The sequence below is a fragment of the Papaver somniferum genome, chromosome 2, assembly GCF_003573695.1.
Source record: "Papaver somniferum cultivar HN1 chromosome 2, ASM357369v1, whole genome shotgun sequence".
NCBI lineage: Eukaryota > Viridiplantae > Streptophyta > Magnoliopsida > Ranunculales > Papaveraceae > Papaver > Papaver somniferum.
The window spans coordinates 78,481,694-78,553,782 of record NC_039359.1 but is presented as its reverse complement, the minus strand read 5'-3'; the positions used below and the strand labels follow the sequence as shown (position 1 = coordinate 78,553,782).

Below are 72,089 nucleotides of genomic sequence, written 5' to 3'. Positions count from 1 at the left end.
TGTAGTCGCCAAGAGACATGAACTACTGCATAAAAACCCAATATTTTTTACTGGAAAAATTAATCATAAAATCTGTTTTAGAAATCTGAGAGTTTATGATTCATCTTGCGTTCGCTGTTTTCGAAGTGTTCAAGTGCTGTGTTACTTTGAGAGAAACCGTTGTAGCCTGGGAAACCATCACCGCTAACTGTTCAGTATAGTATACATGGTGAATTGCGTTTTAAGGAAAGAGTGATCCTCACCTCGGTTAATCAAGTTTGATTCCTAATCCCCAATCTTAATTTTATTGTTTTGATTTTGAAGCTTTGTTCCGTTAAGCAGATCATAGAGAATTATTTGTGCGCAGACATAAGGTATGTTCCGCACTGAATACTTGCTTGTAATTGCTTTCGTTATTTGGTGATTCTTATTACTGTCTCAATTCACGTTTTGGTATAATTGAATATTGCATATGAAGTAGGATTTAAGAATCCCTTTAGACTTATCATCTGTTTGCATCATTGCCTCAATTAATCAATTACATAGTTGTTGAATGCTATCATCAAACTTTGTAATTACAGTGAGCACACGTAGTAGGAATTAATTGAGCATCTTGTTGGAATAAACTAAAGTATAATAGTTTAACAGTCGATTGAAATTAAGTTAGAATTTGGTCTGTCATACACGAATTCTTGTACACAGTAGTATACCAAGAACAACAAAACCCGAGGTGTCCAATGTTGCTAGTTCTGCCACTGAAATCATCATAGGTGAAGGTATTGCTGTATTAGTGGCGGAGCGAGTAATTAATATTAGTGGGGGCTAAAAAAATTCAAATAAATTTTAGTGAACCGATACTAAACATAGATGGGCCAATTACAAATTATAAAATAAAATTAGGGACATTTAAATAACTTTTAAGATTTTAGGGAGCTAGAGCCGTGGTTTGTCAACCAATGGCTCTCCGTAAAAAAGTTTAAAAAATAAAGTGAAAACTACAACCACACCCATTCTTACACTTTTCCCTACTGTGAAATCCATACGCGTGAAATATCACACGCGCACCCAAAATTCCTGTGAAAAATATTCCGTCACCAAGAGTTTTCGAAATTACGTTTTTTTTTCCAGTTTAACCTCACCAAACAAAACCTCAGTCGTTCACAACTTTAGTTTCAGTTTTGAGAAATTCAGTTTCGAGAGAGAGATTTATAGCTGAGCGATTGAGAAGGAGAAGGAGATAGAATACGAGCGAGAGATGAGAGATTGAATTATCGAGAGCTGAAGAAGGAGATGATTTGGGAGATTGAATTATCGAGAGATGAAGAACTCATGCTTTAGCCTCATTTTCAGTTTCTCAGATTCAGTTTCGAGAGATTGATAGCCCAGAGATTAAGAAGGAGCTGATTGAGAGATTTTATTTTACTCTAAAATTCAAGCTTCAGGTTCGTTCGCGCTACATTCCAATCTTGATTCTGATTTTTGTTTAATATTGGTTTGATTCTAGGTTTTAGTTTCTGTAAGCTCTTCTAGGTTTCTGAAGCTTAATTTAGGTTTTCGAATCGGTTTTTAGATCTTTTAAGCTTGTCTTTGATTATTTTTTTTGATTTTTCTAGGTTCTGAAATTGTTACGATCAACGTAGATATTTTTCGATTCGATTTTTTTGTTTCGATTTCATGTTCAGATGTTGATACACCAATTTTTTAGGTTTTTCTTCTTTCTATTCAATTTTTCATTTGATTTGTTTTTCCACTCCTATTTTTGATCTGTTTTTTGTTACGTTAATGGAGATTATTGATTTTGGCATCTTGTTGATTTTTGATCTGATTATGGTTAATGTAGATTGTCTTTGCTGTTGTTGATTAGATCTTTTAAGTTTGAGTAAGAATTCTTGTGAAGCAATATGCAGGATAAATATGTTTGATTTTTTCTCTTTTGTGTTTTTGCAGGGTGAAATGCCTGCTACTAGTGCACTAGCTGTAATTCACCACTTTAGTGAATTCTTAGCACCTCCTATTGATATCAACACAACTCTGGAGACTTTGAAGACAATCGTTTGCTATAAGTGGACTCGTTTACTACCTCATCATGTCATATTTTCTTTTAATGATGTAAGAAAGTTTGTGCGAGTTGATTCCAATGTTCTGCTTCAGTGTTTTGTATCTCGTTGCCATTGCAAAGGTCAGAAGATCTTTGATTTACTTGTTGAAGTTGGATCCAATTATTCCAACAGTCGTAGTAGAGATTCATCAAGTAGACGTGTAATAGAACCTGAACTAGAAGAAGTTATGGTGAATTTCCTTGAAGACGGTTTTGTGCATATTAACAAGGTTCTTAGGACTGAGGGCTGGGATAAATTACTTGGTAATGTTGATAAAGTTTTTTATGGAGGTGTAGCAGAGGTACGTATTGCAGTAAAGAAATACGAGTTAAAAACTGGGCGTGTTCTTGTATATACTAAGAATGAACCTAGCAGGTTCTATGCAAAATTCTCTAACGTAAAATGCACTTGGGAGTATAAGGTTTGTGTTGTGATGTTGAAAACAAGATGCTTAAGGTTAAGAAGTATGTTAGCAGTCATACCTGTGGTGTTGGATGTGAAAGGCTTTTCCAAAGGCTCGGCAGTAAATTTGTTGCTAGTCTTATCAAGGATGAAATTAGAAGTGATCCGAATTTCAAAGCTTCTGATTTGAAAAAGTTTTTAAAACTATCTACGAGATCAATGTGAATATTACCAAGCTTACAATGGAAGAGATAAAGTGTATGAGTATATATTTGGTGATGAGGCCATTTCGTATTTGCATCTGGTATGGTATGTAGATGCCATTCGCAGCACAAATCCTGGTAGTTGGATTGATTTTCAAGTTTAAATGGATGAACCTGAATCGAACGAGGATAGTTCAACTGAATTAGAAGATGAGGCACCTTAAAATAAGTTTGCGCGTATTTTTATTGCTTTCGAGCCATGCATCCATGGTTACCGTTACCTTCGTCCCATGGTTTATGTCGATGCTACCTTTCTTACAGGGAGATATAGAGGATGCCTCATGGATGCAACCGCTATCAATGCTGAAAATGGTAATTTTTTTGATAATGCATCCTTTTTATATATGTGCATAATGTCTCATGCATTATTTATATTGGATTCATAATGTATTATGCATTATTGTTTTGACTTTTCTGGTTATGCATCATTTTTGCTTAGATGCATAAGACATTATACATTATTTTGGTTTAGATGCATAATGTCTTATGCATTATTGTTTTCACTTTTCTGATTTTAAGCATCCTTTTTATGCAAGTGCATAATGTCTTATGCATTTTTTGTTTTCACTTTTGTGGTTATGCATCATTTCTGTTTAAATGCATCAGACATTATACATTATTTTGTTTTAGATGCATAATGTCTTATGCATTATTGTTTTCACTTTTCTGATTTTTATGCATCCTTTTTATGCAAGTGCGTAATGTCTTATGCATCATTTGGTTTAGATGCATAAGACATCATGCATTTGTTTTAGATGCGAATACTTCATATCGACGTTGGCTTGATTTTATATTTTTTGATGTGCACGGTTCTTTCCACTAGCCATGGCCCTGGTAGCTGGTGAAGATAATGATAACTGGGAATGGTTCATGAGGAATTTGAGTAATGTTCTTGATCATGATCAAAGGCCAATCACATTTTTATCTGATCGTGCATAAGGATTAAAGAGAGCGATTCCATTTTACTTTCCTGGAGCCTTCCATAGTTTCTGCTATTATCATCTTAAGATGAACTTACCTATTAATGCATCTGACGAAAGGTATGGTGTCGTTATTGATTCATTTCAAGCTGCTGCGTATGCTCTTAGTCCCGAAGGTTTCCAAACTACCATCGCTACGATTAGGGGTCTTGGTTATGGTTGGTTTGCAGACTAAATATTAGATATCCCTCCAGATAAGTGGTCAAATGCCTTTTTTCAGGGTTGTAGGTATGGTAGGAAATCTTCTACTCTTGCTGAATCCTTCAATAGTTGGATGAAGGCACACAAGAAGCTCCCTGCAAATGCTCTTCTGGATCAGATAAGGAAGGATGATGTCAGAAAGGCGGAATACTGGTAAAAGTTTCATAACAATTCTCACACCGAAGAATGAAGCTAAGATGAAGGCTCTTATTGATGAGGGTTTAACCTGGATGGTTATACAGTCCGATACTCATGTTTATGAAGTGGAGGGAGGGGAGAGTTCTCATAGTGTTAACCTTGAGGCAAGGACATGTACCTGTCATAGGTGGCGCGTATATGGATTTCCATGTGTGCATGCTTTTGCGTCGTTAACAATGTCTGGTTCTAATCCATATGATTTTGTTGAACCTTATTTCACTATTGCATACTTTAAAACGCATACAACCATGCAATTCATCCTATTCCGAACTACAACAAGCCTGAAGTTTATGAAGGTGATGATATTATCGATGTACCTGATGTTAGGAGGCCGCCAGGGAAACCACAAGCTAATAGACATTTGAGCCGTTACGAGAAGCTTCCTAGGAGAGCTATGCGCTGTGGTAATTTTTGTGAGATTGGTCATCGCAACAAGCAAACTTGTACAAATCCTACATGTTACAAGAAGCCGCCGAAGAAGCCTAAGGGAAGTTAAGGGAGAGAATTTAGCTTGTTGGTTTCTTCAGACTATTACTTTTACGTTTGAACCTAATTCACTTTTCTTTAGTTAGTTTTTGTATTGGTTTTTATGAACAAGTACTTTTTCTTTAATTAGTTATTTGGGTTTTTATAAAAACACTTCTTTTTCACTATGTGTTTTTCTGTTTCAATCAGATAATGTTATGCATAATAAATTATGCATTAGTTTTAAAGATGCATAATGGGTCATGCATTGTTTTCTGAAGTTGCATAACGGGTTATGCATTATCGTTTTAAGATTAATAATCTTTTATGCATTCTTTTTCTAAGATGCACAATCTGTTATGCATTAGTTTTATCAGATAATGTTATGCATAATAAATTATGCATTAGTTTGGAAGATGCATAACGGGTTATGCGTTATTTTTTGAAGATGCATAATCTCTTATGCATTCTTTTTCTAAGATGCACAATATTTTATGCATTTATTCTTTTAAAGATATATGCAGAAAGAGTCATGCAAGATGTGGTTCCTTCATTTGCCTTGTAAGATTTATATCATGTTATGTTTATAATCGGGGGTCAAGAGGGAAATGCCCCCCTCGTTATCATAGAACGGGTTTCTACTTTTTGTGAAATAAGATTGCAACAAATACATATAAAGAATATATAAGAAGCACTGAAACAAGCATTGATATATAAATAAATAAATATATATATATATATAAACATCGTATGATAACAAGTTTTCACTTCAGACAATCTTCATGCCAACACATTACACATAACTACTGACTGAAGTTAAGCTTTACTCCAACTACTTTCCCATTAGTTTTTACTCCCAAGTTAAATTGCTCAACCTACCAACAACACACAGGTGGTTAAAACAAAGTTACGTTTGAACCTTTCTATTATGCACATCATCAGGAACATTTACGCACGACTTCATCACATTGACGCGCAGCTTCATCTCTGACGTCTTCATTGGCATCTATCGCCCAATTTTTTCCAGGATCTGTCAGCATTTTCTATACCAAACTTAGTCTTTTCTGGTTAGCTTTTTTTACCGCATCTTCCTTATTCAACCCCAGCCATTTCTGTTTGACTTGATACTTCATACTCATCTTCATATAGTAGCATACAAATATGAGGCAGTCGGGGTGATGACCTTGTTCAGAAACAATCTTGCAAAGAATATCCTTGTATACAAGCGGTTCCCTCTTTATATCCACGAAATCTGGTGATAGCTTCAGATTGTCATATCTTTCGACCAAATATGGCATACAAGGCTTTGCCATTATAAGAGCTTGTCTCTTGCAGTTAACTTCTTGGCTTGAAAGACTGTTATAAAAGTTCCACTCACCATCTGCAAAGTCATACTCTAACAATGTCCAATGTGTACCAGCAAGGTTTTCCTTTATCATATAGTTCATTGGAATGAACATTTTCTCAACTTTATCACGGAGATTCAAGATGAATTCTCCAACATATTTAGCAATCCCATCTTTCGACTTTGTTTTAACAAAGTACTGCAAAAGAAATATTTTTCAGGAATTTTTTTTTAGCGGAGGTGCACAAAAGGTGTAGGAAAAAATGCTTAATAACTTGTTATGCAGTTTAAAGTTAGTTGCATAACTTGTTATGCAGTTCAAAACTAGTTGCATAACATGTTATGCGGAAGCAATAATATTGGCATAACATGATATGCAGTGATGAATAACTTGTCATGCAGAAAACCTAGTTATGATGACTTGTTATGTAGCAAAAGTAACAATTTTCAATGTTAAAGTGTTGGGAAATGATTTTCTTTTTTTGACTTACCCAAGCATCCGGGCTCATGAATGCAGACTCTGCATACCTATGTTCAATACTATCAGCTTTCTCTTCATATTTCCACTTCCTAAACAACCTGTAACTGTAGTAGCTGAGTACTTGTTCTTCTAGGTATTCATTGTTCATTAGCTTCCTTATTACATCTCTGTGAATCCGAATATCCCATAAGTTCGGGTCTTTTCCTTCTCTGATACTCCAAGCCGATATTCAAGTGACATACGACAGAACCATAAACCAGAGGCTTGTGTTATGCATGTATTGTTTTAGAAGCATATTTTATTATGCATGGGTTTTTTTGAAGCATAATTTTTTATATATTTATTTTATAAGAAGCATCACCTGTAATGCATTGATTTTGTTAACAAACATAAAGGTGGTTTTTATATACTTACAGGCTGTTGGCATTCTCAAAGTATGTCTCCAGTACTTCCATCAAGTCTGGTTCTATTGTATTCTTGTAATCTTGAAATCATTCCATTGTTTCCAGTGGAGGTAATTTTCTAAACGGCCTTCCAACAAAAGTACGAGGATTTTCTTCTTCAACTTTATCCTCATCGGGCTTGTCTTTTTTATTCTGCTGCTTCCCTAGGTCACAATCTTTGAGAATTATATTGTTTGTCCTATCATTACATGTTGTCCTTTCGTTGATTCTTCTTACCTTGCTTCCTGGTTGGTTCCCATCCTCTTCTGTCTGGTCTGCTTTTCCCTTCCTTTATTGGTGTTTTTCTTCAGAGGTTGCTTCTTTGCAAATTCTGTTCTTGGAACAAATTCCTCTTCTAGTTCTTCTTCCTACAGATTCATCTAACCAAAATGTGTTAGATATAACCAATAGATTCCAAGATTAGACACATGTGTTTTCTGTGGGGACGCTGTTACTGAATATGCTCAATGCTGTCATCATTATTTTGTGTTCCAGTAGCTCTGGGTCTCCCAGGACATTACTGCTCTCTCTTGGTCTCAAAGACCACTCACTGGTACTACCTTGAAACTTTACATTTTTCTTTCATATATATATATATATCTCAAAGAAAGTAATAGTAGGCAGTGATAAACATTAAGATTACTCTGTTCTGCAGGATACATTAAAAACCATTGTTTCCTCTGTAACTGAGAATCGCGTCTGGTAGTTAAATGTTTCCCTAGTAGCACGCCTGTTTCTGCGTTCATCTATAATACATCAAGGAATCAGTTATTTAGTGGGGATAAGAAGGAGGTGGATCAGTTCCATAGGTTCATGATCGAGACATCTTGTATTCCTAAAAAGAAAAGATGAAAAGCATCAAACCTTACACTTTGGTTTTATCGTTTCATTTTCATCACTCTTTTCTTGTTCTTGTAATTTGATAGTAGTTAACTTTGCATGTTTGACTATAGTTTTATTAATCAACAATATTAATTAAGCTCTTTTTTTGCTAATTTGTTCCATTTCTTCTTGGCCAATTTTATATCTCGACATGCATGATCTGGGATATACTGAGTGCACTTCTAATACTAATTAACCTCTCTATGTTAATAACCAGCTTTGACGGTGTTAAAATGACAATTTAAGTTCCCCCTACTAGCCTTCTGTCAGCAGATAGCTACTTCATCTAAATTGGTCCCATATTAGTCCTGCCGGGTCGCTTCTCAGGAGACTGGTGAACTCTAATTGCTAACAGAACTACATGTCTATACCTATCTGGTCGCTTCTGAGAGTTTCCTTCGCAGTGGTGTGGAGGAACTACATGTCTATACCAATAAACTTACTACAGTGACTATTGAGTCTGACATACTGACTTAGGGGAGCAATGTGTTTATTAGAAAATCTTGCTTGGATGTCAGATCCAAGATCTAAATTAACTTTTTATAAAGGAAGCGTGCTGAGGTCTCAACGTGCATATGGAATAATGATAGAGCTGATTCAGCTCATCAAATTACTACTGTAACAGCAGAGGTGGGGTTAGTTGTAGCTTGTAAGTACTATTATGCTTATAAAGCTGGTTAATTTAAAGCATGCTATTTCTTTCTGTTAATCACTTTGTTCAAGGATTATCGAAGTGTCAAAGCATAGGTCTTTCTTTACCTGGTCTAGCTTTTCGCTCGTAATGTTTAGTTATTCGTTTTCTGGTACTCAATAAGAAATAGGAAATTCCAATTTAGTGGATTTTTAGGATTTGAATGGCGAAGATAAATAAAAGCAACATGAAGAGGAAAAGGCAGGCCAACAACAAGAAGAATATCCCAAATGTACGCTCCCCTCTCTTTGTTTCTTCAATTTAGATGTTTTTCTTTTTTCTTAGGGTTTTATTGAAAAAACTGAATTTATTATTCAATCTACACACTGTATTATTGATGAATTACTATTGTTGTAGGAATCTACTGATAAAAAAGAGCCAATTACTCAACCTGCTCCTTATGTTATTGTAGTTCATGGACCTCCCAAGGTGAGTTACTTAGTAACTGTGAGTAGTTTTTACTTCTTTACTGGAAATTTGGATTTGAAATTTAAAGCCTAAAACTGATGTGCAGGTTGGGAATTCCATGTTGATTTAGCGTCTAGTAAGGCATTATACCAACCATAATCTTAATGATACTGCAGGGCCCCATTTCGGTCATAGCAGGTATGTTATCTTCATAGTTTTGACTTATTTTAACTAGTAGACATTAGTTTCACAATCTCATTGTGCTTTTGGTTGAGTGTTTTTGTTAGGTGAACAAAGACGGATAGAGTTTGCAGAGTGTCCTACTAATATCAATGGCATGATCGATGCTGCAAAGTATGCTGACACAGTGATATTCGTCATCGATGTTTGTTATGCGTGCGAAATGGTATGTTACACACTTACACTTTACTTTTGTGATACACAAGTTTAGGTAATTCAGCATGGGTGTTCCAAGTATGTTCAACTTTTAAACAAGCTATAACCAATATGTTTGCCTTACTATAACCAATATGTTTGCCTTACTGCAATATGTTTTGGCTGATTTCAGGAAACACTGAGTTTGTCAAACTTTAAAAAGTTCATGGCATACCCATGGTTAGTTTGGGTGTTTACACATCTTGACTGCTTTGAAGATATAGGTGAAGATAATGAAGAAATACGAACAGCACACTTCAAAAAAGATTCAGGAATGAAATATACGAAGGAGCACAGATTTCTGCCTATCTGCTCCAGTTGACGAGATGTAAGTATATTTGGATGGACATATCTAACTAGCTTCATAAAGTTCTTATTCCAACACCCTAGCATTTTGTTCATAACATTATCCTACTTTTGATTCCAACGGACTCGCGAAAAGGGTAAAAGGAATATGAAAGTAAATTCAAGGAATGTACAGCATGATTTCTTATCCATCTTGTGATCTGCAGGTATCTGGGGCAAGGTATTCGCGTACCGCCAAGATTCATATTGGTTATGGAGTTCCATCCTTTGTCATGGCGATCTGCACATCCTTTTGTGCTGGTAGATTGTTTAGAAGATATCACTCCTACAGACAGATTGCACATGGATAAAAACTGCAATAGAGACATGATTTTGTATGGTTATCTCCGGGGTTGTGATATCAAGAAAGGAACTAAGGTACTTCTTTTGGGTACATTCACTGATAACGAACTTGATTTTTATTCCCATCACTATACATGAGTTATTTTAGATAAAATAATGTGTCACCATCTATGTTATCATGAAGAAAACAGCAGTGTGTCTTATGTTTCGCTTTCATTCATCTTCTTCTATTATATCATGCTTAAAAAAAAAAAATTGATAACAAAGTGTCGTTCTGACACAGCTATCTTATTAATGAGAGCATATCCGAATGAATCTGCTATAACATGCTCCTAAATCACAATTTGCTCATACTTTTGCAGTCTTTATTTTCCTTCATATTTTCCTGACTTGTGCAAATTTGTTTAATTGAGAAGGGTACTGAAAATACGATATTCAGTGCACATTTTAGGTAATAAAGATAAAGAGCGGCCTATTTGTTGAATTTTATGGACTTCTGGATAGGGCTCATTAGCGGAAGAATGGGAACAAAAAAAAGGTCATAGTGATTATTAGTAAAAAATTACCCTTGTGAAAGTTGTACTACTGTTCTAGTCCATACCCCTTTGCTGGGTTTTTTGATACCTGGGTTTTTTGCACTTTCTTTACTTCTTTTGGCACAAGTTGTACTTGCATTTTGTTCCGTCAATATATGGACTAATTAGCTGTGTTACTTCAGGTGCAGGTGCATATTGCTGGCATCAGTGATTTCCCTTTAGCTGGCGTTACAAGCTTAGCTGAAACTCGTCCTTTACCACATATTGATGGCACTGATCTGAAGGTACCCACTGCAGATGTTTTAGTTTTTACTTTTTGCTTGAGATAAACAATTCTTCATATCTATCAACTAGACTATAGAAAGGTGAAATACATTTAAACACAAAAGCACTTCTACCCCAATTCTGTCCTGGTGTATCCCCAGTCCTCACCTGAAATTCGTTTATTTGTGTATACATAACTTCCAATTCCAACAATGTTTATTTATGGAGCTTGATACTGCAGCTTTGTTCCTCAAGGGTGTACTGTACACTTAAACAACAAATCAGAGTGGCGCAGCGGAAGCGTGGTGGGCCCATAACCCACAGGTCCCAGGATCGAAACCTGGCTCTGATAAAGATTCTATTTTCTTCCTGCTCCTGATCAGGAGCTAAAGGAAATGGCTGGATTGGTGGAATATTAATATTAGGGCTGTCAACGGGTCCGGGTCCTCCCGGATATCAATGGATCCGGACCCGAACCCTATTTATAAAAGTCGGGTCCGGTTACTAGCGGTTCCGGGTCCGGTTCCTAAATTAGTGGACCCAGAACCGGACCCGTTTAAAACCCCGGGTACCCATCGGTTCCGGGTACCCGTTGGGTATTAAGAAAACACACATAAAAGTTCAAAATTTTGATGTATTTCCCTTTTTTTTGCTTGAATCAAACTTATTTCTATAAAAATTTGGTATTATTTCTTTATTAATGTACTAAATAAAGATTAAATGTAAGAAGAAATGAAAAATGAGAAAAAAATTCAAAACCAAACTAGCAAAATACTTGTAATTTTGCTAAAAAGAGGGATAAAAGAATGAATAACCGGGTACCCGTTACCCGCGGGTACCCATCGGGTATTACCCGTTCGGACCCGTTTAGATTCGGGTCCAATCGGGTAATTACCCGTCGGGTCCTAACTTGTTAATGGGTCCAATTTTGGGACCCGGAACCGGACCCTATTCGCTCGGGTCCGGTTCCGGTTCCGGGTAACGGTTACCCATTGACAGCCCTAATTAATATGCCATATTCTCGGTATGCTAATTCATTTTTTGACTTTTGATTTAAGTAATCCGTTGGATAGCCAATTGGCAGATAGAAGTTAATTGGTATATCTCAACATAAGTTGAAACAGTAGGTGTAATACCCCTTTGCTGGGTTTGAACTATACTATATTTATGTGGAGCTTGAATGACACTGACTGGAGTGGACTAGACTAGAAGTAGAAGCAGATAAACATGTTTATTAACCAAAGAAAGCGGCACTAGAAACCATGCATCCGAAGACATATCAAACATAATTTTATTGAACTAAAATGGGACATACACCTCACACACTCACAACATCCATAATAGGAATTTTTATTGAAGTGGACATTTCTCACTTTCACATGTTGAAGACTAGTACTGGTACTTACTCTTACTTTTACGTGCAACAATCACCGAGTTTATGACGTCGTCCATCGGATGAAAAACAGCAAGAACCTCGAAACCTGGTAAATCACTAGGCTCAACAATTGGGTATAGAAAACCACGAGCACCATGAGCACTCCTCAACATTAATAAGGACCCTGGTTCCATATACTTAGCTAGATGATCAATCACTTTGCGCTTATCTTCTTTGTTCAAACCAACCAAAGCAGCTAAGAAAACGACTTCATAGTCGCTTAAACCAGTAGTAACATTCATGATATCAGTATCATGAAATAACATACGCTCGGACAAGTCGGGATCTGCAGCTACCAAGTTAGAAGCCAGAGCATTGGCTGATCGGTCGATATCATAATTGTGAAACGTAGTGGTTTTCAGGTGGTTTGAAGCCAATACTATCGACGTGAGAGGGAGGGGTCCGGATCCGATGAAAGCGATGTCACTTGGGTTTGCATTTGTGATATAATTGCTCATTATAGTATATTCAAGACGGCCAAGTTTGATGTAATTGGTGTAGTATGGAAAGATGTTAATATGATCAAGTGGGATATCATAAGAACCTAATAAAGATGAGAAGTGAGATTCTAAGAGACCTTCAGCTTCTCCACAGAGACGAATGAGTTTGGAACGGATTCCTTGAACTTTTCCTGGTAATTTGGTCACATCAATTGGAGATGGTGGCATACAAGTTAGGACAAGTCGAGTGAAAAGAGTGTCGACATCTTTTGAAGGTTTGAGGCTTTGTAAGGTTGATAGGTTGTCATAGATCTCACAAACATTTTGGATCAGCACTTCTTCTTGATCACATGAAACCAATGAACCCAATGAACCCATGCTGACAATCTAGCTGTGTGTGTTGTTTCTGGATACTGAGAGCAAAAACTTGAAGTATCTTTAAAGCGGATGAAGTATTGATGCTGAAGAGAATTTGATGACTGTTTGATTGTTTAACGTCCAAATATAGTGGCTATTTATGGACCGTATTTGCAATGATATACACAATATAATATGGCTGTTGTGAACATGAGCACGGCGTAACATAGATCTTAGGACAGAAAAGTGGTCATGTGGTTTTTAAGGCGCATATGGCCTCATAGCTTATGGAACGAGTATATCTGTTGACATATATAACACACCAAATAGTATATGACCTCATAGCTTATGGAAAACATCAAAATCAAAATCTATAGAAACATAGTTTATTACGGTATATTCATTTTTACATCCAACTTTTCTTTGCAAGGTCGTTGTCATATGATTAGGTTTATTTAACAGCCAAAAGATATCACTTGTGGCAAATAATACCTGGATTAGGTTAATGTGACATTCAAAGATCACTTGTGACTATAATACCTAAATTTCGAAAAAGATATATTTCACATTCTCTAAGACTCATCTAGGTGTAACAGTTGATGTTTACTAAGGCACATTGAGTTGAGAGTGGCAGTTGTTTTCTTCCTGTTTTTCCTCTTAATTCATACCAAATACAATGATATTTTCTTCCGACCCACAAAACCAACTGAGAATAACTATCAAACCATTTTTAATCTTCATGCCGCTCAGTTTTTCAAATGCATACGTTCATTTTTCTGGAGACATACATAGAACCTTATATGGCCAAAAAGCTAATTTTGTATATTATTTTATGCTTGCAACCATTTTCATTACATGCATATCCAGCATATTGTCTAGTGGATGCATATAACATGTTGTCATTTGTTCAACAAATACATTATACAGATACAACATTCAACCATGTTTTGTAGGCCCAAAAATAAGGCTAGCAAATCCGTGCAATGACGCAACATCCCAAAGGGAGCATCAAAGCTCATAACTTATGTGAAGGGTTTTGTAAACTCGAGAATGAGTTTTGAGCTTTCATGAATTTCTTATACTCCGCAGTAAATAAAGCACTCCATATATAGTTGCTTTCTTCAACTGGTGTGTCTCTTTTTCCCGGCAAAGTGTAAACATCCACCTAATTTTTGAATTCTTTTTTGTCTGACTTCCGTCAATCTTGTGAGTTGAACTTTTCTTTTTCTTGACAAATTTTGATTTGTTCTTATTCAAAGTACTTAGTACTTTAAAAGTGCATTTACAACACAAATTTCATGCATATAATTTTAATTATTAGTATATGAAAAGAAAATCGTTGGTAATTGCTTAAACGCGCTGCTGAAAATTAACCAAAGTCAACCGTTATAGAGAATAGTGTTTTGCTTCCTTGTGCAAGGACCTTGTGCTGCACTTTCGATCTCTGCAGTCCAGGAGCATCAACAGGCATGACCATAGTAAAGCGGCTAACTCACGGGGCATGAAGAATATCTGACTAAAAATGAATGGTTTAGGTTCGGTGTAACGATTCCTAGTGAAATATGGGAAATATAGGACAAGTGGGAGAAACTGCTCGAGCTAAAAAAAAAAAAAGAATCTCCCAAATTATCTTTTTGTCTTCTGTCTTTTTTTGTTTGTTTGCCTAAGTTTATCTTCAAATCCTAACTCCTCCACAACGAGTGATCCCAGTTCCCCGGGCACCTACCACTCGTGAGAGTTACATCTTTGCATGCAACAAACAACTCAAAATCTATCTCTCTTAAATTGGGTTGAAACGGTAAGACTCTGTTGTTGGTTGGTAGAAGAAAATTCTGTTCAAGGATCCGTGTATTTGATTCAAATTTGAAATCCTAAAACTAATTCAATTTCAACACATCCCACAATCCTTCAACAACAACTTTATGTTTGACCAAGTCAACATTTTAAAGCTCAAATGACAAAATCCTATAAATACTCCCACATATCTCATTATATTCCAACATCATCATAATTAACCAAAAAATATAGAGAGAACTAAAATATATATTCATAAACCTATAATTTCCCTATCATATTAACCATCTCCAAGAAAAAAGAAAAAAATAAAGAAGAAAGAGCTAAGATATATCCACTTAAATCTCATTTTTCTCTTGTATCAACAAACAATCATCAAGAGGATATTGTCATTCACAAACATGGGTCTAATCAAAGAAAGAAGAGATGTTCTCAACGTAATCGTATTTGCTGTCTTATCCATTTTCTTGTTCATCAACAGTTTCCAACATGTTGAAGGGATGAGGATATTACGAGAAGATAGAGATTTGTTATTGATGAAAATGAAGGCGTTACCGACTCGAATAACCAGCTTGAATTTACAATTTATCAGCAGTCATTACAAAGTAGGACATTTCCGAATCCTCGTTCACCTTCTCCGTGCACTAATCTCTCTGGTAGAGGTAACAGTGGTAGATGTCCATCGAGTGCCATGACGACCATGAACATTGCTGGTAGCCTTGAGGATAATGAAAATGTGAATCAGAAGACTGACGAGGTTGAAAATAGAAACAAGATTGAGCTTGTAATTCATCCGCAGTCCTTACAGAGAGCAGTTCCAAATCCTCGTACACCATCTTCATGTACTAACTTTCCAAGAGGATCTGGTGGTAGATGTCCATGAAATAGTAAGATAACCAATGACGGTTATTAATCCAGCTCGGCCATCTGCCATCCCAAAGAAGATGAAGTTGCATAACTAGATCGTAGAGAACTTAATCTATACTAATATATAGGATTTGATTGGTATGCCGTAAATATCCGATCCTTAATTAATCCACTCTGATATTTTTTTATTCTTTTTTCTTTTGCATGGGAACACATTTTAGGCAAAAGTCTCCGGTTGTGTGAACCATGCAAAAGGTGCATGATCAATTGACCATGTTAATTAATAATTTTTTCCCAATTAAGTTGGGTAGTAAATAATGTAATATAATATTGCAAAATTTGATAATGTGGTTTCTTTGTTTCCAAACAAAGATATTAATAAATTTCACATGGTTGTTATTATGGGTACTAATTTACTTGGAAGTGTACCAATTCCAAAGGTATTTTGTCTTATTAGAAATTTGGTATATTCCAAGTAATTCGGTACCCCTTATTAATAATTTTATAAATTTCAAGGTCATAGTATGAATAATCATTTTTATCAACATCAATGGTAGATTTTTTCTTTTTCTCTTTTAAATTATTATTTTAGTAATTTGGCACCCCTTACTATTGATGTACCACATCAATGGTAGATATTCAATAAAATAGGTTTAATTAATTTTCTACAAGCAAGTTAGAAGGAAATTTTTATAGATTAAGTGGGTTAAGCATGACCTCCATGAAAGACAAGACAAGAAAATAAGAGAGACTATCATGTTATAAATACCAAAACCTATAAATATAGAGTCGTTAAAGACTAGACCAACAATAACGCGGCGGATAACATTTCATATATTGTATTTTGTGCCTTGAATACAAGTGTTAGTCTTGTATGGGCCTTATTCTTTTAAAGCCCAGGTGATAAACTTTTGTTGCACCAAAACTAGGTATCTGGAGAATAAAAGGAAAACCTATTTCCTTTTGTTAGTAAGAGAAACTCATGTAATAGAGAGAGAAAGGGAAGCACCAAAAGGGGGCTAGGGTTCTTGAGAGGGGATTTGAGGAAAACACCTTGTAACCTTGTTTAATCATAGTGGAGTCGTTTCGTTGTCTTCGCAAGTAGATATAGATCATCTTGATCGAACCATTATAAATCATTGTGTTGTGTGTGCTTGATTTTACTTTGATTTCATTTCCATTTTCAATTCTTGATTGATTGTGCTTGATTGTGCTTGATTGAGAAATTTGATGGAAGGAATGGTTTCAATCTATGGAGGCTAAAGATGAGGGCTGTTTTAGTACATCAAGGTTTGGTGAAAACTTTGAAGGGGAAAACGGGTTTAGGAGCAACATTGAAGGATGAGGAAAAGGATGAAAAAATGGAGAAAACACATGGATTAATTTTATTGTGTTTGAGCAATGAGGTCTTGAGAGAAGTTGCGGCGGAAACGACACCGGACGGGCTATGGAACAAGTTGGAAAAGAGGTATATGACTAAATCCGTAATTAATCGTTTATATCTTAAGAAGAAATTACGTACTCTTAAAATGCATGAAGGAATTTCTATTATAGATCATATTGACGATTGTAATAAAATTCTCTTGGATTTGGCAAATATTGATGTCAAAACTAAAAATGAAGACCAAGCATTGGGTTTTCTTTGTTCCTTTCCACCATCTTATGATAATTTTGTTGATACCGTAATGTATGGAAAAACCACAATTTCCATGGAAGACGTTAAAGCGGCTTTGAACTCTAAGGAGTTAAATAGGACAGGTATTGATGGTAAAGATATGGGTCGTTTGTAAGAGGAAGAGGAAACCAAAAGGGTGGTTTAGGTAGAAATAGATCAAAGTCAAGGTCTAAATCTAAATCCGGTAAATTCTATTGCTATTTTTGTAAGTAACAAGGGCATTTTAAGAAGGATTGTCCAAAAAGGAAGAATGTTGAGAAGACTATGGTTAAGTACAAGCAAACCCAATCCGGTAAATTCTATTGCTATTCATACTTAAGCACAAAGATGAAACTTTTGTTAAGTTCAAGCAATGGAAGACTATGCTGAGAAGCAAACCGGAAGACAAATCAAGTGCTTGAGGACAGACAATAGTTTGGAATTTCATGGAGGTGAGTTCAATGAGTTCTGCAAGGAGAAAGGGACTGTGAGACACCGCACAGTCAGAAAAACACCTCAGCAAAATGGTGTTGCAGAAAGGATGAAGAGAACCATATTGGAGAAGGCAAGGTGCATGCTCTCCAATGCAGGGTTATCAAGAGAGTTTTGGGCAGAAGCAGCAAACACATCAGCTTATTTAGTGAACAGATCTCCATCGACTGCCATTGAGTGTAAGACTCCAAATGAAGTTTGGACATGTACACATGCTAATTATGAAGACTTGAAGGTTTTTGGATGTCCAGACTATGCTCATGTGAATGATAGGAAGCTAGAGCCTAGAGCAAAGAAGTACATATTTCTTGGGTATGCAAAGGGTGTGAAAGGATACATGTTATGGTGTTCTGAGGAAAGATCAAACAAGTTTCTAATCAGTAGAGATGTGAAATTTGATGAGCAATCGATGTTGAAGCAAAAGAATGAAGATCTAGATGGAAGAGCAGAAGAGGGTGTTAGCGATAAGGTGAAGCTTGGTGACCAGGTGGAACTTGAGATGCAAGTTCAAGGAAGCAATGCGACTTCCGATGATGATGATGATCAAGACATTGTGTAAGAACCTGCCCAAGAAGAAGAAGCACAAGTTCATCAGTACAATCTTATAAGAGACAGAGAGAGGAGGCAAGTTAGAATACCTCAGAGATATTCATGCTGATTTTGTTTCATATGCACTTGCAGTGGGTGAGAGCATAGATAGGGATGATCCAAGAACCTATGAAGAAGCAATCAGTGGTGAAGAATCAGCAGAATGGGGAGCTTCTGCAATTGAAGAAATTGAGTCTCTTGACAAGAATGACACTTGGGAGATAGTTGAAAGACCTAAGGGACAGAAGATTGTGGGAAGAAAATGGGTCTTCAAGAAGAAACAAGGTACTTCATATGGTGAAGGAACAAGGTACAATGCAAGTCTTGTGGCAAAGGGGTTTACACAAAGAGAAGGGATTGACTACAATGAGGTATTTTCTCCCATTGTTAAATATAGTTCTATTAGAACATTACTTGCTATGTTTTCTTTGAATGATCTATAATTGGAACAACTAGATGTTAATATAGCTTTCCTTCATGGTGATTTGGAAGAGCGTATTTATATGCAACAACCAAGAGGGTTTGAAGTTCCTGACAAAGAAGACCATGTATGTTTGTTGAAGAAATCTTTGTATGGTTTGAAGCAATCTCCAAGGCAGTGGTATAAAAGTTTTGATACGTTTATGTTGGCAAATGGATACGACAGGAGTAAGTATGACAGTTGTGTATATCACATGAAACTCCAAGATGGTTCAGTTGTGTATTTACTCTTGTATGTTGATGATATGTTGGTTGCTTGCAAAGACATGTTAGAGATGCAGAAGTTGAAAGTGCAGTTGAATAGTGAGTTTGAGATGAAGTAATTGGGTGCAGCAAAGAAGATATTGGGCATTGAGATTATGGAAACCGAGCTGAAGGAAAGTTGTATTTGTCCCATAAGGCTTACATCGAGAAGGTGTTTGAGCGGTTTGGTATGAAAGATGCGAAACCAGTAAGTACTCCTTTGGAAGCTCATTTTAGACTCTCTAGAAGGCAATCACCTCAAACTGCAGATGAGGCAAAGTACATGTCTCGAGTTCCATATGCAAGCGCAGTTGGTAGCATCATGTATGCTATGGTTTGTACAACACCGGATATCGGAAAAGCTGTGAGCGTGTTAAGTAGATACATGGGAAATCCCGGGAAGGCTCATTGGCAAGCTGTAAAGTGGATTTTAAGGTATCTAAGGGGCAGTGCAGATGTTAGTTTAGTGTTTGATAAACACTATGGTGATTCGACAGATGTTGTGGGTTATGTTGATTCTGATTATGCAGGTGATCTTGATAGAAGAAAGTCGTTGACAGGTTATACTTTTACATTGTGTGGTAGTACTATCAGTCGGAGGTTGGTTTTGAAAAGCACAATTGCATTGTTTACAACTGAGGCAGAATACATGGCACCCGCGAAAGGACTGAAGGAAGGTATATGGTTGATGGGTTTGGTTGGTGATCTAGGACTCAAGCAAGAGAGTGAAGTTTTGTTTTGTGACAATCAAAGTGACATTTACTTGACCAAGAATCAGATGTATCATGAGAGAACGAAGCACATCGATGTCAGGTATTATTTTATCAAGGATGCAGTTGAGGAAAGGAAGATAGTGATGCTAAAGGATTCTACAGCAGATAACCCTGCAGAATTGTTGACGAAGACGGTTCCAAGTATCTCGTTGAACTTGGTGTTGAGAGCCCTTGAAGGGCTACACGAAGACGATGATGATGAATGGTGATGATATTCAACTCAACGTGGAGATTTGTTGTATTTTGTGGCTTGAATACAAGTGTTAGTCTTGTATGGGCCTTATTCCTTTAGAGCCCGGGTGATAAAATTTTGTTGCACCAAAACTAGGACATCAGGAGAATAAAAGGAAAACATATTTCCTTTTGTTGGTAAGAGAAACTCATGTAATAGAGAGAGAAAGGGACGCACCAAAAGGGGGCTAGGGTTCTTGAGAGGGGATTTGGGGGAAAACACCTTGTAACCTTGTTTAATCATAGTGGAATCATTTCGTTTTCTTCGCAAGTGGATATAGATCATATTAATCGAACCACCTTGAATCCTTGTGTTTTGAGTGCTTGATTTTACTTGGATTTCATTTCCATTTTCAATTCTTGATTGATTGTGCTTGATTGAGCCATTTGTTATAACATGATATAAGATAAAAATTATATTAGATTTTGGCGGTTAGATCATCCAATGGTACACGTCCGACTAAGCTTGGTATCCACCTTTAGCAATCATGTCAAAACAAGAAATATATGACCTCTCATTCCCATTGTTGTAAGAAGAAATTAAAAATAATACAATAATGAAAAACGATAAATTATATTTGTCGTCCTATGGATTTAGCCAATTCATAACATGTTTTTCATATTATATTTTTTTCAACTTTCTTCTCTTGTTTAGGTGTTTTTTTTATTCTTTTTTGTTTCGTTTTGAGAAAAGGATTCCATTTTATTAATAGCAAAACATGATTAGAGCGCCATTAATTAATAAGTAGAAAAGAATCGTGGAACATCAAGAACATACAAGTACATGTCCGAGTATTACGACAAGAGAAAGAGAAGAAATACTAGGCAACGACACATTACAAGCACAAAAAGCCGATTAAATTAGAAGAGAGGCGGTTTTCTAGACATAGTCTAACCTTATGATGCTGAATCTTCTTTGAAAAGAGATATTTCAAATCAAGAGTTTTTTTCCTAATTCTTCTTGATCGGAAGAGTCCAGGTTTAAATGACAGGACCAACAAAAAACCAAATATTCACAAATGCAAGGAAGAAATATGGAAACCACGTATCAAAAAACTCTATGAAGATGCACTACAAATGGTCAACAACAAAACAAATAAATAAAAAGTTTGGTCAAATAATTCAACACAAATTACCGATTAATGAACCTCGAAAATCGATTTACAACGCTAGGATTTTCCAAAACTTATCAGCCGCAAGAGCTTAAATAACACATATGATGTGGGACAGCGTATACAAGCTACAAGACCATTTATCTCTTTGGAAACCAAAAATGTAATAGAAATTTGTTATATTGTAATTTAGTGTTTACTAAATCTGAGTTCAATAGTTTATTTGAGTCTTTAAATTATTTCTGTAGTTCTAAATTTTTCCATTCATTCTCCAAACATGCACACGGTGCATGATCAGTTGGTTAGGTTAACTTGTTCATTTTCTTTTCTCCCCAAAAATAGATAAATTCCAACTGTTAATATGTACTCCATCCATATATAACAAGATTAAAGCGAAGGGCCCAAGTGCATGACCAATCTAGACTAATCCAACGGATATTTGACCGGCATACTGTAAATATCCCCTCCTCGTTCCACCCGATTATTTTTTATTCTTTTATTTTTTTTATCTTTTTTTTTGCATGGAACACATTTTCGGCAAAAATCTCCCATTGTGGGAACTGTGAACCACGCAAAGGGTGCATGTTCAATTGACCATGTTAGTTTATATATTTTATTTTTTTATCCCAATTAAGGGGGGTTCTCTTGAAAATCTAAATTGTAAAGATTTGCTTAACAACAAAGATTTAGTATAACCCGAGCTGTCTGATAAAAAAAAAAAAAGAAGATTTAGTATAAACAATAATATGGATATTACATGTATTTGGTTTCAAAATGACAAACGACCGTGACACCACCTCATGGCCTGGACAAATCCCGGTCCAAGGTAGATGGGTATGAGATAGATCAGTATGTTTGTTTTTTTGTTTTTGGGGTTTTTTGAGTGTATCCTTAGGCTAAGTTTGGTATTGCCGCAGTTTTTGTAAAAGCACTTTTCTGTTGTGCTGTGCTGTGAGAAAAAAAGCAGTTAGACGTTTGGTAAAATATTAATTAAAATTGAAGCTGATTAAAAAAACAATCAAAGTGTTTTTGGTAAAATTTCAGATTCAACCATTGTTGTTGTAGAAAATGACAAAAACAGACATATCTCTGATGAAAGTTTTATTCAATTTTATTGGGTTTAAAAATAATTAATTTTTTTACTATATACTATTAATGTTCATACTAATTACCACTATTATTATGATTATTAAAAAATTATTTTACTTAATATATATATTCAATGAAACTAAAATTAAATAATTATTTAATATTTATTTTATTTTTACTATTGACAAATTAAATTAAATGGTATATAAAATAGTTTGAAAAAAGTAACAATATTTAAAGAATGCAGTATAAGAAATAGTGATTGTATATAAATTTAAGGGTAACTTTTGTCATTTATAAAATAAAGTAGGGATAAAAAAGATAAATCAAGCATTAAACTTAGGTGAAACCACAAATTATGCTTTTGTAGCTTTTAAAAGCTCCTCCTCCCCAGCTTTTAAAAATTGAGGAATTTGGGAAGTGCTTTCGATAAAAAGAAGTTTAATTTTTTTATACCAAACACCAATATCAAAAATTATTGACATATATAGGTTTTGAAAGTGCTTTTGACAAAAAAAAAAGCTTTACCAAACTCAGCCTTAACCGCATTCGTGATTAGACTTTTTCGCTTAATTTTTAATAGTAGTAATTTTCCATTAAAGTAATATTTTTGTCCAAAATACCCTTAATGTATCCGTAAAATTTGATTAAAAAGTTGTTGTTATGCCCAGTGCAAAATTAAGTGCACCTTCAACGAGACATTTGTGTTTTTAATATTCGGATGTGTAAATAAGACGTCATCTGCTGACGCCATCAAAACTTTCCTTAACTATAGGAAGCTCAACAAGTAAATATTTCTTGGGTATGAAAAGGGTGTGAAAGGCTACATGTTATGGTGTCCTGAAGAAAGATCAAACAAGTTTCTTATCAGTAGAGATGTGAAATTTGATAAGCAGTCGATGTTGAAGCAAAAGAACGAAGCACATCGATGTCAGGTATTATTTTATCAAGGATGCAGTTGAGGAAGGGAAGATAGTGATGCTAAAGGTTCCTACAGCAGATAACCTTGCAGACATGTTGACGAAGCCGGTTCCAAGTATCAAGTTCAAGCATTGCTTGAACTTGGCTGGTGTCAACAAGTGTTGAGAGCCCTTGAAGGGCTACGCGAAGACGATGATGATGAATGGTGATGATATTCAAGTCAAATTGGAGATTTGTTGTATTTTGTGCCTTGAGTACAAGTGTTAGTCTTGTATGGGCCTTATTCCTTTAGAGCCCCGGTGATAAACTTTTGTTGCACCAAAACTAGGGCATCAGAAGAATAAAAGGAAAACCTATTTCCTTTTGTTGGTAAGAGAAACTCATGTAATAGAGAGAGAAAGGGACGCACCAAAAGAGGGTTAGGGTTCTTGAGAGGGGATTTGGGGGAAAACACCTTGTAACCTTGTTTAATCGTAGTGGAATCATTTCGTATTCTTCGCAAGTGGATCTAGATCATCTTAATCGAACCACTATAAATCCTTGTGTTTTGTGTGCTTGATTTTACTTTGATTTCATTTCCATTTTCAATTCTTGATTGATTGTGCTTGATTGAGCCATTTGTTATAACATCAAATAAGACAAAAATTATATTAGATTTTGGCGGTTAGTGTTGGAAAACGATTAATAAAATATGATTTTTAAAGTTTTAATAAAAAATTATAATTTATTGTTTTCTTTTGTGAATGAAAAAACTTATTAGTCTCACATCGTGGAGTTTCCACTTTTTAGTTGTTTTAAGAGACTATATAAGCTTTTTAGTCCCACATCGGGGAGTTCATCTTTTTAATTTATATTATTCCATTATATAAAGAAATTCACTACTTTTGTAAAATCTATGGGAAATGGGATTCTCCAATTTTAAGAGAGAAACCTCCAAGGGAAAATATTTTATTTTGATTTCTTTAATGTTCACGATTTTCCTCAAGTGTTTTTTTCGGAGTTGACAAGCTCAAGTTGAGCATCTACTACATATGCTAGTAGTAGGTGTAGTAGGGTGTTTTATCCTGGAGATATCTGTCCTGTGATGGCTATAGCATCACTCTTGAGTGTAGCCGGGCGCTAATGTCTTCAGGGAAGCTTGTTGAACACGTGACTCACTCTGTTTTTCAAAGTTTTTCCTTGTTGCTATTGTGGAGATATGGGAAGCTCGCTCGTTTCGTCAAATCCATCACTTCCATTACAAAGGAGCTAAGTATCAATAATTTTTGATTATTTGATTTTTCTTTGTTTTGATTATTGCACCCAAAAATCTTAAGACATTAGAATTTGTAATAATCATGGATGTTAATTGTGGAGTGAAAAAACCAAAAACGAATTTTTGGTCAGCTGTAGAGTTTCGAGTTTATCTCTTAACCTTTAAAGAATTTAGTTGAACCCTTTGTACATGATGTAGTAGACATCTTTATAGTTATCCACATAACAAAGAAACGTTTCTGAAAAATTCTGACGTGCAGAAATTTGTTGTTAATTAAAGTAGTTTTTATTGGGTAACCATGAGTTTTTTGATATGGTGATTAAAACGAATTTTGTAGATATAGATGTTATCTTCAAAACTCATATTTTATTTTCCGATTCGGGACTAAGGTTTGTGAGATGTGGTGTATTAGATGATTAGAAAATTACCGTGTCTGTGGTCAAAGTATAAACGAAGATTATGACATAAAATTGGAAAGGGACATGGATACCAGGAGCATGTGTATGAACACAAGTCTTCCAAAGATGACAAAGGCGAGAACATCAAACAACTCTAAGCGTAGTCTTCAGAAGAAAGGTATGTTTCGTAAAACTGAATCCGACATTAATTTAATTAAGGGTGATTGTTATATTTGTAAAATTCCTGGACACGCGGCGGTAAATTGTAGAAAACATAAAACCTTAATAAGTAGAAAGTTAATGCTAATTGAATTGAAAAAAACTAGAACGAGTTCAGTGGCATGATGTCGGAAGTTATTTTAATAACCAATGTGAGAGACCAGTAGGTGGACTCTGGAGCCACCAAGAATGTTTATTGAAACAGAGACATGTTCGCCTCCTATCAGAGGATAAGGGATGTCGAGAAACTATTTTTGAGTAACTCATCTGCAATAGAGGTTGCATAAAAGGAAAAGGTCGAGCAGAAGATCATATTTGTAATATTCTCACATTGAATGAAATTTTCATGTCCCGAGCATATGCGAGAATCTTGTATCTTGTTCTGTTGTAGATGGAAAAAGATTTAAGATCTTAATTGAATATGGAAAACTTGTTGTAACTAGACAATGATTTTTAAGCAAGAGTTATAGGACTTCGGGTCTCTATAAGCTTAAAGGGAAAACTGATGAAGTGAACATAGTTGATTCTTGTGCTTTCTTTGTGTGATTGAATGTTTTTCGTGGTAGACTTTGAACCGTAAACTTATAAGTCAATGCTTAAACTAGCCAGCATAGGCTGCGTACCCAAATTTAGTTTGGATTTTTGAACACAAAAGTGAAATATGTGAAGAATCAAAATATGACCACAAATGTTCAGAGTAATTCTATGCCCTTAGAATTAATTCAGTTAGGCCTAGTTGAAATGAGGTCAACCCAAAACCACTATGTTAAAAGATGGTTTATAACTTCCGTAGATGATTGTAGGAGGTACTATCATTGTATACTTTCTTAGGGATGAGGATGATGCCTTAGAAGCCTTAAGATGTATAAACTTGAAGTTGAAAACCAATTAGAAGCCTTGAACATAACAACTGTATCCTTAAGAAGATGATAATTGTCATGTTGACTAGTTCAGGATTACCTGCGGCCTTGTGTGGGGAGGCAGTCCTCTTAACTAGTATATCCTGAATAGAGTACTCTTTTAAGGATCAGATGGAACCCCATATGATTTATGGAAAGGTGGATAACCTTCTTATGAATGCGTCAAAGTGTGGGGGTGTTTGGCTAAGATTGTAATTCCTCTTCAAAAAAGAACTAGTTTGAAACAAAAAATGTTGATTGTGTCTTCATATAGGGTATGTCGTATACTTCTACATATAGATTTTTGGTTGTGTGTTCTGATTTTTCAGACTTTGGTGTGATTTTTCTGACTTTGGGTGTGAATATCATTATGGAATCTAGGGATGATGAGTTCTTTGAACATGTTTCTTCTTAATCATGTACCTCATTAGAGATGTGATGTTGATCCCCTAGATTTATTTTCAAATATTCATAACTTATCTTAAAGGAAGATGAAGTTGAGTTTGAGCCTAAGAGAAGTAAAACAATTAGACTTGAGACTTCTTATGAAGCCGACTTCATAAAATGCATAGCTTAGTCTGAGACCTAGACTTGTAAAGAAGCCTTGACATCTACTGAAACCCCATTCTGGTAAGAAGATTCATTTAGTGAAATGGACTCAGTCCGTCGGAACAAGACTTGGGAGCTTGCTAGTTTACCTTCAGGGAGTAAGACCATGTGATGTAAATGAGTCTTTAAGAGGAAACGTTAGGTAGATGGAACTGTGGAAAAATATTAAGCTAAGTTGGTAGCTAAAGGCTATAAACTAAAAGAAGGTGTAGATTTCCTTGATTCTTATTCACTTGTGACGAGAGTTACTTCTGTTGAGATGCTAATTGATATTTATGCCATAAAAAACTTGGAGATACATCAGATGGACGTAGTGAAAGGTAATGAAGACAAAGTTTGTAAATTGAACGAATCTTTGTATGGTTTTCAAATAAGCACGTAAACAATGACATGGAAAATTTGATCATGTGATAATGTGTAGTGGATTTAAGTTAATGAATCTTACAAGTGTATTTACAAGTAACTTGTTAAGGATGCCTGTGTGATTGTATGCTTGTATGTTGATGATATGCTTATACTTGATACAAACATAGATGTGATTAATTCCACTAAAAAACATGCACTGAATGAGAACGTTGACTATAAAGACTTAGGATATTTCGATGTAATCTTAGGGATGAGGATTAGAAGAAAATCAAAAAATTATAGTCTTATTCGTTCTCATTATGTTGAATTTGTGCTTATGAGATACAATCAGTCTGATTGTAAGCCTGCGTGTACTCCATACGATTCTTCTTGTAGACTCGAGAAAAATAAGGGTAATGGAGTATCTTAAATTGAATACTCAAGAGTTATAGGATGTATGATGAATTTAATGAACTATAAGAGTCCATACATTTCCTATATTGTGAGTAAGTTAAGTATATATACTTGTAGTCCAGAAAAAGAGCATTGGGATGCACTTAGTAGAGTATTGTGGTACCTAAAATACTTTATTTCCTTTTGTTTGATTTATGAAAGGTATCTTGTCGTCCTTGAGGGACTTCGTGATGCAAACTAGATAGTTGACTCATAGGAGTCTAAGTCTACAAGTGGATATGTTTTCACTTTAGCAAGGGGGTTTGTTTTTGGAAGATTCCCAGACAAACATATATTGCACAATTCACTATGGAATATGAGAGTATTGCGTTAGATAAGGCACGAGAGGGGGCCGAGTTCCTAAGATGCTTTTTAGAAGACATTCCTCTGTGGCATAGGCCTGTGCCATGCTATATCTATACATTGTGTTAGCCAAGCTATAATAGCTAAAGCTAAAAATAACTAATCTCAATCGACGTTATTTCCATTGATTGGATAAAGTCCAAGGAGAATATCGCACAACCTTTGACGAAAGGTTTATCCAAAGAGATAGTTAGAAATGCATCGAGGGGGATGGGGCTTAAGTTCATAAATTAAACTTGCCATGAAGGATACTCAACCTTGCTGACTGGAGATCCCAAGATCAAGGTTTCGAATGAGACAACTAATTTGTGGTGGGTAAAGGTAAACACTATCAGAGAATTTCATTCTCTGTCCCTTCCATATGGTGTAGACGTGATAGTGTGACTGCATGTGAAGGATGACTTTTAAGAAGTTTTAATGAGTTCTATAGTTTCAATTTAAGATTGAAGTGGGGTGTAGCAGTAACACTCTTTATGGAAACTCACCTATCTGAATGAGAAAGTGTGGCCGCTTCCTATGAGAATATGAACTTTAATTCTCTAGAGCATTTTTAGAAACATGATATGTCCAGGGCAAAATTGGACAAAACGGCACGAGCTTGGCAACAACCTTGGAGATATCATTCGTGGTTTTTTTCGCGAATTACATCAATCACTAGCAGTTCAAGACATAGTTCACTATCTCTAGCAAGTAATTCCGGTAATATCTCACTAAGAAAAGGTTCAAGACCTCATGGACACCTCTGCCTAAAATGATATTTCCTGCGTTTTTTATGTGATTTTCGTTTTGATGGTTTTGGTATTACTGGAACTTAGGACCTAAGGGTCACTAAGGGTTCACTAGTTCATGCTTTTTCACTTTGGTGAAAGGAACCTTTAGTCTTACTTGTGAGGAACTAAAGATGAAAGCTCTCTATACTATATAATTTTTGCAATCCATAGTATGACTCTGGGGTCAACACACTGTTGTGTGAAGGAGATGATGTTGGAATGGCTAGTATAACTTCAACATGCACGACCTGTCTGTTTGTTCAGTCAGTTTGCGTGTGAGATTGGGTTGTTGATTTACCAAGATCTATCTGTGTTTTCGTGTTTTCTTGAGTTTTCATTCATTTGGGGGATTGTTGGAAAACGATTAATAAAATATGATTTTTAAAGTTTTAATAAAAAATTATAATTTATTTTCTTTTGTGAATGAAAAAACTTATTAGTCTCACACCGTGGAGTTTCCACTTTTTAGTTGTTTTAAGAGACTATATAAGATTTTTAGTCCCACATCGGGGAGTTCATCTTTTTAACTTGTATTATTCCATTATATAAAGAAATTCACTACTTTTGTAAAATCTATGGGAAAGGGGATTCTCCAATTTTTAGAGAGAAACCCCCAAGGGAAAATATTTTATAGTGATTTCTTTACGGAGTTGCCAAGCTCAAGTTGAGCATCTACTACATATGCTAGTAATAGGTGTCGTAGGGTGTTTTATCCTGGAGATATCCGTTCTGTGAGGGTTATAGCATCACTCTTGAGTGTAGCCGGGCGCTAATGTCTTAAGGGCAGCGTGTTGAACACGTGACTCACTCTGTTTTTCAAAGTTTTGCCTTGTTGATGTTGTGGAGATATAGGAAACTCGCTCGTTTCGTCAAATCCATCACTTCCATTACAAAGGAGCTAAGTATCAATAACTTTTGCTTATTTGATTTTTCTTTGTTTTGATTATTGCACCCAACAGTTAGATCATCCAATGGTACACGTCCGACTAAGCTTGGTATCCATCTTTAGCAATCATGTCAAAAAAATAAATATATGACCTCTCATTCCCATTGTTGAAAGAAAAAATTAAAAATAATACAATAATGAAAAACGATAAATTATATTTGCCCCGTCCTATGGATTTAGCCAATTTATAACATGTTTTTCATATTATATTTTTTTCAACTTTCTTCTCTTGTTTAGGTGTTTTTTTATTCTTTTTTGTTTCGTTTTGAGAAAAAGATTCCATTTTATTAACAACAAAATATGATTAGAGTGCCATTAATTAATAAGTAGGAAAGAATCGTGGAACATCAAGAACATACTAGTACATGTCCGAGTATTACGACATGAGAAAGAGAAGAAATACTAGGCAACGACACATTACAAGCATAAAAACCCGATTAAATTAGAAGAGAGCGGTTTTCTGGACATAGTCTAACTTTTTGATGCTGAATCTTCTTTGAAAATAGATATTTCAAATCAAGAGTTTTCTTCATAATTCTTCTTGATCGGAAGAGTCCAGGTTTAAATGACAGGAGCTCGTCGCTGGAGTGCTTCAACCAACAAAGAACCAAATATTCAAAAATGCAAGGAAGAAATATGAAAAACACGTATAAAAAAAACTCTATGAAGATGCAGTATGGTCAACAACAAAACAAATGAATAAAAGGTTTGGTCAAACGATTTAACACAAATTACCAATTAATGAACCTCGAAAATAGATTTACAACGTTAGGATTGTCCAAAACTTATTAGCCGCAAGAGCTTAAATAACACATAAAATGTGGAAAACATGTACAAGCTACGAGACCATTTATCTCTTTGGAAACCAAAAATATAATAGAAATTTTTTATATTATAATTTAGTGTTTACTACATCGTGTTCAATAGTTTATCTCTGAGTCTTTAAATTATTTCTGTAGTTCTAAAATTTTCCATTCATTCTCCAAACATGCACACGGTGCATGATCAGTTGGTTAGGTTAACTTGTTCATTTTCTTTTCTCCCCAAAAATAGAAAAATTCCAACTGTTAATATGTACTCCATCCATATATATACAACCGGGAAAAAGATCCAATTAGGAATCGATCCCAAAGAAAAAGAGAGAAGACAAATAGCCAACAGCGGGAGAAATATCACCACCCATAGGTCCCGTACGTTGAAATTTCGAAAACTAAAAGCAAAAGGGCATTTCGTAATTTTATAAATGTACGTCAAAGTCAACAAAAAGCATGCTAGATTGCGACTTCTGTAATCCGTCTTTCCTTCTCCGGCATCTTCTCCGTTTTAATTTGCTGATAGGAGCTTTGACCGTGTTCTTGTCAACTCCTTGATTAAAACACTTCACTAATAGATATTCCAGTCAGGACTCAGGAGCTAGTATGTTTGGTAAAGTTCATGTTCCTCTATATTTAATTTCACCTATAACATGACATAAGTTCGTCTGTTAATTAGAAGCTTCAATTTTCTTCACACCATTGGGTGCCGTATGTCTCTTAGACGAGCACAGATGGGTATATAACAACAATGTTGCAATAGCAAAAACAACGACAAAATCATCCACAAATCTTAAACACAAGCACTCCAAGTATAGACACACAGCTTATGTTGATTTTTAAGGCTTGTGACCATAGTTGCTTTTTTAGTAGTGAGTACTTAATTGTTGAAACGGTACGAGTAGTGTTATTTCTTGGTAAAAATGATATTCTGTTCAAGGATCCGTGTACTACAAGACATTCAGTCAAGGTTCAAACTTGAAATCCTTAAACTAATTCAACTTCAACATATCCCGCCCTTTCTTTTACTACAAACAATTTTATGTTTGGCCAATTCAACTCAAAGCTCAAATGACAAAATCCTATAAATACAGAAGAGCTCATCATCCAACATCATCATTCATACCAAAAACATATAGAGAGCTAATATATCCTTTTAAACCTAATATTTCTCCAGATCACATTTAACCATTTCCAAGAAAGAAAGAGCTAAGATTTAATTATCCTCTTGATTGAGTCTAATTTTTCTCTTACATAAACAAATTAATAATAAAGAGGTTTAAATTCAGTTCATTTTCTTTTCATTCGCAAAATTCAGAATATGGGTCTAATCAAAGAAAGAAGAGATGTCTTCAACGTAGTCGTATTTGCTGGTTTGTCCATTTTCTTACTCATCAACAATTTCCACAAGGTTGAAGGGATGAGGATATTGCAAGAAGATAAAGATATGTTATTGATGAAAACGGAAAATGAAGGCGTTGTCGACTCGAATAATAGGCTTCAACTTACAATTCATCAGCAGTCCTTGCAGAGCAGGAGGACACTTCCAAATCCTCGTTCACCTTCTCCGTGCACTAATCTCCCTGGTAGAGGTAACACTGGTAGATGTCCATCGAGTACGAGTGCCATGACGACCATGAACGTTGCTGGTATTTTTAAGGATAGTGAAAATACGAAAAAGAAAACGGAGGTTGAAAATAAAAACAGGATTGAGCTTGTAATTCATCAGCAGTCTTTACAAAGAGCAGTTCCGAATCCTGATACACCATCTTCATGTACTAACCTTTCTGGAAGATCTAGTGGTACATGTCCATGAAGTAAGTTTTACTATGAAGATGGAGTTGCATATATAACAAGATTAAAGCGAAGGGCCCAAGTGCATGACCAATCTAGACTAATCTAACGGATATTTGATCGGCATACTGTAAATATCCCCTCCTCGTTCCACCCGATTATTTTTTATTCTTTTATTTATTTATTTTTTTTTTTTGCATGGAACACATTTTCGGCAAAAGTCTCCCATTGTGGGAACTGTGAACCATGCAAAGGGTGCATGTTCAATTGACCATGTTAGTTTATTTATTTTATTTTTTTATCCCAATTAAGGTGGGTTCTCTTGAAAATCTAAATTGTAAAGATTTGCTTAACAACAAAGATTTAGTATAACCCGAGCTGTCTGATAAAAAAGAAGAAGATTTAGTATAAACAATAATATTGATATTACATGTATTTGGTTTCAAAATGACAAACGACCGTGACACCACCTCATGGCCTGGACAAATCCCGGTCCAAGGTAGATGGGTACGAGATAGATTAGTATGTTTGCTTTTTGGGGTTTTTTGAGTGTATCTTTATGCTTAGTTTGGTATTGCTGCAGCTTTTGTAAAAGCATTTTTCTGCTGTGTTGTGATGTGCTGTGAGAAAAAAAAACAGTTAGACGTTTGGTAAAATATTAATTAAAATTGAAGCTGATTAAAAAGATAATTAATAGGGAGAAAGCCACTTTTACTAGCTAGAAAGCTGATTGTGGTCTGGTCTTGTTGACTTCGGGTTAATATGGGGTGAATTTAATAATTAGCATTCGCAAACAAAAAACATTTTGCAGTTCGATTTCCCAAATATCTTACCCGATATCTTTTTTTTTGATCGATCAAAAAGAATGGATTAAAAAGCACACAAACCGTGTGCATGCGGATACAACTGACAAAGAACGAAAAGCCCAGAAAAACAAAAAACAACTAAACCAAAGAAGCTTCTAAGAATACAACGAGTACCAACAAAAGAAGACACAATTTGTGAAAACTAACAACTTGTGAGATCTAATAATCCAGGAGCAACTTGCTGACCGCAATGAGTCACCATTGACAATTGTCAATTAGCATACTCATCAACATCTTTTATAATTAAATCATCGTGGTTTTTCGCAAGATCACTAAATATTTTTTTACGATTAGACTTTTGAGATGAAAACTCTAAGCCTCGTGAAGAACCAAACTCCAAGAGCTTATCTAGATTGCCTATACATCAACATAACCTATCTCAAACTGTAATGGTTGAACCTCCATTATTGGAAATTCTTAAATCATTTGTAATTAAAACCCAAACAATAAGGAATATTAGCTTGATTCCATATTGCTTCATAAACTATAGTTTTCTTCTTGTATAGGGATGTCGGGACAACACTTCCTGTTTCTGGTGTTGCAATCACGAACTTCCTCTACGGACTTGAACATCTAATCACATAAAATAACAAAAATAAAATAGGTCGTGTGGACACTCATATATGTTAGAGGTGATCGGGTGGACTCGAACATCTAATCATATAAGTGATCATATATGTTAGAGGTTTGTTCAGTTAAGTCCAAAATAGATCGGGATGGACACTCGTTGCATATATCATCTCCACCTGGAGCAACATAAAAAGTTATATATATGAGTAAAAAGTCTGTATATGCAAACAAAAATAATTAAAGAAGTAAGCTAATAGAGATCATTCTAGTTGCGATCATGACAAATCGAAAACTATATATACTGCTTAACAAGTTATTATATATTTTCACTTTGAGCTATTAATCATCTCTCCATCTCTGTGTGTTGCAGATTTAGTATAATTAAGATCATTTCTTCAACTCGGCTTTGGTATCTTGGGTTTAAGATGATAGACTTTGAACAATCGAACGTATTTGATACTGTTAGGGTTTACAGATTGTATATATAGATCGGTTAAGGTTATACAGGAAATCAAAATCCAAAAGCAATTATTACGAAAAAGCATAATTCTAAATCTACCCAAAGTCAAATAAGTTGGACAAAAGTCAGCTTTCCCTTTAATAAAAGTGGTTTTCCCCTATTAATTATCATTAAAAAACAATAAAAGTGTGTTTGGTAAAAATTTCAGATTCAACAATTGTTGTTGTAGCAAATGACAAAAACAGACATCTCTCTGATGGCAGTTTTATTCAATTTTATTGAGTTTAAAAATAATTAATATTTGTACTTATAATATTATAATGTTCATACTAACTACCACTATTATTATGATTATTAAAAAAATATTTTACTTAATATATATATATATATTCAATGAAACTAAAATTAAATAATTATTTAATATTTGTTTTATTTTTACTGTTGACAAATTAAATGAAATGGTATATAAAATAGTTTGAAAAAAAAAGTAACAATATTTAAAGAATGCAGTATAAGAAATAGTGATTGAATATAAATTTAAGGGTAACTTTTGTCATTTATAAAATAAAATAGGGATAAAAAAGATAAATCAAGCATTAAACTTAGGTGAGACCACAACTTATGTTTTTGTAGCTTTTAAAAGCTCCTCCTCTCCAGTTTTTAAAAATTGAGGAATTTGGGAAGTGCTTTCGATAAAAAGCACTTTAATTTATTTATACCAAACATCAATATCAAATATTATTGACATATATAGGTTTTGGAAGTGTTTTTGACAAAAAAAAAAAGCTTTACCAAACTGAGCCTTAATCGCATTTGTGATTAGACTTTTTCCCTTAATTTTTTTATAGTATAATTTTCCATTAAAAGTAACATTTTTGTCCAAAATACCCTTAATGTATCCGTAAAATTTGATTCAAAAGTTGTTGCTATGCACAATGCAAAATTAAGTGCACCTCCAACGAGACATCCGTGTCTTTAATATTTGGATATGTAAATAAGACGTCCTCTGCTGATGCCATCAAAACTTTCCTTAATTATATATAGGAAGCTCAACAAAATCATCTTTAACTGCCTAAAGTTCGCACTTACTATCAGCATAACGACATCTATTATTGATTAAAAGAGGTATATATTTGAAGTTTGGACACAAATGTTTATATTCTTCCATAAGTTTTTTCTTTTGAAAATTAATTTACCCAACCAACATAACTTATTTTTCATTGTTAAAGCCCGTTAAAGAAGAGAATTCACTAAAGAGGAAAATTCATACTTAGATTATATAGTTGGAGTTTGAAAACCAAAGAATTAGGGGGTTTTCAAGACCAGAATACTCCTTAGATTTATTAAATTTTCTTTCTTATATCCCGTAATAAAATTAAACCTGATGTGGATGATTTACATCCTAAGAGATCCTATGAAACAAGAGGATAAAATAGAAAATGTTAAGCTAACCACTTGCTACATCATCTTCACATTTCTTTTCAAGAGTTCTTGGAGATAAGGCAAAATCGACAACCCAACAAATCAAGTGTTTTTGAATTCATGGCAGTGATCATAGACATTTCAATATCAATGATGATGTTGAACCCTACTTCTACTTTTAGTGTGCGTCTGACACTACATAACTATACAAGTATCTCTTTAGAAGATTGGGGATTCCATGCTGATTGTAGAACTAGAGAAGAGATAGAAGTAAAGGGAGTTGAAGAAGCTTTTCAATGGGAAACTCAGTTGAGTGGTCACAATGTCATTTTCCAATGTGACTCTGAACCTATTCTCAGGTTGTTGGCGGGAATGTACGCGAAAGCTAGAGAACAGAGATTCAAGATTAGTGAAGACTTTGACTCAAACCCTAATAATTGCATAAAATTTAAAGAGCAAGGTTTTATATTGAAAAATAGATTTGTAATATCTCAAGAAGCTTATATTCCAACTTATTGTGATAGATTTGCTATAACCAAATACTGGACATGGGAAAATCTTATAACACTTCTAAACAAACTGGATTTCCAATTTTGGAATGCAACTGTAATCAACTCTTTTCCTCACTATAATGAGGTAGCAGATAATTTATTCTATGGATGAGGTTTCTCCAACCTTTTCGGAAAAAAATGCTTTTTGAATTTATTAATGATTAGTACAACCATGTCAGTTTCTGTCATTTGAAATGTTTGAACCCAAACTTTTGAACTATAACTTATGATGGGAATAATGTTTTGTACAATGGTTTCTTCATTTTCGTTGAACCACCTTATAATTTCAAAAACAAAGATCTTTCTTTGCATTAGCTTTCACCTAAGGTTGACATGCTTTTCATTTATTATAGAAACAAATGAATGCAATAAAACAACGTCATGGTTTAATTTCTCGGTCTTTACTGTTTAGATTTCCCGGAGATACTGATCAGAAGCCGACGTAAAGCCAAACTTACCCTGGGTGGGTTGAGCTAAGGTAAGAGGCCTAAAATTGCGTTTTACCATTTTTGTTGGGCCTAAATCGTTTTTAGTGGTGAGAAATAGATGAGTGGATGCGGATTCGGTATCACCCGCATAAAATCCTTATCAGTGATGGACTTAAGATGTCTATCCACGTCCAATCCATTATCCGTCGGGTTTGACATTTGCATGTGGACAGATGAGCGGTTTGGATGTGGCCGTACTGACGGATTTCTATTAAAAAATAAATGAACACTGGTAAATGTTTATTTAATTAAAGTAATATGACTTAGTTTTAAAGCTTAGGTTACTGAAATTTAAGGATCCGATGGCATGGTTAATAAACCTAAAAAAAATAAAAATAAATCTATATACAAGTCCGCGTCGGCGGCGCCATTTCTTTATTGTAGTATTAATTTTGCGGTAAATAAGAATTCGTTGCTCGGACTTGAAAAGATTTTTAAAACAAAAATATATACAAAATTTGTCACAGGATCAAGAGACACTGGGACTCAGGATTCCACCATTAATCATTCACAGGATTCATATATTTATTCCAAATAGTTATAGCTCAAATAATAAGGACTCTCATTCTTGCCAAGGTAGATTTTTAGAAGATTAACTGTAAATCGAAAGCATGGCATATCAAAAGCACTATGACCAAGCATAAACCATCAAATGAAATGACAATCAATTAAGAAAAATCATAAAACGATTAATAAAAAGTGTAAGTAGTCAAAAAGAATTAAATACAATTATCATATGCGTGAAATATGGCTTCCTCCATCATCCCAGTATTGGGGTTTAGCTACTCATATTAATCATGTTCTCAAAATACATTTTTATAGCTTAAAAAGTTGATTAAAAGATGAGAAAATGCTAAAACAAAGATTCGCAACAGTTATAAGCGTTATAATTGCGCTGTATAAAACAAAACTGAAGTGTAGTAAAGAACGATACAACCTTAGTGATGTAAACATCGACACAAGTGAACTGTTGCGGGTACTGTTGAAGAACGACGCTTCTGGAGCGTCAGTTCTTCATCTTCTTCCTCCTCCACGAGAGCAGCAGCAGGAGGAGGAGAGATTTCTCCCCTTCGCTTCTCTCGGCTCCAAAACTTCCCCAAACTCTTGATAACCCTCTATCAGCTCCCAAGTGTCCCTTTTATACCCAACAGGCGCAACGAATCACTCGCAATAACTCCACATAATCCTCCATTACTCGGAAAATATTTTTTTTTCCATTTTCTTCACTGTCAGCCGAGATATGATCTTCTCCATCCCCTCTGCCTGCGCATATGAGCTGTAATACTTCCATAGTTGCATAAACACTTAAGAACATCAGATATCTTCCCCATTTAGTCCAGAAAACTTCCCAGAAATTCCTCTCACAAAGAACTCGAGTGTATCTCCCCTGTTTAACTCTCGATTGAAAGTTAACGGATTCTAGCCAAATTTAACTCATTCCAACGGTCAGAATAATCTTGTTATACTCAATAGATATGACCCAATTAATTCCATCCATTTTGTCTCTCCACAAATCCATCGAAAATCAATTTGAAAATCTGCCAGGGAGAGAATATATTTTCCCGCTAAAACCATTATTTGAATTTTTTGTTTCCCGCCAAAATTGTTTTTGATGTTTTGATCAATTGGTGATTATCCAGCCGATTCAAACTGAATTCGATCATACCACTATCTCTGTTTAGCTCAATGGAAGATACCCAATGATTTTTAGCTGTTTTAGTCTCACTATAAGACCTCCAAAATCCTAACCCTAATTTGACAGCACTATTCACCCATTTTCCCTCCAAAATTCAAATATTTGAAATGTTGAAAATGGTGTCCCCCTAATCCAGTGGTCGCCCCCTTATCCGTTGCTGGAGTCCGAATAACACATGTCCCTTGGGGTGCCTTTAGTAATTTTTCTAGGGTGTTTCCAACACTTTTTCTGGGTTCCTCCGGTGCATTTCTGGGGTGTCTTTAGTACTCTATCCTAGGGTGTAAAACACCACTTTTCGAGCCAATTTCGCTACAAGAGCTTATTTTTCCAAAAACATCTACAAAAATATAAAATAACACAATAAGTATTTAATCGAGTCTAACAATACAGAACATTGAGAACAAAATAGACACATCAATGCGTCTATCATCCATGTCAGCTAATTGGTGAACCAACGAAATATGTAACGAGAGGAGGTTTCCCTAATTTTATTTCCGTAGGGGAGGTAACTCTAATTATGATCTTCGGCAGGGGAGGTAACGCAAAATCCCCCAATTTAAAACTAATATTTTTGGTAACATGTTTATCATATAAAACTTTACATTCCTACAAAAAAATGAGAGCATTCCGAAATCAGAAACTTCACAATCCACAAATTTTAATTACACTTTCAGTTGATATTAAATACCTAAAAAAAATTCATGAGAATATACCTGATTAAAAGAACAAATTTAAATCACTGATTAAAAGAAAATACCTGAATTATGAATGCCCGAATGAATCCAGTGAAAGGTTTGTTAGTCCTGTACAAATAAAAATAATACAAAATCATTAGGAGTATGATTTCCAGAGGGGAAAAAAACGGTGTCAGCAAAAAAAAAAATCATTAGGAATATGATTTCCAAAGGAAAAAAAATCGTTATCAGCAACAAAAGAAAAAAAAATGGGAATATGATTTCGAAAGATATCAAAATAAATGTGGATATCAAAATAACAGGAAATAAAATATTGGAGTACGATATCGAAATTATTAGGATATATGCATATATTAGGATATATTCATATGTCAGGAGATATTTAATGTTTACTAATAGAAATAAATGTGAATATCAAAATAGAATAAACCTTATTCTCATATTTGCTTAATTTTTTCATACCATAATTTAAAATAAAATAAGCCTAAAATAAAAACTAAATTAAATAAAACCGATTTTGTTTTTTTTTGTTATGTCTTGATATGTATTATATTTTTCGTATAAAAAAATATTTCCAACTAATAATTATAGTATTACAGTGATATGAGAATAATGTAGCTAACCAAAATTACCGATGTTTTGTAATTATTAGAGTGTTGTTTCCTAACATAAAGATTTTCTTTCCAAAACAGAGATTTTGTCTTCCGGATGCTCTCTATATAAAGCGCTGGAGCAAACGTAACGTCTCAAGGGTTTTTTTATTCATTTTTTTTATCTTGCTACGGTTTTTCTTTTTCATCGGGGCGCTGCTATACCTCTTCTCCGATCAACGACAAGGTCGCATATTGATAAGGTGGTACATTTACATGAACGTTTATTTTTGCTTTTTAGTCTTTTTGCTTTTTAAGGTTATGTTGTTTTCTTCCGTTTCCTGATGTTTAGGATTTTATTGACTAACCTATTTTAGGATTTTATTGACTAACCTATTTATTGTTGTTTGTTTTGCACATGTAGCATTAAAATTATAATCAGTTAGCAGTAATGGCGGCCGTAACCGCTGCTCATGAAAACTGGTAATTTTATTAATCTTGTTATCAATAAAATTAAGAAAATTAATCTTGATACTTTTATCTCTTATGGGTGTTCTTTGATTTTGACAATTTTATTTAATTTTTGGTTCATAGCTACAAAATCAGAAAATTATATAGCACGGGTTTTGATGAGTTCGCGTGTGATGACCTAGGTAAATCTTATACGTCAATACTTTTGTTAATGGCTTTGTACTAAATAATTTCTTTGGCTTTGAAGTTGTGTTATGATTTTCAACTCCTTCATACTTCCTCTTTATTTGTTATCTTTTATTTTTTAGCAATTTTCCTTTGGAATATTGGTCAAACATCAGGACGAGTTTCATGCTGCAGATGCCAAGTGTTCCAAACACTAAACAGAACCACTTGGTTACTCATTACGTATCTGAATAACATAATGAGAAATAAACAAAATTTAGTTTTCCCTACCTTTGTTTCATTTATTAGAAAAAAAAGTTTTAGGAGTTGTTGTTCTTAGTAAAATAAAAGGAGCTCAAAGAAATTATGTAGTGTCATGTTTTAAAGACTTAAAAAAAAGCACCCCTAATTTTATATTAACATGTACTTTGTTTTGATCCATGGCATATATTTTGGTGCTATCTTTTTTTTTTTTTTTTTTGTGTTTCAATGGTCCGCGGTTGCTCTTTATTTTGCAGGTCAGCTCATCGATGAATGTTGAATAAACGAGTTAGAGTCGCTATATCAAGTGACAACCGCTCATTTGTAGCCATATTTGGATTATTTATTTTTTTGATGAATTTTAATCTTCATTATTTCTTCTTCGCAAGTGGATTCTTTCCTTTTTCTTTGTGGTAAACGTTAAATCTTTTGCTCCAGTTACTTTAGGTCTACTATTGGTATTGCCCTTAGTGTTCCAGTTACCAACCATAAGGTAATATTTGGAATCATTTTTATTTGTTTTTTCTAAGAATGGTGTAACTTCTTTCTAAATTTGCTGCATCTAACTTGGTTTGTTAATTATTAACCCTTTGCTTTTTATCCTTCATTGTTGCACATATGTATGGTTTAGCGGTGCAGGTATATAGGTTGTTTTGCATCGCATTTGTGTTTGTTCTGGGGAGTGGGGAACCATTTTCAAGGTGATGGTCATTGTTGTTGATTCCCTACTTCAGGTTTGTACTATTAGCTTTTATTTTTAACTGCATAAATTTTAACTGCATAAATATGAGAAAAATCATACCAGGAACATGTTTCTTATGAAAATTCTGGAAAAGGTGATATCCCCTGCACTCATGTGAAAGTCTACATTGGACATTTGTTGAATCACCACATTGAAGAATCGACTTAGTTGACTGGCATGTGAGTATATACCTAGATGTCTAATCTTAATTTGGTTTTGTTTATTTTTCTTTGTCGTGACATAGGTATCCAGAATGCAAAGATACTAATAATATTTTTATTTCATTTTTTTTTCAGTGTAAGATATGCAATTGATATCGCCAACGAAAAATATGCGCTCATGGGTCTATAATATATAGTTAGTTGCTTTCCTTATCCTGACTTCAGCAGATGCTAAGCGAGGGCATCATAAATTCTGATGGAGCGTTGCTGATTTAAATTTTTTGTTGATGATTGGAAGATTTTAGATGCCTTGTGATGACAAATTAAAATGAGTCTCTCACAAAAAAATAAAAATAAATAAACAAAACGTAGAAAATAGAATACCCCAAAGAAAAGATACGAACAAATAGAAAACCATAAATAGGATTCTTCTAAAATCACAAACCATTGAAAAAATGTCCTAAAGTCATTTTATTTTCAAATAACCTAACCTAAAAGGGATCCTTTTCTGGGGCGGTGGGTTCGAAACTAAGTGCATGAAATCCAATACAAAAGTTATATGCGAAATAAATAAGTAAAGCGGGTGGAGAACCGAGATTATACCCCAGCTCCATCAAGGATGATGTTACGAAGGAGAGGTTTTTGGGTGGCTTGACTTAATGCTTCCTTGACTGTGAAAATGAAGGAAATGGGCACCTTATATATGATTAGTTACAAGTTCTGAAATACTACCTTTGTTTTAAAAAAATAAGTTGGTATCGTGTACAAACTACACATGAAACAAGCCTACGGAGGGAGTAATTACTTCTCAAATTTATTGAATTAAATTTTTTATATCAATTCATTTATAGGTTTTACTCCCAAAATCCATTATAAGACATCATTTACACTTGGGTTCCAAAACTGTTTATCTAATAATTCACGGGTCTCTGTAAACTTACTCAATGAAAAAAATCAGGTTTAGCTATCCCTATTGGAATAACTCACCGACCTCACAATTAATTTACCCAACGGGATCAAGTTTAAGTATCATAAAATAAGCGTTCCTAAACAGGCACGCATATTTGAACTATCATACATTAGCAGGTTCCAATATGAATTTTAATGCGTTTGTTGAGCCAAAATGAAACACGTTAGTATAGTGGAATTCACAGGTACGTAAGCCTACACAATGATTATTTAAATATTTACGTTCATTCACTATGTTCACAGGAATTGATTTTTAAATATACAAAATACTCAGAGAAATCACGTATCCAGTTATTCTTAATTTAAAAATTTATTTATTGTGTAAATTACAAGTACATATATAGTGTCGGGCAATTCTTATAGTTGTCGAATATATTTCATTGCAATATTTCAATTCGACTGAGGTAGAGGATATATCGGTTCGTCGTACGGGTAGTTTTTCATAATCATCTCAGTAATTTCATGAGAAAGTATTTATGTATTTGATTTTATTTTTTCTGATTCTTTTTTTGTATTTATCCATGAGACAGTATTTCTGAGTTAGTGCAAAAATCGAAATAAAACCAAAAAGGATGCCAAGAAGTTACCAAAAAAAAAATATTTGCTCGATATCCATTTAACCTTGATAAAATACCAGCCTAAAATCTATTTAACCTTGAAAATATCCGCTCGATATCCATTTATACATAATAGATCAAGTGCCTAAACATGATTTATTCTTTTACCTTATGATGTATCACGATTTCGATGACGCTTCTGCGGATAAAGCAAAGGTATATAATAATTTAATGGACTTAAAATGAAAGAGTATAATGAGTTCTAGAAAGAATCAAAAATTTGGAAAAAAATTCGAGCAACATAACTTTTAATCAATTTACAAAGTTGAAATAAATACTGCATGTTTTGAAGATGTTGTGTTGTACTTCTTTATTTTATTGCCTGTTTCATTATTGGCTATTGAAATATTTTATTTATTTTTACTGTCATGGGCTTCTTCAATTTTTAATACTTTCTTAGAAATATTTTTTATTCTTAATAAAATAATTTTACATAAAATCCAATATTAGATAAGCAAGAAATAGACCCGTACATGGCACGGGTGACAAACTAGTATATTTAGAGACAGACTAGATATCCACTCGCCAAAATAAGAATTAGAATGGTTAAAAACCAATTGGATGTCTTGCTTACCCCTATTGAAACTGGTCAAACCTGTTGGTTATATGAATGATAAATTAGAAGATAAGTTGACTATGTTGTAAGTGTAACAAAGTCCAGAAGTAGGGAGCACGTTTGGTGGAGACTAAATACGTTGATACTCCCATTCTGGTGGTTATTGACGGTTTTGATCTGATGGTCCTTATTGTGTCTTTCCATAAGAATCGATCAAGAGACTAATATTACACCTTTTGCTTTATGTGACCAAATATGAAGGGGCGCCACTTCTAACTGTCGCATATGTGAGGAAATGTCTAGTCACCAAGAGACATGAACTATTGCATAAAAATCCAAGTCTTCTCTTGTATTTTTTACTGGAAAAATTAATCATAAAATCTGTTTTAGAAATCTAACAGTTTGTTCTTCATTTTGCGTTCGCTGCTTTCGAAATATTCAAGTGCTATGTTACTTTGAGAGGAGCCGTTGTATCCTGGGAAACCATCACCGCTAACTATTCAGCATAGTATACAGGATGAATTGCGTTTTAAGAAAAGAGTGATCCTCGTCTCGGTTAATCAAGTTTGATTCCTAATCCCCAATCTTAGTTTTATTGTTTTGAGTTTGAACGTTTGTTCCGTTAAGCAGATCATAGAGAATTATTTGTGCGCAGACATAAGGTATGTTCCGCACTGAATACTTGCTTGTAACTGCTTTCGTTATTTGGTGATTCTTATTACTGTCTCAATTCACGTTTTGGTATAATTGAATATTGCATTTGAAGTACGATTTAAGAATCCCTTTGGACTTATCATATGTTTGCATCATTGCCTCAATTAATTAATTACATAGTTGTTGAATGCTATCATCAAACTTTGTAATTATAGTGAGCACACGTAGTACGAATTAGTTGAGCATCTTGTTGGAATAAACTAAAGTATAATAGTATAACAGTTGATTGAAATTAAGTTAGAATTTGGTCTGTCATACACGAATTCTTGTACACAGTAGTATACCAAGAACAACAATCTTAAAACGCAATTCCCTTGTTATTAGTTTAGTCTTGTTACTGTGCGTAGTCAGAATTTGGCGGCTGTGACATATTTTGTTATCAATATATTTTTGTTGTATATTGAATATCTTTATTACAAGTCAACCATGAATTGGGAGTGCTTGAGTTTAGTTTCTGTTGTAACAGAAATTAATATGCAGATCAATCCACATGAGTGGTGGATTGATACCGGAGCGACTCGACATGTGTGCTTTGATCGATCTATGTTTTCTACCTATGAGGCCATTAATAATGGTGAATCTTTGTACATGGGTAATGGCGTGACTTCAGTAGTTCAAGGAAAAGGAAACATTGTACTCGAATTTACTTCGAGTAAGAAGGTTACTTTGATAGGAGTGCTACATGTTCCTGACATTTGCAGAAACTTGATTTCTGGTGATTTGTTGGTTAAACATGGTTTCAAACTAGTATTTGAAGGAAGTAGTTTCGTAATATCAAAGAATGAAATGTATGTAGGAAAGGGTATTTAGACGGGGGCATGTGTAAGGCCAATGTAGTGACTGTTATGCCTACAATTAATAAAGTTCCCCCTTCTGCGTACATTGTCGACTCTTGCTCAGTTTGGCATGAGAGGTTAGGCCATGTGCATTATAATTCTTCAAGGAAATTAATGAATATGGATCACTTGCCTAAATTTGATATATATACATCACAAAAATGTGAAGTTTGTGTTGAATTTAAATTCACTAAACCTCCATTTTCTGCTGTTGAAAGAAACACAGAACCTTTGGGCTTAATTCACACAGATTTGTGTGATTTAAAAATGGTTCAAAGTAGAGGTGGTAAAAATTATTTTATCACATTCATTGATGATAGTACAAGGTACTGTTATGTTTACTTATTAAGAAGTAAAGACGAGGCAGTTGAGAAATTTCAACTTTATAAAAATGAAGTTGAAAATCAATTGAACAAGAAGATCAAGATTCTTAAGAGCGATAGGGGGATCGAGTATAAATCTTATTTAGATGAGATTTGTGCACAAAGTGGGATCATTCATCAAACTACTGCTCCCTATTCGCCGCAGTCAAACGGTATTGTGGAACGCAAGAACCGTACGTTAAAAGAAATGATGAATGATATTTTAATAAATTCTCTTGCACCCGACAACTTGTGGGGGGAGGCTTTGTTTACCGAAAATTACATTTTGAATAAGTTGCCCCACAAGAAAAAAGAGAAAACCCCTTATGAATTATGGAAAGATAGAAAACCTTCGTATAAATTCATAAAAGTGTGGGTGTGCTTAGCAAAAGTTAGAGTACCGTTGCCTAAAAGAGTTAAAATAGGTCCAAAGACGGTTGATTGTATCTTCATTGGGTATGCTGAAAATAGTAATGCCTACAGATGTCTTGTCTATAAAAATCTGAAATTGAAGATATTCATGTAAACACAATTTTGGAATCAAGGGAGGTTGAATTCTTTGAAAATTTATTCCCATGGAAACGAGACAACAATATAAATCCTTTAAAAAGGAAAACAATTGTTGAAGAAGGAAATGTAGATACTAACACTTCACAGGAAACCGTTGAAGATCCACGTAGAAGTAAGAGGGCTAGAGTTGCTAAAACTTTTGGCTCTGACTTCGTAACTTTTATGTTAGAAGACGAGCCTCGAACATATGCGGAAGCAATGTCCACCCCGGAAGCAACATTTTAGAAAGAGGCCTCAAACAATGAGATAGATTCCGTCATGAAAAACCACACATGGGAGCTAGTTGACTTGCCTAACGGTTTTAAACCATTGGGTTGTAAATGGGGTTTCAAACGAAAACTGAGAATTGATGGAACTATTGAAAAGTATAAAGCCAGATTAGTTGCTAAAGGCTTTAAGAAAAAACAAGGGTTAGACTATTTCGATACATATTCTCCCGTTACTAGAATCAGTTCCATTCGAATGCTTATAGCAATATCAACATTATATAACTTGGAAATACATCAAATGGATGTTAACACTGCATTCTTAAACGGATAATTGGAGGAAGAAATATATATGGAACAACCGGAAGGACTTGTGGTGCTCGGTAAAGAAAAGAAAGTGTGTAAATTGGTTAGGTCCCTTTATGGGTTAAAACATGCGCCTAAACAATGGCATGAAAAATTTGATAAACCAATGTTATCAAATGGATTTAAGATCAATAAGTGTGACAAATGTGTCTACACGAAAACCTCAACGAAAGGTTGTGTAATTCCATGTCTGTATGTAGATGATATGCTAATAATGGGTAGTGACCTAGAAGCTATAAAATCTACAAAGAAAATGTTGTCTAAAAATTTCGACATGAAAGATTTAGGCAAAGCAGATGTCATTCTTGGAATTAAAGTTACTAGAACTTTGAACGCCATAATATTATCTCAAGAACATTATGTTGAGAAAATTTTGGATAAATTCAATAAGAATGACAATAGAGTTACTAGTACACCTATAGATTCAAGTACTCATCTTGTTAAGAATATCGGTGAAGGAACATGTCAATTAGAATACTCTAGAATCATTGGGAGTCTAATGTATCTAATGAATTGTACTAGACCATACATAACATGTGCAGTGAGTAGATTAAGTAGATTTACGAGTAATCCAAATAATACTCACTGGAAATCCCTAGTACGAGTTTTGAGATATCTAAGGAAAACGAAAGATTATGGTTTGCACTATACAACTTATCCAGCGGTGCTTGAAGGATATGTTGATGCAAACTGGATCTCAGGTTCTGATGATACTAAGTCGACAAGCGGCTATGTATTTACTATGGGTGGGTCTGCGGTATCATGGAAATCATCAAAACAAACTTTAATTGGTAGATCAACAATGAAATCTGAATTCATTGCATTGGATAATGCAACAGAAGAAGCAGAGTGGCTTCGGAATTTCCTAGAGGATATACCGTTATGGCCTAAACCTGTGTCTGCAATAAATATACATTGTGACAATCAAGCAGCGATTGGTAAGGAAGAAAGTAAGATGTATAATGGTAAGTCTATACACATTCGTCGTGGACATGATACCATAAGGGAATTGCTCTCTAGTGGAGTTATAACAGTGAGTTATATAAGATCAAAAGATAATCTAGCGGATCCGTTTACAAAAGGATTATCTAAATAGCAAGTATTTTCCTCATCAAGGGGAACGGGATTGATGCCTAAAAAAGAGTAAGTGGCAGCGGTAACCCAACCTAACGATTGGAGATCCCATGGTCTAGGTTCAAAAGGGACAATTATGTTGTGAACTACTCGTCGGAGAATACAGAAAGAGATTTTCTCTACTCCCATTTCCAGGATGAAATAGTCAGTGTTGCATGTCAGGAGAGAGGTTAAGAATATCTTTTAATGATTTCTATGGCTTAGAATTATCAAAACGAAGTATGGCAGGGTACTTATAATAGGAGATCACCTATATGAGTGTGAAGTGGGGCCGCTTCCGTGAGAACTACAAGGATATGTTACTCTAGAGCACTCATGAAAAACAGGATTGTTCAAGGCCGAAATGAACACAACCGAGAACAAAAGATGAAAGGAAAATAAAATGTGTGATATCTAATACATCGGTGTATAATACTATACAGTTGAATAGTTCAAGACATCATGTTCACTAATCAACTAGTGCACCCGGTTGATAATCACTGTGGAATATTCAAAGCCAAAAGCTATCTTTCCAAAGGCAGTGATTTTCCCCAATCTTAATTTTATTGTTTTGATTTTGAATATTTGTTCCGTTAAGCAGATCATAGAAAATTATCTGTGCGCAGACATAAGGTATGTTCCACGTAGTAGGAATTAATTGAGCATCTTGTTGGAATAAACTAAAGTATAATTGTTTAACAGTCGATTGAAATTAAGTTAGAATTTGGTCTGTCATACACGAATTCTTGTACACAGTAGTATACCAAGAACAACAAAACCCGAGGTGTCCAATGTTGCTAGTTCTGCCACTGAAATCATCATAGGTGAAGGTATTGCTGTATTAGTGGCGGAGCGAGTAATTAATATTAGTGGGGGCTAAAAAAATTCAAATAAATTTTAGTGAACCGATACTAAACATAGATGGGACAATTACAAATTATAAAATAAAATTAGGGACATTTAAATAACTTTTAAGATTTTAGGGAGCTAGATCCGGGTTTGTCAACCCATGGCTCTTCGTAAAAAAATTTAAAACACTACAAAACAGAAGGTTTCTTGGGACGGCCAAAAAACGTCCCAAGAGGACAAAAAACCGTCCCAAGAGGTATTAGGGACGGTTTATGTACCGTCCCCTGTTCCACCGTCACTAATACTATTTGGCCATGTTTTCTTTTTGGGACGGCCATATTTTAGCCTTGATTTAAATATTTTATGACTATTAGGGACGGACAGGCCATCACCGTCCCAAATATCCTTCTTTAGGGACGGTTTTTTCAAAACTGGCCGTCCCTAAAAGCCTTTTTTTTTGTAGTGAAAAATAAAGTGAAAACTACAACCACACCCATTCTTATACTTTTCCCTACTGTGAAATCCACACGCGTGAAATATCACACGCGCACCCAAAATTCCTGTGAAATTATTCCGTCACCTAGAGTTTTCGAAATTACGTTGTTTTTTTTCTAGTTTAACCTCACCAAACAAAACCTCAGTTGTTCACAACTTTAGTTTCAGTTTTGAGAAATTCAGTTTCGAGAGAGAGATTTATAGCTGAGCGATTGAGAAGGAGAAGGAGATAGAATACGAGCGAGAGCTGAGAGATTGAATTATCGAGAGCTGAAGAAGGAGATGATTTGGGAGATTGAATTATCGAGAGATGAAGAATTCAAGCTTTAGCCTCACTTTCAGTTTCTGAGATTCAGTTTCGAGAGATTGATAGCCCAGAGATTGAGAAGGAGCTGATTGAGAGATTTTATTTTACTCTAAAATTCAAGCTTCAGGTTCGTTCGCGCTACATTCCAATCTTGATTCTGATATTTTGTTTAATATTGGTTTGATTCTAGGTTTTACTTTCTGTAAACTCTTCTAGGTTTCTGAAGCTTAATTTAGGTTTTCGAATCGGTTTTTAGATCTTTTAAGCTTGTCTTTGATTATTTTTTTTTTGATTTTTCTAGGTTCCGAAATTGTTACGATCATTGTAGATATTTTTCGATTCGATTTTTTTGTTTCGATTTCATGTTCAGATGTTGATACACCAATTTTATAGGTTTTGCTTCTTTCTATTCGATTTTTCATTTGATTTGTTTTTCCACTCCTATTTTTGAACTGTTTTCTGTTACGTTAATGGAGATTTTATTGATTTTGGTATCTTGTTGATTTTTGATCTGATTATGGTTAATGTAGATTGTATTTGCTGTTGTTGATTAGATCTTTTAATTTTGAGTAAGAATTCTTGTGAACCAATATGCAGGATAAATATGTTTGATTTTTTCTCTTTTGTGTTTTTGCAGGGTGAAATGCCTGCTACTAGTGCACTAGCTGTAATTCACCACTTTAGTGAATTCTTAGCACCTCCTATTGATATCAACACAACTCTGGAGACTTTGAAGACAACCGTTTTCCATAAGTGGACTCGTTTACTACCTCATCATGTCAGATTTTCTTTTAATGATGTAAGCAAGTTTGTGCGAGTTGATTCCGATGTTCTGCTTCAGTGTTTTGTATCTCGTTGCCACTGCAAAGGTAAGAAGAGCTTTTATTTACTTGTTGAAGTTGGATCCAATTATTCCAACAGTCGTAGTAGAGCTTCATCAAGTAGACGTGTAATAGAACCTGAACCAGAAGAAGCTATGGTGAATTTCCTTGAAGATGGTTCTGTGCATATTAACAAGGTTCTTAGGACTGAGGGCTGGGATAAATTACTTGGTAATGTTGATAAAGTTTTTTATGGAGGTGTAGAAGAGGTACGTATTGCAGTAAAGAAATACGAGTTAAAAACTGGGCGTGTTCTTGTATATACTAAGAATGAACCTAGCAGGTTCTATGCAAATTTCTCTAACGAAAAATGCCCTTGGGAGTATAAGGTTTGTGTTGTGATGTTGAAAACAAGATGCTTAAGGTTAAGAAGTATGTTAGCAGTCATACCTGTGGTGTTGGATGTGAAAGGGTTTTCTAAAGGCTCAGCAGTAAATTTGTTGCTAGTCTTATCAAGGATGAAATTAGAAGTGATCCGAATTTTAAAGCTTCTGATTTGAAAAAGTTTTTAAAACTAGCTACGAGATCAATGTGAATATTACCAAGCTTACAATGGAAGAGATAAAGTGTATGAGGGTATATTTGGTGATGAGGCCATTTCGTATTCGCATCTGGTATGGTATGTAGATGCCATTCGCAGCACAAATCCTGGTAGTTGGATTGATTTTCAAGTTTAAATGGATGAACCTGAATCGAACGAGGATAGTTCAACTGAATTAGAAGATGAGGAACCTTAAAATAATTTTGTGCGTATTTTTATTGCTTTCGAGCCATGCATTCATGGTTACCGTTACCTTCGTCCCATGGTTTATGTCGATGCTACCTTTCTTACAGGGAGATATAGAGGATGCCTCATGGCTGCATCCGCTATCAATGCTGAAAATAATAATTTTTCTGATAAAGCATCCTTTTTATATATGTGCATAATGTCTCATGCATTATTTATATTGGATTCATAATGTATTATGCATTATTGTTTTGACTTTTCTGGTTATGCATCATTTCTGCTTAGATGCATAAGACATTATACATTATTTTGGTTTAGCTGCATAATGTCTTATGCATTATTGTTTTCACTTTTCTGATTTTAAGCATCCTTTTATGCAAGTGCATGATGTCTTATGCATCATTTGGTTTAGATGCATAAGACATTATGCATTTTTTGTTTTCACTTTTGTGGTTATGCATCATTTCTGTTTAGATGCATAAGACATTATACATTATTTTGTTTTAGCTGCATAATGTCTTATGCATTATTGTTTTCACTTTTCTGATTTTTATGCATCCTTTTTATGCAAGTGCGTAATGTCTTATGCATCATTTGGTTTTGATGCATAAGACATCATGCATTTTTTTTAGATGCACATACTTCATATAGACGTTGGCTTGATTTTATATTTTTTGATGTGCACGGTTCTTTCCACTAGCCATGGCCCTGGTAGCTGGTGAAGATAATGATAACTGGGAATGGTTCATGAGGAATTTGAGTAATGTTCTTGATCATGATCAAAGGCAAAATCACATTTTTATCTGATCGTGCATAAGGATTAAAGAGAGCGATTCCATTTTACTTTCCTGGAGCCTTCCATAGTTTCTGCTATTATGGTGCCGTTGTTGATTCATTTCAAGCTGCTGCGTATGCTCTTAGTCCCGAAGGTTTCCAAACTGCCATCGGTACGATTAAGGGTCTTGGTTATGGTTGGGTTGCAGACTAAATATTAGATATCCCTCCAGTGAAGTGGTCAAATGCCTTTTTTCAGGGTTGTAGGTATGGTAGGAAATCTTCTACTCTTGCTGAATCCTTCAATAGTTGGATGAAGGCATACAAGAAGCTCCCTAAAAATGATCTTCTGGATCAGATAAGGAAGGATGATGTCATAAAGGAGGAATACTGGTAAAAGTTTCATAACAATTCTCACACCGAAGAATGAAGCTAAGATGAAGGCTCTTATTGATGAGGGTTTAACCTGGATGGTTATACAGTCCGATACTCATGTTTATGAAGTGGAGGGAGGGGAGAGTTCTCATAGTGTTAACCTTAAGGCAAGGACATGTACCTGTCATAGGTGGAGCGTATATGGATTTCCATGTGTGCATGCTTTTGCGTCGTTAACAATGTTTGGTTCTAATCCATATGATTTTGTTGAATCTTATTTCACTACTGCATACTTTAATAACGCATACAACTATGCAATTCATCCTATTCCGAACTACAACAATACTGAAGTTTATGAAGGTGATGATATTATCGATGTACCTGATGTTAGGAGGCCGCCAGGAAAACCACAAGCTAATAGACATTTGAGCCGTTACGAGAAGCTTCCTAGGAGATCTATGAGCTGTGGTAATTTTTGTGAGATTGGTCATCACAACAAGCAAACTTGTACAAATCCTACCTGTTACAAGAAGCCGTCGAAGCCTCCGAAGAAGCCTAAGGGAAGTTAAGGGAGAGCATTTAGCTTGTTGGTTTCTTCAGACTATTACTTTTACGTTTGAACCTAATTCACTTTTCTTTAGTTAGATTTTGTATTGGTTTTTATGAACAAGTACTTTTTCTTTAATTAGCTATTTTGGTTTTTATGAAAAAACACTTCTTTTTTCACTATGTGTTTTTCTGTTTCTATCAGATAATGTTATGCATAATAAATTATGCATTAGTTTTAAAGATGCATAATGGGTCATGCATTGTTTTCTGAAGATGCATAACGGGTTATGCATTATTGTTTTAAGATGCATAATCTTTTATGCATTCTTTTTCTAAGATGCACAATCTGTTATGCATTAGTTCTATCAGATAATGTTATGCATAATAAATTATGCATTAGTTTGGAAGATGCATAACGGGTTATGCGTTATTTTTTGAAGATGCATAATCTCTTATGCATTCTTTTTCTAAGATGCACAATGTGTTATGCATTTATTCTTTTAAAGATATATGCAGAAAGATTCATGCAAGATGTGGTTCCTTCATTTTCCTTGTAAGATTTATATCATGTTATGTTTATAATCGAGGGTCGAGGGGGCAACGCCCCCCTCGTTATCATAGAACAGGTTTCTACTTTTTGTGACATAAGATTGCAGCAAATATATATAAATAATATATAAGAAGCACTGAAACAAGTATTGATATATAAATAAATAAATATATATATAAACATCGTATGATAACAAGTTTTCACTTCAGACAATCTTCATACCAACACATTACACATAACTACTGACTGAAGTTAAGCTTTACTCCAACTACTTTCCCATTAGTTTTTACTCCCTAGTTAAATTTCTCAACCTACCAACAACACACAGGTGGTTAAAACAAAGTTACTTTTGAACCTTTTTATTATGCACATCATCAGGAACATTTACGCACGACTTCATCACATTGACGCGCAGCTTCATCCCTGACGTCTTCATTGGCATCTATCTCCCTATTTTTTCCAGGATCTGCAGCATTTTCAATACCAAACTTAGTCTTTTCTGGTTAGCTTTTTTTACCGCATCTTCCTTATTCAAACCCAGCCATTTCTGTTTGACTTGATACTTCATACTCATCTTCATATAGTAGCATACAAATATGAGGCAGTCGGGCTGATGACCTTGTTCAGGAACAATCTTGCAAAGAATATCCTTGTATACAAGCGGTTCCCTCTTTATATCCACGAAATCTGGTGATAGCTTCAGATTGTCATATCTTTAGATCAAATATGGCATACAATCCTTTGCCATTATAAGAGCTGGTCTCTTGCAGTTAACTTCGTGGCTTGAAAGAATGTTATAAAAGTTCCACTCACCATCTGAAAAGTCATACTCAAACAATGTCCAATGTGTACCAGCAGGGTTTTCCTTTATCATATAGTTCATTGGAATGAACATTTTCTCAACTTTATCAGGGAGATTCAAGATGAATTCTCCAACATATTTAGCAATCCCATATTTCTACTTTGTTTTAACAAGTACTGCAAAAGAAATATTTTTCAGGAAATTTTTTTTAGCGGAGGTGCACAACAGGTGTAGGAAAAAATGCTTAATAACTTTTTATGCAGTTTAAAGTTAGTTGCATAACTTTTTATGCAGTTCAAAACTAGTTGCATAACATGTTATGCAGAAGCAATAATATTGGCATAACATGATATGCAGTGATGAATAACTTGTCATGCAGAAAACCTAGTTATGATGACTTATTATGTAGCAAAAGTAACAATTTTAATGTTAAAGTGTTGGGAAATGATTTTCTTTTTTTGACTTACCCAAGCATCTAGGCTCATGAATGCAGACTCCGCATACCTATGTTCAATACTATCAGCTTTCTCTTCATATTTCCACTTCCTAAACAACCTGTAACTGTAGTAGCTGAGTACTTGTTCTTCTAGGTATTCATTGTTCATTAGCTTCCTTATTACATCTCTGTGAATCCGAATATCCCATAAGTACGGGTCTTCTCCTTCTCTGATACTCCAAGCCGAATTTCTGTAGAAGACATAATCAGTGAGATGTTTATTCAAGTGACATACGACAGAACCATAAACCAGAGGCTTGTGTTATGCATGTATTGTTTTAGAAGCATATTTTATTATGCATGGGTTTTTTTGAAGCATAATTTTTTATATATTTATTTCATAAGAAGCATAACCTGTAATGCATTGATTTTGTAAACAAACATAAAGGTGATTTTTATATACTTACAGGCTGTTGGCATTCTCAAAGTATGTCTCCAGTACTTCCATCAAGTCTGGTTCTATTGTATCCTTGTAATATTGAAAGCATTCAATTGTTTCCAGTGGAGGTAATTTTCTAAACGGCCTTCCAACAAAAGTACGAGGATTTTCTTCTTCAACTTTATCCTCATCGGGCTTGTCTTTTTTATTCTGCTGCTTCCCTAGGTCACAATCTTTGAGAATTATATTGTTTGTCCTATCATTACATGTTGTCCTTTCGTTGATTCTTCTTACCTTGCTTCCTGGTTGGTTCCCATCCTCTTCTGTCTGGTATGCTTTTCCCTTTCCTTTATTGGTGTTTTTCTTCAGAGGTTGCTTCTTTGCAAATTCTGTTCTTGGAACAAATTCCTCTTCTAGTTCTTCTTCCTACAGATTCATCTAACCAAAATGTGTTAGATATAACCAATATAACAAATTTATTTTGAAATTAAGTAAATAGTAGTTGATTAAACAACAAAACATCAACATAATAAATAGTATATAGTTGATTAAAAATAATAAATAGTATATAGTTGATTTGACATTAGAAAAAACTTCAAGCAGTTCATGGTAATACATAATTTTTTTTATGTTTTATGTACCAATGACTGTGTATCTATCTCCTTCCCTGCAGCTTTGTTTGAGTCTTCTTTGTTTTCAGCATCTGGTGTTGCTGGAGTCGAGGGATTCTGTACGGCTTCATTTGAGTCTTCTTCTTTGTTTTCAGCGACGGACGTCTCAACAGTGGGTTGTTGCGGCTTTTCTGCGACTTGCTCTTCTGGCATCACAATAGTGGGTTGTTGCGGCTTTTCTGCGACTGGCTCTTCTGGTATCTCAACAGATTGATGTTGTTTTGCTCCAGCTCCATATTCTCCTTGTGAAATATGGAGATTACATGTGGGCCCTTCAGCTACTTCTTCCACCTTCTGAGTTTCTGTAAGATGTTCATCATTTTCTCCTCCAACACCATCTTCTCCTCCAGCACCATCATCACCAGCCAAAAATTCTTTTTCATGTGCTTCAATTTTCTCTTGAGTTGTTGCTAGATTTTGTGTTGTCTCCACTTCCTATGGTGTGTCTGTTTCCTTGTCGCTGGAGAGATTAACAACTTTTTCCATGCTCATCAACTTGAAAGGGGAAGACTGGAGTCCTTGACTAGCAGTTTGGTCTTGGCTATCAAGTCTGATAACATCTGGCATTGATTCTTGTGTAGGTGATTCAGTTGAAGATACCAGTTCAATAAGTGTCTCATTCCTAGGAAAATTTTGACTCAGTGGGACGCTAGCTTCCGCTGATGATGCATTGACGCTAAGGCCACCTGATGATTCCACTCGCACCTCCTCTTTTATGCCTGAAGCAATGATCAACTTCTTCAAATCATCATACCAGTCAGAATTAAATGCATCTCCATTCTTTCGTTTCATTTCTTGAGTCTGTTTCATTTCTTGTAGCATTTCTTGAACAACCTTAAACCTTGATCCTGGACTATCGGGAAACATTTCTTGTTCAATGAACTGCATTGTATCCTGAAATGCTTCTTCATACTTGTCCCTGTTTTCTTCAAGATTCATTGCGATGAGTTCATATATATCTTTCTTCTTTCTTGGTTCTCTTGGTTCACAGAGTTCCAACTCCGTTGGACTGTACGCATATCTAAAGTTCTCATCAAACTGCAACATGATTAATAACAGTCATCAGTGAATGATGCATAACAAATTTAACAAGATTTTTCATATGCATAACATGTAATGCAGATATTTTAAACAATGCATAACTAATCATGCATTAAACATTGAATATGCATAATTAGTTATGCATCTTATTTATTAGTGAATGATGCATAACAAATATAACAACATTTTTCATAACAGTCATCAGTGAATGATGCATAACAAATATAACAACATTTTCTCATATGCATAACATGTGATGCAGATATTTTAAAAAATGAATAACTAATCATACATTAAACATTGAAGCTGCATAACAAGTTATGCATCTTATTTATTAAGGTGCATAACATTTTATGCACTCATATTTCAGAACCCTGCTTAACATTCTTATTTTTAAACAATGCATAACAGGTCATGCATTAAACATTGAGCAGCATAACTAGTTATGCATTTATATTTTAAGGTGCATAACATATTATGCATTCATATTTAACACTATTGTCATTTTTACATAATGCATAACTAGTCATGCATTCACATTTGCAGCTGCATAACTAGTTATGCAATTATTTATATAGGTGCATACACAAGTACCTGTAAGTCAGTCATATGCTTCTTGAGCATTGCTTTCTTTATTGCTGCAAAGTTCCACCTCGAAGCTCTTGGTGTGGCAAAGTCACTGACCTTGATGGATTCAGATGATATCTCAGCTATGTTAGAGTGCTCCGCCAACCAAAGATGCAAAAAACAATAACTAATAAGATATTTATATAGATAAATGATTTATTGACAAAGATTAAGTAAAAAAAAACAACTCACAAGAGAATACATAGTGCACCCAGTGCAATTCCTGATAACACGATTCTTTTTTTCACAGTTTTGATGTCGTCCATCAGTTGTTCATGAATCAGATCAGGAAATGATATAGAGTCCATGGTTTCCAAATCCTTCACCAAACCAACATATGAGACGTCCAAGTTGTCTCCCATTGACCCACAAAAGAACAAGAAGACTAGCATGTAAAAGCAGACAAGGCAAACAACTTCCTCTTCACAACCTTTCTTATCAAGTTTTTCCAATACCATCTTTCCAATATCATCTACCCAAACCTTTGTTACCCGTTCTTTGGGATCCGTACTCACTTTACCTGCCGCTGTTTTGAATGGGAATTGCTTGACAATGGCTGGTGACTGAGTCAACTCTATTTCTTTCTTTAAAGTCAGAATATTTTTTCCTCTATTTCCTGTAACTCTTGGCATAAGAAACCTCACTAGTCGTTGACTGTATATACTTGTTTTGGGACACCTTGAATGAATGCTGACTCAAATCATCATGGTTATATGATAAAAAGACCTCATCCATCAGCTGGCTGCTCTTACCATCCAACAATGACATGTCCACAGTAGATAACCAGTTATAGAGTTTCTCAAATGGATTCACATTCATCATACGAGCATGCAGTGGATTAAGACCACCTCTTTCCCTTATTTTTGTGAACAAGTTACCTGCCTTTAGAAATCCTGCTCTATAAGTACATCCCTGAATTGCAGGTTTGGGTTTAGGTTTAACTGCATAAATAAAAGAAACAAAAAAAATTGATTTTACTAAGTTAAAACTGCTATTTTTAGCTGCATAAACTCCTATGCATCTTATTCAGGCATCTGCATAAACTATTATGCACATTCTTTAGTATGCATAACCTATAATGCACTACTTTTTAAAATGTAAGCAGATGGGTAAATGATATATTATGCACACCCAGTTTTCTTCATAACCTATTATGCATAACCTATATTGCGTATTATGTGTTTTACAAGTTGCTAACTACAAAACTAGAAGGTAAATGATCAAGAATTAACTGATGCATAACAGGAATTAAACGCACCTGGTTTGTAGATGACACATTTCTTGTCAGGTACTTCTTCTTCTTCATCCTATTCTTCATCTTCTTCTTCACTTTCAGATCTCTCAATTTGTAACTCCTTCTTCTTCCTTTTCAAATCTTCTGGTTTTTTCGGTTCACATCTTTTTCTTTTCTTCTGATTATCAACATCTTTTTCTTTTCTTTGCTCGACTGAAACAGACCAGATGAATATTGAAACCAATCAATCTTACCATCTTGATAACAGTCATCAGGGAATGATGCATAACAAATATAAAAACATTTTTCATATGCATAACTAGTCATGCATTCACATTTTGCAGCTGCATAAGGTGCATACACACAAAAAAGAAATCACAAGAAAATCTTACCAGCTTCCTTTGGTGCAGCTACCTATGTATCATCTGTATCATCCTCATCCTCTGTATCATCATCTTCAACTTCCTTTGGTGCAACTTTCTTTTTCCACTTGGTAGCTTTCTTTTTAGTCTTTGTTTTCTTTTCTGCTTCAAGCTTTGGTGAACTAGGTGAATCCTGATCTTTCAATCTCCGCGACTTCCTTGATGCGGTGGTTGCTTCAGGTTCTTTTTAATACACAAATAAATAAGTTATTCATATCAGGTTATCCAGTAACTTTAGTAAGCATAACAAGTTATGCACATTTATTTTATTTTGCATAACATGTTATTCAGATTTCTTTTGTTGCATAACATGTTATGCAAAAATTAATCACAGAGACATGTAAATGCAAATGCATATCAGAGACTTTCTTTTTCTTCTTGGTTCTCGTCTCCTTTTGCTGCTACTCACCACCAGTTTTCCCCTTTTCCTCTTCTAGGTTATCATCATTAGGAGGTAAAAAGGATGTTAAAAATTAAATAGATTAAAATGAAAAGGTAACACTTAAAAATGGGTGTTATGCAGTATTATTTTGAAAGCATATTTTGTCATGCATCTGCAAAACAAGTTATGCACATTTGCGGCATACCCTGTCATGCATAATGCATAACTAGTCATGCATTCACAATTACAGCCGCATAACATGTTATGCAATTATTTATTCTGCAAAAAAAATATGCATTCACAATTTGCAACTGCATAACTTGTTATGCAATTATTTAAAAAGTTGCATAACATATTATGCACTCATAATTGACAACCCTGCTTAACACTTTGTCATTTTTACAGAATCAAATAACTTGTTATGCAGATTGATTTTATGCAGAATCACGCATGAACTAGTGAATATGCATACCAGAGACTTCCTTTCTCTTCACAGCATCTTCCTTTGCCTTCATTTGCATTTGCACCAGTGGTTGGTCACTATTACTTTCTCCTTTTTCATCTTCAACATCATCAGGTAAAATTGATGTTAAAATCAAAGAGTGGGTAAGTTATAGAGCAAGAGAAATTATAGGTAAACATATTTAGGATGAAAATTTCACCAGAAACGTTTTTCTTCTTAGATTTGTTCTTCTTTTGGGATTTCCGACTTCTGGTTCATCATCGTCTTCTGGTACAACAATACTTAAAATTAAAAAGAATAAATGGAAAAGACAAAATCAAACACTAACTGATGAAGTAAATGCTAAATCTCACAATTTCTTCTTCGTCTTCAACTTGATTTCTCCTTCTTCGTCTTCAACATCAAGAACAAAAGTTAAAATCGAAAAAATAATAATAAAATCTACTGAATGCATGCAAGAATACATCGATTAAAACTAGTTTCAATACCTGTTTTCTTCTGTTTCGACTTCTGAAGACGCGTTTTCGAAGGTGTTTCATCCATTAATTTTGTTGAACTGAGTTCTAGGGTTAAACAGTAAGTAGTTCTAGGGTTTCTTAGATTTTTAAATTGAGTTATAGGGTTTGATCAACTTCAGTCACCGGTTTTAAATGATTGATTTGTTTGAATGATGGAGAAAATCTCTGCAAATCCGTTACAGAGTTAACGGAGGAATAGAGAAAAGAAAGAAACTGGTGAAGGAGGAATAAATGGTATGACCGTTTCGGGAGTTAATAGAACTGCCCAAAACCGCTGAGGGTAATAGCGGAACTCTGCGCGTTTTAAATAATTTTAAATAACGCTGGATGCGACCGTAGCAGAAATTAATTGTGGACCTGACAGTAGGAAAAAAAAATCTGGGCCTCCGCCTCTATCATGTACCGTTACATGATCGGTCCCAGATTCTTAAGTCTATGATCCTCAAGTTTATGAAGCATACAACAATTAACATAAGAAAGTTGTCGAAACACAAAATTGGTCAATTAACCCAATAACGATAATTCTTGGGTGAAAAAGATTTGTAGAATTTGATACTATTTAAACGGACGAGAATGTAAAAATAGCCAGGATGTAATTTACATTAGGATGCACCTAGTTTCACCCTCGCTATTTTTTAAGTTTAAGCCAGGATGAATCCAGATTCATTCTTGATATTTTCTTGGTGTCCATTTCACCCATAGTAATTGTTAACTGTACATTATAACCACAAAAGGAATTAGTCATAAATTTCTTTGTAAGGCACTCAAATATGACATTACCATAGTTACTTTGTTTTACTGTTGTATTTTCTCCCTAAGATGGAATCCACTAACAGTACGTTGTGCCTGTTTTTTGACTTCTCTTTTGCATGCCTTCTGTTGGCTTGAACTTTTCTTTTTCCTGGTAAATTTTGATATTTTATTCAAAGATGGTAGCACTTCAAAACTGCGTTTCTGTTTTTATTTTGAATTAACTTAAAAAGTGCATTCACGACACGACTTTCATATGATTATAAAAAAAATTACATGAAAAGAAAATAGGTGGCAACTACCTAGACGACTTTCATAAGGCTTGTCACCATATTTGCTTTTCTAGTAGTCACTAGTGAGTACTTAATTGTTGAAACAGTACGAGTAGTGTTATTTCTTGGTAAAAATGATATTCTGTTCAAGGATCCGTGTATTACAAGACATTCAGTCAAGGTTCAAACTTGAAATCCTTAAACTAATTCAACTTCAACATATCCCGCCCTTTCTTTTACTACAAACAATTTTATGTTTGGCCAATTCAACTCAAAGCTCAAATGACAAAATCCTATAAATACAGAAGAGCTCATCATCCAACATCATCATTCATACCAAAAACATATAGAGAGCTAATATATCCTTTTAAACCTAATATTTCTCCAGATCACATTTAACCATTTCCAAGAAAGAAAGAGCTAAGATTTAATTATCCTCTTGATTGAGTCTCATTTTTCTCTTACATAAACAAATTAATAATAAAGAGGTTTAAATTCAGTTCATTTTCTTTTCATTCGCAAAATTCAGAATATGGGTCTAATCAAAGAAAGAAGAGATGTCTTCAACGTAGTCGTATTTGCTGGTTTGTCCATTTTCTTACTCATCAACAATTTCCACAAGGTTGAAGGGATGAGGATATTGCAAGAAGATAAAGATATGTTATTGATGAAAACGGAAAATGAAGGCGTTGTCGACTCGAATAATAGGCTTCAACTTACAATTCATCAGCAGTCCTTGCAGAGCAGGAGGACACTTCCAAATCCTCGTTCACCTTCTCCGTGGACTAATCTCCCTGGTAGAGGTAACACTGGTAGATGTCCATCGAGTACGAGTGCCATGACGACCATGAACGTTGCTGGTATTTTTAAGGATAGTGAAAATACGAAAAAGAAAACGGAGGTTGAAAATAAAAACAGGATTGAGCTTGTAATTCATCAGCAGTCTTTACAAAGAGCAGTTCCGAATCCTGATTCACCATCTTCATGTATTAACCTTTCTGGAAGATCTGGTGGGACATGTCCATGAAGTAAGTTTTACTATGAAGATGGAGTTGCATATATAACAAGATTAAAACCAAGAACATACCTATCTAGACTAATCTAACGGATATTTGATCGGTACACTGTAATTATCCGATCCTTATTCCACACCGATTATTTTTTATTCTTTTTCCTTTTGCATGGGAACACATTTTCGGCAAGATGTGGGAACTGTGAACCATGCAAAGGGGGTGCTAATTTTTTTTTCTCCCAATTAAGTTGGGTTCTCTTAAAAAGCTTAATTGTAAAGATTTGTTTAACAATAAAGATTTAGTAAACAAATATATTGATATTACATGTATTTGGTTTCAAAATGACAAATGACAATACCACCTCATGACTTATATCCCCATCGAAGGTGGATGTCTATGAGATAGATTAAGTAGATGAAGGTACTCCTGTATAGTGATATGATCAGCGCCAGAGTCTTAAGTTTGCAATTCATACAAACAAAGTTGTCAAAAGACTGGAAGAGTTAGCGAAAGCACGAAAGGGTCATCCATAAATTACTTTGTAAAGCACTCTAACATATAACGATATTACCATGGTTACTTTGTTTTACTGTGGTATTTCCCCCCTCAAATGGAATCCACTTACAGCATGTTGTTGTTGTGCCTGAGTTTTGACTTCCCTTTTGTCCGACTTCAGTTGGTAAAATTTTACGATATTGGCCACCCTAACTAGTGGTACACCCAATAAGGACCAGTACTATTCCTATTTACCGAAGAGAGCCTAGCAGGACAAAAAGGGTTAAAAACAATAATCAATTACGGTCATATCCCATAGGGTCATGACACTCCTCAGCTGCTACGCTGGAAGAACTGTGTCCAAATCAGCTGCTACGCTGGAGGACCAGATCCAAAATTGAAAATATTACCTATTCCAATACCAATATTACCTATTCCAATACCCCCTAGTTACTGTGTCCTAATCAGTTGCCACGCTGGAGGGTCAGATACTAAATAAAAAAATATTACTTATTTAGGATTCCCCCTGGAATGTTTCGACATTACCGAAAAATATCATTCGGTGTTTATTAGGTTTTAGGAAAATTGAGTTGCCGATAGAAAAATTCTCAGACGAATCCCACCAACAGTCGCCAATTTCTCAACCGATAAGAAATTTCTCATATTCTGAAGAACTGAAGAAGATTGAAGGTATGTGTTTGATCGATTATTTGTAGATGGTTGTTCTTCAATTTGTTTTTCGTTAACATTATAGGATTGACTGTAATCCTAAAATTTTAATTCAAATCAGTAGCAGAATTAGGTGTTGAAGTTTCATTGTTGGCTCATTTATTGCATTTCATAAGCTAAATATGAAAGATTAATTCATTTTGAATTCTTATGAAATCCACGGTAATGAATTAATCTTTCATATTGAAAAAAGTTGATCTAAATCATATAGAGAACAACTCATCTTCTTCCTCCTCCTCGAGCGCAGCAGCAGCAACAGGCGAGGAGGACAGGTAAATGAGTTGTTCTCTATATGATTTAGATCTGCAACTTTTTCAATTTATCAGATTGGTAGTGTTCCTCCTGTGTTTCAAGTAGAATTCAGTGAACTGTATAAAAACTAAACAATTAACAAAATGTAAATTTTGTACTCTCATATCTGGAATAGCATGTTTTTGTGAAACTGAATTGTCTGCAAACCCGGAATATTCTAAGAAAAAGGTTACACTAGCATTGGCCATTGTGGTGCGGCTGAATAAGTGAAAAAGATTTGGCGAATTCATAAGGTGAACTCGGTATTTTGTAACTCGCATATGTTGTCAGACATAGTTGTTAAGTAGTTTTTCCTGGTCTCGTTATCTTATAATGTAGATAGTTGTATCATTATACCTTCATCGGAAGTTGAGAGGTCATTGTTGGCTCATTTATTGCCTGTACATAGGCTGAATATGAAAGATTTAATTCATTTTGGTAGCTTCTTTGAAATAATACCGTTAATTGATCCAATTATTTTTAGTTGAGCAAATTCTGCTGATACAATTTTATGTCAGTTTTCATGAGAAAAATCTTCTTCTTTTTTTTTGAATTCTTATGAAGTCCACAGTACTGATTGTAGGTTAAAGGGAACGCCTTCTGGGAAACCTCCACCCGAGGGGAATGCGTAGATACATCCCGAGGATATGGGGAAGAAGAGTAGTAAACATCCAAATAAAAGGAGACGAGCCGAAACAGAAGTAGGAGTGGAATTGGAGGTCGAGGAGGACAGGTAAATGGGTTGTTCATGGATCTTTGTATGGTTTTTGTAGTTCCGATTAGCTAACAAGGTTATTTTGCACTCGTCTTACTAAAATAACGCAAACTCAATGAGTTCGCCTTACACTCAATTCGCTCTGGTTGAATACATTTGGATGATTAAATTTTATGTCAATGTTACTTACCAATTTTTTTTTTTTTTTTGGAATTCTAATGAAATCCACGGTAATGATTGTAGGTTAAATGTAATGGCTTCTGAAAAACTTTCAACCAAGGGGAATGCGCAGAAACATCCCGAGGAGGAGCAAAAGAGTAGTACAGAGCCCAGGAAAAGAAAACGAAACAAAAAAAAGGTGCCAGTGGAGGTCGAAGAGGACAGGTAATAGGTTGTGGATGGATCTTTATATGGTTTTTGTAGTTCCAATTAGCCAATAAGTAATAAGTTTATTTTGTACTCATCTTATTATAATAAACGAGGACTCAATGAGTTCGCCAGACACTGATGTTTAATTCCCGATTGCCTTGATACGGATGATAGTTTACAAAACTTACGTGTCCTTTATTTGCAAGTTTTTCAATTTTTTTGGTTTTGGTGTTTTGCAGTAGGTTTATCTACACCAACAAAAGGCTGAGGCAGTTTCCATGTCATGTTTCCAACTACTCGAGACTGCATACACTGAGAGATATACGAAATTCGTTGTCTAAATCTGAGCTGGCCCAGGTTAGGAAAACATCGATTGGACATCTAGTCGACGTGCCGGAGTCACAAAAATGGTCGTCTGCCCTTTTTTTCCTTTTTAATGACTAGGGAGATCCATGTAGGACTAGAGCAAACAGGGGAAGGTGAGGTATGGTTCTGTGTTGAAGGGAAAGACTTGTGTTTCTGCAAGGCAGACTTCAAGGCAGTTACAGGTCTTCCTTACAAGGAGTCGGGTGAAGAAATTGAGTTGAAGGGGGTCTCGCACCTCAAGAAGAATCTTTTTGAGGAAATTAAAAGAGTGGAAGGAATACATTTATATGAATTCCTTGTATTCAGAACGAAACCCATGGTCCAGGGTGCAGGGGCTGATGCTCTTCGTAATCCCATATTGTCCCGTAAGAGAAAAAAACGTCCCCAGAAATTACGAAAGAGGGAGACGGTTCCATAGAGGATTTCAATAGAATCCCTTGGGGAGAAATTACGAGAGGGTGAAAGTGGCTTTGTTACTTATGGTGCACGTATTCATACTTGGGAGCCAACTGCAGCACAAAGTAGACGACCAAGACTGGCTTTCGGTGGAAAACATAGAGGATTTCAACAGAATCCCTTGGGGCGAGAAATCGTATGTCCTCTGTTTTGAGAATACGCAGAAAGCGATTAAATATAAAAACGACAAAGAAGACCCTACCACTGAGCTCTCTCTCAAGCCACGGGGACTGCCACAAGCGTTGGTGGTAAGAGGGATTGGCTTCAATTTTTATGCATTCAAAACACATTTACTTATTGTCGTTGTTTCAATAGTTATTTGTATGTATTGTAGGTATGGATACTGAAGCTCTTCCCGCATTTGCTTGAAAAGTACGGAAGCGAATCGCGTACGAAAGGGCAGCGTCCCCTTATTCTTACGGTGTTGTGCGAGGAAGTAATTAATTATAAAAAGCTTTATGAAAAAATTAAAGGAGTAGTCTGTAGTGATGACAGGTTGCAGGAAATCCGTGCGGTAGGTGAAGCGTTTCGTGATGCTGCATGGGAGGAAGCTGTGTCTGAAAATCATGATTTGGAAGATGCTTCAGCGAATGGTCCCCGTGATGAGAAAAATCAAGCCATGAATTCTTCTGATGACAATAGACATGTTGATCAGGAGGTTCCGGATCAAATCAGAGAGGTTCCGGATCAAATCAGAGAGGTAATAGGAGCAGGTGATGCCGAACGTGGGTCCCACCTGGGTGTTAGAGTGTTAGCTTAATTTATAAATAATTTGATGGCAGATGCAACGAAAAAAATGATAAACAGGGTGCAGGAGATGATAGATGGAGTTTCTGAGAATATGATTCAGTTGTTTGATTCACATGCACAGAGAATCGGGTCGGTGGAATCGATGGTCATCCAATTACAGAAAACAATTGCGAGTGATTTTGAGAATTATCTTGATCTTTGTGTGACTTGTCTAAATGTTCGGCTGAGATTATATTATTTTGGTATAACAGTGTGCTCCTCTGGAGAATACTACAGGCGGTAGTTCGGAATCTGGTGAATCTAGCAAGAACAGCGGTTCTTGCAATGCTGAGTCCGATGTAGAGGATCGCGGTTTAGGACCTACCCGCAACAAGGAAGATGAGCCAGTGGACAAAGTTGAGGAAGAGGAAGATGATGATACATGAATTAACATGACCATTGAAGCTACAGAGGACAGGGAGATTCGTTGTGTTGAGAGTTCTATCGAGAGTGGACACGACGAGAAGAATGATTATGATGGTGTGAAGGTGGATGTACTAATCCAGATACCGACCTCATACTTCAAGATGATGTGGTGGAAGTGTTGGAGAATATGCAGGAAGTGATGCTTACAATCAAAGGTAGGGTTATTGATGTGGAAATGGGCAAGGAAAACATGCTTGGAGACAAAGTTTTATCTGTGGAAGAGGAAATTTCCATAGGTGTCTAGTTTTAATTAGTTATTCCCAAAAATGTTGTAAATTACCAAAAATGTTTGAATGTGTACCCATTGCTTGATATTGTATGCCCAATATGATGAATCCACAACCTATAATGTGTGCACATTATACCTTTTTTTGGAAGTTTCAAAAAACTAGATATTTTTAGTAAATAGCTTTCTACGGGGTACACTTCTGGACATTGAGGGCCATGTGTTCTAATTGGGGGCCTGAACATTTTATTTACACCCCAAAATTTTCAGGGGCTATGAGGTAACTTGGAGCCTATCTGGCAACCAGTGTAAATAGTGTCATCACCGGTGAACCTTAATGTCACTGACATCATCAATGGTTAGGATCCGTTTGGTGAAGATGGACGGTGCATTTTCATATGAGGAATCCATATTAGTGACGCGTCCATGGGGTCAAAAAAAATTATTCCACTAAACACAAAACGGTTAGTACACTTTCTTATAACTGTTGATATTTTGAAGCACCAAAAGGCTTGAAAATGCCAACAGGCGTTATCAACCGAATAGATTTTGAAACAACAAAAGGGATGAGAATGCCAACTGGTGTTATGCGAGGGGACACATATTGCACCCATTGGATGTCTACATTCTACAATAACTAAATCCTTAATGCTTGTAAAAACAAAATTGAAAATATTTCATCAATAGTAGTTAGGGATAAGTTGCCGGATGAATTAACTACGAACATACTTCACCGTCTCCTAACAGATACTGTTTTGGAAAGCAAATTTGTGTGCAAAGGATGGAGGACTGTCCTTTCGGGAAAACGAATTGGTCTCCTTCTCGGCTTCACACCAAGGAAGGGGAAAAAGAACGTTACGAGACTCTTCTACACGGAACAAATTAACGAAGAAGATTTCAAAGAGATTTTAGAAGATAACTGTTATGGCTGGGGCGGAGCCTGTAAAACGACTTCACACCCAATTGTAGGATCTTGCAACGGTCTGGTATGTTTTTATGTTTCACACCATCACATACAAGATCCTATTTATATTATGAATCCAACAACGAGTGAACACCTGCATCTTCCACAAATAGGCGATCCTAGACGAGCGCCAGATATTGGTTGGAGTCCGCGAAACGTAATAGGGGGATTCGGTTACTGTCAACGTACCGGCCAATACAAGGTAGTTCGAATTCACGTGGATGCTGATGTGGAAGTACACACGCTGGGGGACAGAAGGGGATGGAAGAACATCAGGAAAATTCCTTATACTTTCTTGGATTCAGGTGTTTATGCACATGGGTGTATTTTTTGGATAAATCAATGTCAGGGTAATATTCACTTCGCGCACCTATTGGCTATTCATAACACATACTCACAGACGAGAGTTGCATTAACACCATCAAAGAAAATCTAACTTAACAAGGGATTATGAACACTCTGCTTATTTGGAGAATATTATTGCATCTAATTGTAGTGCTGATAGCTGCAGTGAAGCCGACGAGGTAGGAAAACTTCACGCTTTTTGTTTCAATAATGGGTTTCAAAACTCTTGTTCTTAACTGTTCCTTTTTTTGAGCCCATTTTAAATTTGGCATTTATTTGTTTTAGATTCGATATTTTAATGTTTTAGACTTTGTTAAGAGAGAATGGGATACATCAGTTCCGCTCAGAAACATCACCAAGGACCAGTAATACCACAATCTGCTCCAAAGTCGTATCTTAGACTTAAATGGACAAACTTGTTTGAGAGATCTAATGGGGATTTTGGAGAAACCTGCATATAATGGTGTTTAGCCTTCATCTAAGATAATTGCACATGACACTGAATTTAAAAACATAGTCATCACATGAGTTGTTAAATCACTAGACTTAATAAGTTACCATACAGTAATTTAAAGGAAAAAAAAGAAAAACACCTAATTTGAAAACAGAATCAGAAAGTATTCAAGGGAACAAAATAGCATTCAACTCGCTTGCAACAAAGTTTTACTTATCAGGGCAGGTATTGGTGTAATGACCTGGCTTGTGACAATTTGAACAAGATCGTGTCCCTTTAGACGGAGCAGGTCTTTCATAAGCAGAACGAAATCGACCACCCCTTGGACAACCAGGACCTCTGCCTGTATTCAAAACAACGGTAGCATCCGCATCCTCTGGGAGATCCCAATCACAATTCAGGACTCCGTAGATAGGAGGCGCGTACATACCTCTCCAGCTGGAAGTTCGGTAATACTCCCCACAAAGAGCCTCCCACGGTACCCCAATCTTCTGGCATACCGGCCACAGGGAAAATGCTCAAATGTAAAAACTCCGCAAGTGCAAGACTTTCGCGCAATATGGACGATGCTCTCACTTATTTCATATTGCTCATCTATCACATGGATGACACTACACTTCACAACGAATATTCTGCGTACCTCTATAGCTTCTTGGGCGTGTGTACTGAAGGCATGGTGCCAATCATTAGATTGTTGTCTACGAATAGAGAACCATTTCATGAGCGTTTTCCGAAGAAAATCAACTAAATGACATATGTGCACATCTTTGACTATCAATATTTTCGCATTCCAAGTCTCGCAGGCGTTCGTCGTCATGAGACTATAACGGGCTCCTTTAGCGTAAACCCTGGCCCACTTGTGTGGTCCAATATCCCGTACCTCATCTGCAGCCTTTGGGCTCAATTTTCGAAGTTCAGCCATAGCTTGTTTATGTTCATGCTCAGTGTAAGCTTGGGTAGCACTCCAAAATAACCCAGCCGCTTCATTGTTGTGGTATTTCTTTTTGATGTTCTCTGCAATTTAAAACCTCACAATTTACATATCTGAGTAATGAGCAAATCCAAGACATGTAATATGGAACATATACAAATGCAAAATCGTAGAGAAGATCTACAACGGTAATGTGTAGGCAAAGTGTATCATGGTAAAAGTTCCGGTTGCAGTCACATCCTATAAGGTGTTGTCGTTTAATACCTTTAATATGGTAGGCGCAGAAAACATGTGTAGCATCAGGAAACGCATTTTCAACAGCAGTACGGATGGGCTGAGATCTGTCTGAGGCAATAACCAGATCCTTCCGCTTTGAGAAATCATCCCCAAAGGTCGCGGCCAACTTTTCCATGAACCAAGCACATGCCTTGTTATTCTCCGAATCAACAATGCCAAACGCAATTGGGTGGATTTGTTCATTAGCATCTAATGCTACGGCTGACAGTACGAGTCCAAGGCGTTCGCCTGTCAGATGCATACCATCGACAGCAAACGCTAACCTCGCATGTCTCTTAAATCCTTCTAGGCATACTCCTAAAGCTACGAAACAGTACTCAAAAACATCATCTTTACCGGTTTGAATTGATGTAAGAGTTCCCTGGTTACGGTGAGCAAGCATGTGACAATACCCAACCAGGTGTTGGTATGACTCATCTATGGAACCTCTTATCAGTTCTATCCCACGCTTACAACCTTTAAATGCCTGCTTGTACGTGACTTCCACTTTCTAAGTATGTTTCAAGTTAGACTGAAGCTGTCTGGGTGTGTAAATGCTATGACAGTGCAAATTTTTTCTTGAAAAGTTCGGCCAAGCCACGACTGGCTGATTCTATTTTGATGAGGAGTTTTTCACGATCACATGTGTGAGGAGCTCTGATGGAGTTGATTATAAAGTAGGATAGAGCACCCACCTTGGATGCCCGCAGACGCCACCTGCATGACGGATCTTTGCAATCGACAACCAGCCTTTTTGGGTTGGACTTTACAGTGCGCCAGTTAAATCTCTCTTTTAAGTTTGGCAACTTCTATGACAATTTCAAGTACCTGTTTGGTCTTGAATGTGTTTGTTTCACGCAGTTCATCGTGCCTCATTTTCCTTGCTGGTGGAAACGGTGTTGTATCGTCGTCTTCCGGTTCAGGAGTACACGGAGCATCATGCAGGCTGCGTAGCCTCTTGCTGCCTGGTGTACCGAGCTCTTCTGTTATTATGCGCCTCTTAGCGGGTGGAACTCTTTTAGTCTCGGGAATAAATAAACAAGATATGTGTTTGGTAATTCATAGACACCGAAAATAACCACTCAGACCAAGGCTCCCTTTGTTTTTAACATCCTGATCAACACATAAAAATAACCTAATCTACGGCTAACAAGAAAATTCACACAGTCTCCTAAGAGCAGAAACCACAACAAGATACTAACAATATGAATGTTATGTGTAAAGATTAAACTCCGATTTTCAGTAAACTAGTAACAGTACAACAATAAGTGTTGGTTAAACTTCAACATAGAAGTCACTAACAAGCTGGTTAGGACAAGATTAGGAAATTGATGTAATCCTAAGGGAATTAGAAGTCATCTAGTTCTAAGAAAAGGAAAGACATATAATAAGGTAATAGGACTAGGAAAAGGAATTCATAGTTCTATATATATATGATCACCAAAGTTGTGGTTGATCATATGAGCAAGATTAGAGCTTGTGTTTAGTTTTGAGAGATTTTCTAAACATCAATAAAGAGAGTTGTATTTATATAAGCTAAGTTTCATCTTGCAGTTGTCATTAATTGGTATCAGAGCTTGTTTCTGAGCCATGGAAAACGAAACCACCATTGTGGGTGCAAAACAGTTCACGCCACCATCAATACAAGTTCCAATCCTCAACGCCACAAACTACACAGTATGGGCCATGAGAAGGAAGGTACTGATGAAAATCTACAAAGTTTGGGAAACAATTGATCCTGGTACATTGGACCCAGACAAAAACAATGTTGCCATTGGATTACTCTTTCAAGCAATACCAGAATGTCTTGTTCTACAAGTTGGTGAACAGGAAACTTCAAAGAAAATTTGGGATGCAATAAAGGCACGTAATCTCAGAGCTGATCGAGTTAAAGAAGCCCGTCTGCAAACCTTAATGTCTGAATTTGAAAGAGTGAAGATGAAAGATAGTGATACTATTGATAGCTTTGCAGGAAAGCTATCAGAGATAGCCTCAAAAGCTGCGTCACTTGGACAATCCATTGATGAAGATAAACTGGTAAAGAAGTTTCTCAATAGTTTACCAAGATCCAAGTATATTCATATCATAGCCTCTCTCGAACAAGTCTTAGATTTAAAGAAGACTAGCTATGAAGATATAATTGGAAGATGAAAGCATATGAAGAGAGAATCCTT

The 72,089-nt window shown here is 35.3% G+C and overlaps 2 protein-coding genes, 1 long non-coding RNA gene and 1 other non-coding gene across 5 annotated transcripts; 3 read left to right on the top strand and 1 right to left on the bottom strand.

The window, feature by feature from the left end:
* The first annotated feature begins 11,000 nt into the window (after positions 1-11,000).
* Positions 11,001-11,072, top strand: TRNAM-CAU. Its single transcript has one exon. It is a non-coding gene; the product is annotated as a tRNA-Met (tRNA).
* Positions 11,073-12,003: 931 nt separating this feature from the next.
* Positions 12,004-13,078, bottom strand: LOC113353600 (nicotianamine synthase-like). Its single transcript, XM_026597150.1, has one exon. The coding sequence runs from the start codon at positions 12,971-12,973 to the stop codon at positions 12,110-12,112; it is 864 nt and encodes a 287-aa protein (XP_026452935.1). The 5' UTR covers positions 12,974-13,078; the 3' UTR covers positions 12,004-12,109.
* A 27,878-nt stretch (positions 13,079-40,956) lies between these two features.
* LOC113353599 lies at positions 40,957-41,465 on the top strand. Its single transcript, XR_003361394.1, has 3 exons — positions 40,957-41,028; positions 41,131-41,215; positions 41,333-41,465. It is a non-coding gene; the product is annotated as an uncharacterized LOC113353599 (long non-coding RNA).
* Positions 41,466-63,130: 21,665 nt separating this feature from the next.
* On the top strand, positions 63,131-67,078 carry LOC113348127. 2 transcript variants are annotated; one of them, XM_026591832.1, is made up of 5 exons: positions 63,131-63,268; positions 64,182-64,331; positions 64,557-64,697; positions 64,922-65,752; positions 65,839-67,078. In XM_026591832.1, exons 4-5 carry the CDS (start codon positions 65,528-65,530, stop codon positions 66,262-66,264), a joined length of 651 nt encoding a protein of 216 aa, XP_026447617.1. In that variant the 5' UTR covers positions 63,131-63,268; positions 64,182-64,331; positions 64,557-64,697; positions 64,922-65,527; the 3' UTR covers positions 66,265-67,078. The 2 variants fall into 2 exon arrangements, with proteins under 2 accessions (XP_026447617.1, XP_026447619.1); XM_026591834.1 differs by having other exon boundaries at positions 63,139-63,268; positions 64,170-64,331.
* Positions 67,079-72,089: the final 5,011 nt, after the last annotated feature.

What these genes read in the sequence shown, in the direction of transcription:
- LOC113348127 (XM_026591832.1), top strand. Translation starts at nt 65,528, where the DNA reads ATGGTGCACGTATTCATACTTGGGAGCCAACTGCAGCACAAAGTAGAC. An exon ending in GACTGCCACAAGCGTTGGTG is followed by an intron (nt 65,753 to 65,838) that starts GTAAGAGGGATT and finishes TATGTATTGTAG; the next exon opens with GTATGGATACTGAAGCTCTT.
- LOC113353600 (XM_026597150.1), bottom strand. Translation starts at nt 12,973, where the DNA reads ATGGGTTCATTGGGTTCATTGGTTTCATGTGATCAAGAAGAAGTGCTG.